General features: G+C 42.9%; 3 protein-coding genes across 7 annotated transcripts in view; 1 reads left to right on the top strand and 2 right to left on the bottom strand.

Moving 5' to 3' along the window:
- The window catches only part of LOC147893228 (CAAX amino terminal protease family protein), a 19,047-nt gene extending 12,759 nt beyond the window's left edge, over positions 1 to 6,288 (bottom strand). For 3 of the 5 annotated variants that reach the window (XM_087385894.1, XM_087385895.1, XM_087385899.1), the window contains exons 1-3: positions 6,007 to 6,288; positions 5,776 to 5,886; positions 443 to 584 (exon numbers count right to left, since the gene is read on the bottom strand). In XM_087385894.1, the coding sequence (XP_087242020.1) occupies positions 443 to 584; positions 5,776 to 5,886; positions 6,007 to 6,150 (397 nt within the window). In that variant the 5' untranslated portion in view covers positions 6,151 to 6,288. Of the gene's footprint in view, positions 1 to 431; positions 585 to 5,775; positions 5,887 to 6,006 lie in introns of all 5 variants that reach the window. The other 2 variants (XM_087385896.1, XM_087385897.1) reach the window with 1 other exon arrangement.
- LOC147893229 (uncharacterized) lies at positions 2,049 to 5,180 on the top strand. Its single transcript, XM_087385627.1, has 4 exons — positions 2,049 to 2,525; positions 2,659 to 2,939; positions 4,116 to 4,692; positions 4,926 to 5,180. Exons 1-4 carry the CDS (start codon positions 2,049 to 2,051, stop codon positions 5,178 to 5,180), a joined length of 1,590 nt encoding a protein of 529 aa, XP_087241753.1.
- A 33,462-nt stretch (positions 6,289 to 39,750) lies between the features above and the next one.
- Positions 39,751 to 69,717, bottom strand: LOC147893227 (Nucleotidylyl transferase superfamily protein). The gene is made up of 12 exons (XM_087385765.1): positions 69,419 to 69,717; positions 69,186 to 69,305; positions 68,863 to 69,048; positions 68,719 to 68,770; positions 66,033 to 66,098; positions 61,089 to 61,175; positions 60,799 to 60,891; positions 52,991 to 53,071; positions 46,113 to 46,184; positions 42,001 to 42,069; positions 40,970 to 41,080; positions 39,751 to 40,339 (listed from the first exon to the last, which is right to left on the bottom strand). Exons 1-12 carry the CDS (start codon positions 69,652 to 69,654, stop codon positions 40,289 to 40,291), a joined length of 1,224 nt encoding a protein of 407 aa, XP_087241891.1. The 5' UTR covers positions 69,655 to 69,717; the 3' UTR covers positions 39,751 to 40,288.
- Positions 69,718 to 72,089: the final 2,372 nt, after the last annotated feature.

The raw sequence follows: 72,089 nt of genomic DNA, 5'->3' as shown, positions 1-72,089 counted from the left end.
CCTACATGCCATGCAAAAATCAATTGTTACATCCTATTCCTAAGAAAAGAGCTATTTAAAATAGCAATTGACCTCTCACAATACAAATGGACCATTTATTTCACTTTTAATTGAGGCCAATTCAGCTCCTAGCCAAGCGCTTAGACACTCCTTTTACATTTAATGGTGCCTCCAAGCCATCAGATAGTGAGCGGTTTATGGTCCTACCAAGAGTAATGCCAAATACAATTAGATTTGTAATTGCAAATTATTTCTTAACAAGGTATACTACTATTGCCTATGCACCTTGTGTATTGCTAAGTTTTATTGAGTTGCAATGCCCAGGCAGATTATAATACCAATCTTGATTCACATTTTCAAGGAGTAACATAAACCTTAAGCATTCTTTTTAAAAGCAGCGTGCAATGAAGAAAAAGCACAAAATTGACAACCTTGCCCTTACTTAGTCTCAAATGCCATGGTTCTTTACTTTTTGCTGCACTCGTACTAGCATCTTCCTGTAGACCACCTTGGGCATATATATCCTCCTCATTACTATCAACAGAAGGTGTATTCCATGTTGCACACAATATAGTGGATCCTCTCTGCATGTGAATTCATGTCAAGTTACTTTTATCTTGTCACAATTATGGGTCCAAAGTCCGAATAAAGAAGAAGAATCATAAACTATCTATGTGTGTGTGTGTGTGTGCACACGCGCCCACACATGTGCACGTGCACATATGTTTGTATGTCTTTATACATGATGTCAATTCCAAAAAGATTGAATTATTGTGATCTACATACCTATATATTGTGTGTGCACGTGTGTACTCTCTCTCTCTCTCTCTCTCTCTCTCTCTCTCTCTGTGGATGCGCACATGTGCATGCAGCACTCATGCATGCATGTATGCTGTCACAATTATGCGTCCCAACTCCAAAATAAAGAAAAAGCCAATACCAAATCAATTCCCAAGAGACTAAACTACTGCAATCTATGTATCTACACATTTTTTCTGCACACATGTGCGCCCTTTGTGTGTGTGTTAGCACGCACATGCGGACACGCACACACAAACATATATAATTCCAGCTCAAAAGCTTAATGTATCATTTTAAAGTGCAGCAGGTGGCCAACCCTGAACAGGGCCAACCAGATCATACATGGCCAACACACCTAAGGCCGACCAGAACCTACAAGTGGATGACCTAGCCGACATATATGGCTGAACAGGTCAGCCTGTTCATGCCCCTATCAGCCCTTAGACTGGACCTATAAGAAGGCCCTGTGCTGACCCAACGTAGCTGCTATTCAGCCAGAATGACCAGATCTGAGGCCTTGAGTACACATCTACTCCCCTCCCCTTCCCCGTTTTCTTGCATGCCATCCTTCATACAAACGCCAGAATTGAATAATCGAACAATGCGTCATCTTTAGAAGCGGCTGTGAACATCAACATGACAACCTCTTTCAAAGTTAAGCAGCAGACGAAAAAGCATAAATAATGGCTTGGTAGTATTCCATTAAAGAAGGATGACCATAAAATAAGGGAGTTGTGCATTTTGACCTGAGTTGTCGCCTTAAATCTCAGTTCAAATGAACGAAAAACTTGCTGATTTCATCAGCTCCAATCCTGTGGTTTTGCATGCCACAAGATCTCTGCGATTTTTTCCCTTTCAGGATGACCATATCCTCAATGGAAAGAGACTGTCTTGCCTCCTGCTCTCACGGCAAAGAAACCCAAACTAAGAGGTGTGATATATGAAGAAAATGTTGTCCCTTACTAATATGTTTCTTGTCCTTTGCCTAGATGCTAAACCCTACAGATCATTACCAAACTCAAACGAACCACTTGCTGTGGTGATAATTGAAAACTGAATCATAGGGGAGTATGCTACAATGGAAACGTGAATGCCCTGTCAATATTTGGCTTGGATGGGTAAGTTTGTAATTGTCCACGTGTAAAGGCCCCATACATGAAGAACATGGCAAGTCAAAGGATAGGAATGAAGACCCGGCAGTTAGCCTTGGGCCTCATCCAAGGTCCATTTTGGCCAACAGCTTAGAGATGGGCCGAGCAAAGGACGCTGTTTGGGAGCAAGTGCATGTGGAGCAACTGTATGGTGCTTCGGATTCAAAACAATGGAAGTGTAAGCATTGTGGTGGCTCATTTCGTGGTAGTGCACCTCGTGTAAGGGCACATCTTCTTGGTATCATTGGAAAGGGTGTCAATCCATGTGTAGGAGAAGTTCCAGATGATGTAATTCTTTCCTTGGGAGGCACACCAGGTGGCCCGTCAAAGAGGGCACGAGTTGAGGCCACATCAACACTAGTAGGTCCTGGATCTCCTCCCAAGAGTCCCATTATATCTGTGACATCTGGACCCCCTCCTCCACTTTCACCACCTACACAAGGGGCTTCTTTTTCTATTGGTAGTGCTTCCACTAGACGGGCATCAGTGCGAGTTGTGAAGCCTCCAAGGTTTCCAAATTCAACCAGTATCAGTGCGAGGTGTGAAGCCTCCAAGGTTTCCAAATTCAACCAGGTTACCACCCAAGCCACGGACTTTACGAGCCAGTTGGGTCAAAACTTTGCTTGCATCTGCTCGTCGGGAAACTCGCAAGCTCTTTTATGAGTGTGACCTTTCCTTTAACCTTGCTCATACTCCAGCTTTTCAGGGGTTTGTTCAGGCAGTGGCCGAGGCTGGCCCTTCATTTAGGGCTCCATCTCCAGAGACTTTACGCACTCAGGAGCTGAAAGCAGAGGTCTTGCAAGTTGAGAACGAGCTGCAGCCTATTAAGGGATCATGGGGTAGATATGGGTGCTCCATTTTGTGTGATGGGTGGTCAAATACCAAGAGGCGCCCGCTCATTAACATTCTTGTATCATCCTGCATGGGTACTATGTTTTTGAGATCCATAGATGCATCAAATGAATCTCATACAAGTGAGTACATTTTGTTGGAAAAGTCACCTCCCCATCTGTAAGCCCCCAAATGAGGAGAGCGTGGGGGAGGGAGACCTAGGGCAGAAGATGCCCAGAGAAGAGAGGGGGCTGCCACATGGGCAGCACCTCACAAGAGAAGGCTACAACAGATGGCGCGAACTACACAATGCACATGGCGGGGCATCCAAGCAATGGAGCGGGCCTGCAAGTGGGCAGATCAGAGTGGCGCAGCAGAGGCGGGACAGACCAGCACATGGGTCGGCCAGGAGAGAGGCTGGTTGGGCTGCTTTGAGGCAGCCAACCAGGCCTTATATAGGGCTGACCTAGGGGCTGGGCCCTTGCCTAGATTGGAGGGCCAAAAGCCCTAAAAGTGTGGGCCATAAAGGCCTAGTTTTGTGAGCCCTTAAAGGGCTGGACCAGCAGCAGACTGGTCGGCCAGTATGAAGCTGGCTGGTCGGTTTTCTACAGCAGGCCTTAGGGCCTATAAAAGGAGAGGCTTGATGCCTCAAATTATCCAGCATAGCCAGCAGTTCCAGGGCAGAAAGGAGCAGCAGGGAGCCTACTCTCTGGGCCTATCTACAGGAGGTGAGAGAGTGCAACAAGTGCTGCAGACTTAGCCAGGAAGAGGCTGGACCTTGGCTGTCTTCTAGGGCAGCAAGGTGCTGAGATCATCATCTTCTGGAGCAGCCATTCACAAGCAGGTTGGAGCAGTGGAACAGTTATCTTGGAGCCTACATTCAGGAGGACCAAGGGGACCTGTGTGCTGCAGACAAAGCTTGGCAGGGGCTGCCCACCTAGGCTGATTCACAGGCAGTAAGGTGGAGAAGAACACACTGGACGGAAAGTCTACAGATGCTCGAGGTGGAGCACGCGGGCTTGAGTCTAGAGATAGCCAACAGATAGGAGAAGGACCTTGTGGTTAGAGCAGAGGACCACACCAATGGTGGGACTCTGGATCTATCTCTTTTGTATTGTGTTCATAGTTTTGGACGGAAATATATATTTTGGTGGTTTCTCTATCTGGCTGGTTCATTGTCTATTGATGAGTCTGCACACCTATTTTATGCACATTAAGTAAAGAAGTTTGTGATTCCACACCCCACACGCACACTGTGTGAGCTCCTGGGCATTACTATAAGTCTTCCACTATGCGTACCCTCTGTTGGGTTATTTTCTAACACATTTACAGCCACATTAAGAAGGCAGTAGAGGATGTGGGGCCTCAGAATGTAGTACAAGTGGTTACAGATAATGCAAGTAACTGTCAGCACATGGGTGCGCTACTTGAGAGTGACTATCCGCATATCTTTTGGACTCCCTGTACTGCACACAGTTTGGATCTTCTTATAGAGGACATAGGGAAGCTTCCTTGGATTTCCTCGATGGTTGACAAGGCAAGGAGCATGATGACTTTCTTGACAAGGAAGCATAGAGCCCTTGCAATTTTTCAGCAGCATAGCTCCCATGAGATTCTGAAGCCCTCAAAGACCCGCTTTGCCTATCTCTTTATAGTCTTGTCATGCTTGGTAAAGGTGAAGCCTAACTTAAGGCGCATGGTAGTCAGTGAGGAATGGTTGAGCTGGGATAAGTCCAGCAAACCAAAGGCACGTGCCTTTGAGGACATTATGTTTGATGGTGATTTTTGGCATGCAGCTGAGGAGATTGTGGGGATTGTGCAGCCCCTTTTCAGTACCCTTCGACTTGTTGATAGAGAAGGATGCACAATTGGACTCATGTATGAGTTCATGGAGAAGAGTTGTGCAGAGGTTTTCCCCCCAGTTTTAGTGGGGTTTTCTCTAGAGATCACTTGCAATACTCGTGTCTTTCTCGCCTTCTCAATGTGGTGTGTGAGGCGTGTGCTCGCTCTCTCTCTCTCTCTCTCTCTCTCTCTCTTCCGCTGCACTTCTCACAGGTTTGACCATGCACTTTCATAGGATGATTTTGTGGCCATACTAGACTTTTAAGGCAAAGAAGAAGATTTTAAATGGAGGAAGAGCAGGCTGAGAAGAAGCAAGCGGTAGCAAACAAGAGGACAGCCACAACAGCAAAGAAGGCTGCTCAACATGGAGCAGGAGGTTGCAATCGTAAAAAGCAGGAGTCCAAGAAGGAGAATGAGGCTCGTGTGAGGGCACACGACTTGAAGGAGCTGAAACAGAAGGGCGTTGTCGCAGCAAACGTGGTCACAGGTGTAGCACACCTGCAGCGAGTGTACCCTAAGAGGAACCTCTATTTGCATTCCGACTGTATGCAATAGTCACGCACTACTCTGCCACTCACAACTCCTGTGTATGCTGGAGAGCCAACAGACAACGCATCCTCCTACCATTCTAGGACAATAGAAGTTCATGAATGAAGTAAGGACCCCTTGCAACATGTTGCTACTGGCATAAAGGACATACAAATGGGCGCAGAGGATTTGGACTCTAAAAGTTGTTAACAAGTAGGGTAAGTGAAACCACGTGACTCCGATAGTGAACATGCTGTCATTAGTGAGTGCTGCTGCTGGCCGGCTTCCCTTCTGGCCAAACATTGCAATACCGATTGCAATGCTCGCCTCATCGTTGCCTTTTTTTCAGGTTTTCATGCGTTGCATTGCGCAATGCTGTCGTTTTTCCTCTTGCTCCATCGTGGTTTTTTTTTAATGTATGCAGTAGAGAACAGGGCAGCCAACGAAACCTATAACTGATGCTTAACTGCAAACGTAAGCCCATAAGTGATGCTAAGAACTAGAACATGGTACTCAGAAGCGAATCTGGAAATTTGTCCACTTTCCCTTTGTAGAGGTAACTTAAGCATTCGAGGAGCGGAGAGGAAAACGAAGAAGCAAGCGCAGCAAATTTGAAGCTTACCGTCGACTCCATTAAATTCGCAACACGAGCAAAGCGTCTGCAAAGCGGTTGCGGCAAAGCATTTCTTTCTTTCCCCCGAAAGCGGACACGGCCATCCAAGTGCCACGCTCCCTGCAAGCAAGTCTCCGGGCAAATCATAAGCAGAAGGATCGAAGCGGGAGGGAAATTCGCAGCGACAGACTGGGGACAAGTCCAAACGGAAGGGCGAAGAGAGGAGGAGGCAAAAGGCACCTGTACGGCAAGGCGCAACGAAGGTCGAAGGGAAGGGAGGAGATCGTGTGAGGGCCGCCGACTCCAAAGCCCGGCGATGTTGGGTACAGTGCCAAAAACGCGGGAGGGAAGGGTGGTAGAAACATGGCGAATGTCTGAGGACATGGTGGTGGAGAGGAGAGGGGGCTTTACATAACACAGAAGAAGATGCAGCACAAGAAGAAGAAGAAGAAGAAGAATGGAGTGGACTCGAGAGGTAAAGTGAAGCAGAGATTTTTAGTACATTCACTCATCATCCCATGATTTTTGGCCTTGCCCCAATGATACTCCAAAGAGAACAAGATGAATGATATTCATTAGGCCTACCCAATTCTGAAAAAAGAAATGTGTTAGGAGTACCAAGAAAAAATTCCAATATTTGTCCTCACATGATTGTATAATGAGAGAATTTAGGTGAGAGTTTTGCATTTCGATAACCACTCCCCTTAGATCAATATCTTGCTTGAGTCTAGCTGCACCTAGTGGTTGCTCAATGCTGAAGAGTCGTCTAGATGGTATGTTCAAACGTGTAACCTCACGATGGACTACATGAATTGAGGTACAAGCGTCTTGAGCATATATGTAGTTGTTGACTAAATCTATCAAGTTTTTAGGATATTGAAAAGAAAAGGCTATCTTCCACTGATTATCGACTTGTAACAATACGAGACCATCACAATTAGAAGTCCTTTCTCATCATTCTAGCTTCCACATGTAGTATTATTATTTATATCTACTAACCATTTGCTTTTCATGCCATCTAAATTTTGAATTTGTAAGATGCCCTATCCATAAAACAATTCTAGAAAGGTTGGAGATTAAGGTCTCAAAAACCAAAGGAATTAATTCAAGGATGGTTGCAAGTAGGAAACAAAGTTGGATTTCTTTTTAGTATATCTCTCTCGTGTGTTCACTCTGCCATTGAGATGTGGTGCTTGTGTCACAATATCTATTAAGAGTTACTGAATTATAACATTCCTCATTTGGGAACATGGTTTCCTAAAACCATATGATAAGGCCTTCACTATGATCGGAACCCTGCAAAACATCAACCATTCAATGTGAACAGCAACATCTTCTCTGGATCTATCCCTTCCTTCCTTGGGAGTTTCAAGGAGTTGAGTGAGATCAATATGAGCAACAATGAACTGACAAAACTTGACAATCTGACGAGCCGTAGTCTTGTTTACAATAACCTCATTGGTACGATTAATGCAAGTTCATTTGCAAACCATTCGCTTTCGTGCACACCACCACTGTCAGCTACTTGTGGGCAAAGTCTCTCCCGCTACCAACTGACGTGTACAGGTCTAAAACCACTCATAGTGGCTGCTCTCATTATCGGCATTCTGGCTGCTACCATGGTCTTGCTAGCATAAAGAGGATAGAGGTCGTAGAATAGCTGGAAGATTTTTTTCAGAGCAGAAGAGTCGTATGTAGGAGAAGTGTGTGGAAGGCTCACGCAGAGCTTCAACTGTGGCATGACAAACTAAAGGAGATCAGCTATAGAAACCAGCAAATTGAGGACGTAGCCAAGATGTGAGAAAAGCTGGTCGACAGAGAGCCAAGAAGAAAGACTCATGACCAAGAAGAGGTGTAGATGGTTTTTGAACAACTTGATGGGGCCGAAGCAAAGTAATGAAATTATTAATAGAGCTATGAAGTAAGAAAAGACCAACTTAGCCATGTGATGAGCTGTCATGGAGGAAGTTGCCCACAAAGGAGGTTGAGTGAAGCTCTAAGAAAAGAGGCGAAAGACACACAAAAGGGATTCCTGCAAGAGAAGCTTGAGCGACTGATTCTGCATGAGAATGTTGGAGGAGCAGGAAAGGACCGCTACCTTATCACTTGTGTTGCCTAATCTAGAGAACCTGTTTAAACTACTAATCGCTATGATAGATCAAGATGTTTGCTAGGGTCAAGTAACTCTCCATCACAACCTTAAAGATTCGATTGATTTCACAACTGCAAATCTTTAAAAAATTATGCACGCTTTCACAATAAACTGCAGATCTCGAGAAACCACCCACATTGAAATGAGTCAAGCGTCATTTGAAGTTGTTGAATGGAATCCTTGTGTATTTTTTTGTCTGAGCTAAATGAGTCACTGACCAAAAGAAATGCAAAGTGTAACATCATCTTAATATTCCATCCACCCACTGTTAAAGATGAATGGATTCTAAGTGATAGACTACCATCAGTAAGCGACTGATTCACAATTGCACGAAGTGCTACAATAAAGACAAAGGGCTTAGTATCATCTGCTGCAAGGTAAGTATCCGAATGGATGCTTGCATGCCTTGGAAACTCCCTCACTAAATCGCTTGGTGGGCCGAAACTCATCCGCGTCATCTCCCCACAGCTCCTTGTCCCTGTGGATGCAAACAATGGGAATTGAGAATTCCATGCCTCGGGGCAGGGTGAGGTGACCCAATTCGAACTTGTCTTCGTCGAGCACAAAAATGCAAGTCATTAGGTCAGGAGTTGGTGGATACAGTCGAAGAGTCTCGTTCAGAACCATACCCAACTGCAATATCAAAGGCAAGTTAGATAACCGCTCACGACTGACACTTGCATTCGGGATCTGTCCTTAACAAGGATGAAGGTCTCTTACCAGCCTCATTTTGTTGAGATGATCTGCTTGTGGTTCCACAATGTTCACACTGAGAATCTCCAACACTTTTGCAAGAACTTTTTCTTGCCATTCTTGATACAATGCTAGCAGCATCATCATCCACACTAGAAGGTTAGCTATTGTTTTATGTCCGGCGAAGAAGAATGTTTTGCAATCATCTTTGATCTGTTGGGCAATAATATAGCCTTGGATCGGAGCTCAAGGAAGGGAAGGGTCTCTGTAGCAGTGGTTGTAGCCATGGCTACGATTCAAGCCAGCTATGGAGAAGCTTGGAGGAGAGCAAAAGCAATTGAGGAAGAGAGCAGCTACATGGAAGGGCACTCTGAAGGAGGGAGACATGGGAAGGTGGCATGACCAGGCAAACTTTAAAACAAGTCGGCGAGTTGCAAAAATAGGATCAAACTTTGAAGAATAAAGACTAAGTGTCCAGGGAATAAAGCCTCCACTGAGGAGCCAATGAAAATTCAAGTGTTTTCATATTTCAAACAATTCAAGAATTTCAGCTTTGCAAAATGAGAACGATTGCTAAGGCTACCCAGAGGGTAGGCCAAAAATCAAGTATATAGTTATTGGCCTGCCCTTATAGGGTAGGTCTTAGGGCCTTAGCACATGGATGGGACTAGCATGGGTTTAGGATGGGAATATTTTTGTCATCATTACTCCCATCCTACACCAAGTGGTCTAGGATGAATTTAGAATGGGAGTAGCCACTTTTTTTCCCATCCTGGACCATGGCCTCTAGACCCTGGCAACCAGAATGGGTTCCCCTTTTTTAGGGATTCAAAAACATGGAAGGATGACATGTGTCCTTGTCCCCACAAGGTCCCCACCTCTTAAACACATGAAATGATGCCATGTGTCCTCTTCCTCCTAAACCCATCCTAGTTCTTTTTTCGTTAGCACATGGTGGGATGGGAATAGGATAGAAATATGCATGGGACCACCTTTTCCCACTTCCATCCTATTTCTTCCCATGTGCTAAGCCCCTTAGTAACTGATCTCCGCTGGCCAAAATGAAAAATATTTTTAGCTTGATTTTTTGTTGCATCTCCATTTTGTTGCCATCGGACTAGTTGTTTGGCACGTGTATCAGTTTTGTCCACGTTGGCGCCTAAGTTGGACGTGAGCATCTTTAGAGCAGGCAGTGGAATGGCATGTTGTGGCTCCAGTGTATGGCTAAGTGCAGTCGTGTTTGCATCTTGCTAATCGCACATGGTGTTGCGACTTATCTGTCGTTGGGTCATTACAAAGCTCATTCGAGGCCATGGGATACAATCGACCATTCAAGCTTTGGCATAGATGACGAGCTCATAAGCGTTTGGAGAGTCGATGGAGACCAACAGCTGCAATTTACGTTGTTGGTCTATTCACGTTCATGGAAAACACACTATTGTTTGTGTCGATTCTGCAATTCTGGTAATGCTCTCTGCTCGGCCAGCTATCTGAAGACAAGCAACATGGTTGTGGGTTTAGTTCTTGTCAGGTGTCTCTTGATTGATGCTCTTAAGCAACTGTAGCCTGCACACACTCTCTCTCTCTCTCATGCTCTTCAATTGTTTTATTTCTCTGTAAACACATTGTTATATGATTTGTTCAATGATCCTCTTGCTCATTTGTTGTTGTGTTGCATTGTCTTTCTTTAACATGAAGGGCACACAGATGATTTCAAGAATCCACAATGATTTGTACAAATGCTCCATCCCTGCATCCTCAATGTGTGCACCCATTGTGCTCAAGACCAACACTGATGAAAGAAAGGGGAAAAAAGTTTGTCATGACGTGGCAATGTTTTTTGCTCAGCAAACAGCTGGAATGGATAGTGGAGCAAAGAGAGACATATTGGATAGATTACAGGCACATCCTGCCCTGAGAGTAGCTCAACTACAAGAAACAAGAGATGAATCTAGTGTTCAGGCAGCTCTGCTATGTGGTGTTCACAATACCAGTGAAGTGACCAAAGTCATCAGATGAACTATTTTTCAAAAGGTCTAGTTTGATGATGTTAGTGAACAATGGGATAGAAGGGGCTCCCAATCTAAACATTTTAACAACTTCAAGAGTTTTAAACATTCATAGGAGGAATTTTTATGCAGCCAAATCTAGACTCCTTTTAAAGGAGGATGAAAATCTCCCCTTGTCCACTTGCCGATGGCAAGCACGTAGTAGCATCATCACCCAGGAAGTGAAGGACTTGGTATTCTCCTTTTGGTCAATGCAAACTTGCATGTCACCCAATAAGAAGGATGTATGCCGCAAACGGATAGGAAGAAAGTCTTATATAAAACACCCTATTCATCTTCTTGATATTCCCCAGGTGAGTGTTGTATCAAGATCCTTATCATTCAAATCTACTCGGCTGATAGTGCTTGGCGATGCCATATATTGTTTGTTAAACTTACATATTACTTGTTCATTCTCTTCATATGACATACTACTCGTTAGTGCCACATTTGCTTTTTAGTGGTACTTATTGTGATAGACTACATGCTAAGTATGCTAGTTATGGCATATTCATACTTGTTACTTTGCTACTTAGTAGGAGACATTGCTTGTTAGTGCTACTAATTGCTTGTTGTGGTTAGTGTAGTTACTATGACATAGTGCTTGATAGTACTGATTAGTGCTTCAAGTACTGCTTGTTTATTGCAACACTATGGTTCCTATTATTGCTTAATAGTGGTCATTAGTGCTTGTTAGTACTTGCTAATGCCACATATAAGTTGGTGGTGCTTGGTAGTGCTTGTTTGTGTAACATATTTCATGTTACTTCCACTTATGGTCACATAGTGCTTGTTAGTGCCTGCTAGTTTAGTAACCTACTAATTAGTACTTGTTAATACTTGTTGTTGCTAATTAGTGCTTGTTAGTTCAGTAACCTACTAATTAGTACCTGTTAATACTTGTTGGTGCTAATTAGTACTTTGTTAATACTTGTTAGTGCCTTCTTAGTTTAGTAAACTGCTCCTTAGTACCTCTGTTAGTGGTTGTTAGTGCATGTTTGTTCAGTAACCTACTAATTAGTACTACTTAATGACATGTTATTTTGTGCTTGTTAGTTTAATTCTATCTAGTGTTGCTTGTTTTTGCATGTTAGTGCCTAATAATGCATGTTAATTCCTATTAGTGCCTATTAGTGCCTGTTAGTGTTACCTGCTAGTGTTGCTTGTTATTGCCCCACTTAGTGCTTATTAGTACCTGTTAGTGCTTATTAGTTTTTGTTAGTTTAGAAACCTTCTAATTAGTATCTTTTAGTGCCTGTTAATAGTTGTTGTTGCTTGTTATTGCCCCACTTAGTGTTTGTTAGTGCCTGTTATTTCAGTAACCTGCTAATTAGTACTACTTAATGACATGCTATTTCATGCTTGTTAGTTTAATGCTATCTAGTGTTGCTTATTTTTGCATGTTAGTGCGTGTTAGTGCCTGATAATGCCCGTTAGTGGCTGTTAATGTTGCTTGCTAGTGTTGCTTATTATTGCCCCACTTAGTGCCTATTAGTGCTTGTTAGTTCTTGTTAGTTCAAAACCTGCTAATCAGTGCCTGTTAGTGCCTGCTAATACTTATTGATGCTTGATCCTAATTTGATCACTTTTGTGATAAAATTTTTGATCACATTGGATGTTTTCATGTGCAGGTTGAGTTATTTGTAGAGTTCAAGAAAAATTATCCAGACATCACAATGCAACAATGCTCATTTGAACAATTAAAACCATTTTTTGTCCATAAATTGAAGGACATATATACATGTTGCTACATTCAACATGTCCAAATGGCCTTCTTGAAAGACTCCATCAATATCATGCATCATCCCAACACCAGTCTGCATGGAGCGCATTGTTATTGCAATTGTGAAATATGTGCAAGGGACAATACTGGAGCTGTTTGTAAAGCTTCTAATCATACATACACTGGCGTTACGTGCTTTTGGGAAAGTGTGTTGTGTTAGAAGCCTTCAGAAAGCATGCACCATCACTTGGAAGGCCTCATGGGAGAATGTACTAGTTGTGGGCCAAAAAAATTTCTAGCTTGCCCACAAGAGAAGGTTGACTCTACCCACCATGTTTCCATTAAAGTTTTTGAGGATCTAGACGTAACTATTGGAAAATAGGGGAAAAAAAAAGAAGAGAGGTGCTCACATTCAAGAAAATGACCTGTAGTGCCTTATTACGGATGTCTTGGGATTGCATGAAGAAGTTCATTAAGTGCAACTTCATATACAAGTGGCAAGCTGAATAATTTAAAGAGTGTTTGCAAAGGTTTCCTAAAGATGTTGTGGTGTCTGTGGTGGATTTTTGCAAAAAATTACACCTTTAAGGAACAAAATGAGATATAATCTATGCATTGGCACTCAGACCAAGTCACTATTCTTGTTCAAATAACATATGTTTGGACAAGAGGTGAGGTTCAAAAAACCATCCATTTCTACATATCTCATGACAAGGTGCATGATACTTTGTTTGTTCAGCATTGTTTTATACTACATCACAATTGGTTGGCAGGACAAGATTTAACACTAAAGCAGCATTGGGTTTGGTCAAATGGTGCAGCTTCCCAATTGAAAGCAAGACGGTCTGCTTTCTTTGTTGCAAGGTATCCTTCCTTAACTAACCCGAAGATGACATGGAATTTCTTGGCTCTGGACATGGAAAGGTGAGCATGATGGAGCAGGAATTGTTGTGAAAAGAGCCTTGACACACGAGCAATTGAAGGAAAATTCAGAGAAGCTTACTTGTGTTGCTAGATGTGCTGAGTTTTCTGCATTCAGATCTCTCAAATGGAGCTCAGGCCTCCTATCCATCAAAAGGAAGGAATATAAGAAGGTTGTTCTAGGAGGTGAAGCTAGGAGAAGTGGATAGATCAGTAACATGGGATTATGCTCCTATTCCCCTGGTGCGATCACTGCACTCGGTCTCTAGATTCTCAGAGCATAAATGCATAGAGCTCAAAACACAAAAGTTGTCATGCTATTGTTGTGCTTGAATTTCAAGTTCTTAGAATAGATGTTGCACTAAAGCATATGTGACAAGTTGGGAATATCAAGTTATTGTCCCTGGAGAGGACATGGAAGTTGAAGAAAACCCTTGTGATGATCCTGCATATGAAGGACATTATGATACACTGAGTGATGCTCTCTATGTTGGAGACAATTTTGCAGTCAATGCAGAGGCTAAAAATGAAGAGGGTGCTGATTTCAATGTCCTACGGTGCATTGCCAAGAAGGAGCTTGCGAATCAAAATTTGAAGGATGGATGCAGTGGAGGCGAGAGAAGAAGGGGCGGGTGGGGGTGTAGGAGGGGCGATAGGAGCAGAAGGGGCAGTGGGGAGGGTGGGGGAGTGTAGAGGGGACGGACGGGGCCGAGGAGGCAGCAGGGCAACCAGGGGCAACATGGCATCACAGGGAGCAACAACTTGCAGCTTGCTCCAACGTCTGTAGTCTTTTCAAATTGTTCATACACCAGACTTGAAATCATGTATTACCATTGACGACAGCATATATGATTGTTCAGAACCTAAGCAATCCATATAAACAGGAAAAACTCTTGCAAGCACCAAAGTTTGTGCAGGTGAGACCAACATACCTCTGCAGAATCCACGGCATCCTGAACATTGTTGGAGCTATCAACCTCCATGTAGGCAAGCATGGACTTCAAAGTTTCTATTCTGACATGTAGATCCTGTTTTTCTGTTTCTGTTGTAGTCTCATATGCCTCCATGGCATTGGCCATATCATTCTTCACCTTCTGGGCTACTAAGCTAATGCCTCCAGTTTCAAGCAGCTGGCATTTTGCCTTCTCAAGAGACTCCACTACCTTTTTGTATTCCTCCCTCGCCGCAGCTAGCATCTTTTCTCTGTGTTGCAATAGTACCATTGCAGATTTGAAATTCTTCGATATGGCATCTTCTGTGCCTGGGGTTGGCCACCCTTGGCTGCTCCCATCGAAACAAATGCTTCTGCCAACAAAAGCTTGGGAAGCCAAAGGAGTTCTAGATTTCCTCTCGCTGTCATCCTTCTTGTTCCTGCTCAGCCACTTGTCGAACTTTTGTTGGAGCTTGTCCTGATGTTGGACTAGGGAGATTATGCTCTCAGCAAAATCTGCCCAAGCAATCAACCCTATGTTTGTACGACCATCCTGTCCATACTCATAAGCGAATCTTCTCGCAACAAGAGGGACAACTCCAGGTTGATCGGAGGTTCTTAATAGACCTTCAGATTAAATTCCAAAAGTTGGGAGTACACCTCGGGCGTGACTAATCGACACTTGATTTTTTCTTTCCCCTGTCGAAGGTGGGAAACAATAGTCAACCAGAACTTGTTTGGAACATCAAGTTCTATTAGTTGGTGCGGGTTCAGGCCCACCAAGCTCAGGCCATACTCTGCGTGGAATTCCTCCTTGGTCTTGCAAAACACCTTCTGACATGGAGTGTTAATGTGGGGTGTTTTAAACCTTGAGATTGCCCCAAAAAGTGAACTAAATACTGATATTGCAAATTTAAAATACAGACACAGACAAACATCTGATATGGACTGCAAAAAAGAAAAGAGATATACTATTGAAGACACAGTTAAAATAGATATAGATTGTGTTAAAACAGTTAAAATAGTAAAGCTAATTTGTTGCTGCATGACATTCGACAAGCCAACAGCTATGCGAAAGAGGATTCAAAAAGGCAAGACGCAGAAGCTTCGTCACCAACCAAGCTCTTCTATGAAGTCTTTATCTAATAGTGTCATGTCTTTGCAACTCATTTTCATGCATGGGCAAGCTGAACATGCATTTGTATTGACAGATTCTCTTCCTCTTGTCGTTATGGAGGCCCTCTCCATTAGTTTCACAATGGAGGGCTCTGAGCTCATTTAAAAGAAACAACAGTCCTACATTTTGAAGCTGGATGCTACAAACAAGTAAGGAGCTTGCTTTTATAGAAAGAATAGTCCTACGTTTGGAGGAGCTCATTTTTACAGAGAGAACAGTCCTACATTTGGAAGCTTCACAATCGATGGCTACTTTTGGACAAGCAAGGAGCTTGTTTCAATAAAAGAACAGTCTTGGAGCTATGCCATCTCACCTGGTCCACCTGCTCATGCAAGAAGGATGTCGGTGGGTTTCACTTGCAATTCGCTCCAGCTCACGATTAGAGATAGAAGAAGCAGATGTCAGTAAAAGGAAGAAGAAGACCAAGAAGGAAGCTTTGCATGTGCTGCACAGGGCTTGGTTCACAGAGAACTTTTGTTTCATCTACGGGTATGTGTGAGAGACAAAATCTACTGTTAGTGTAGTGCGTGTCACCAAAATCATAACAATCTGTTACACTGAGTTAGTTGGTAAAGGCTTTCACTCATCTATGATTCAGTTACACGCTTTTTTTAAAAATTGTTCACCCCTCTACTTGTTGCCAAATGATTACTATTGGGACACCACTATTTAGCACATGCAAGTGTACTACCACGCACCCACCTGAAGGAGCTAAATTATGCCCCTTTAGCAAATGGCTTCTCACAATACAGGAGTCCCCCATACCATACCAGCCATGTAAGCCATTACATCATGCAAGGATGAACAATACATCTTGGTGTACCAAATGGCTCCTGCCATTCAAAGAGCTCAAGACATGAGCACCTTGACATGCAGACCTACTATACATTGTTACACATGCTAGTGAGTGTCCTAGTAATTTCTTGAGGGACTCAACCCCTGTGCACAACAACAACCACCATTAAAACAAATGCTCCATTGTGTTTTGGTTATGGGGTAGACCATCTCTTCAAAGAATGTCCAATGAGAAGGACCCCTAGAATGGCCACGAGTCCTAAGAGTAGCATTAATTTGCTGAGCATCAAGAGAGGCCAAGTTTCTTTGGTGTAATTTAAATGTTATCACTAGGGCCTAGGCCAGGAGCTCTAAGCAAGGAGCTCTGTCAGCAGGCCAAGAAGGATAAAATGGCCATAGCCTAACCTAGGGATACATGTTGCATGGGTGTCGTTAAAGTAGGGAAGGGATCGAACAAAGTGATTATTCAAAGCATGTTCGATGAGGACAAAGCTATCATGTCCACTTCCTAATCTTCAGGACACACCTTGTTAGTCCCTAATCCAACCATTCCATGGCTTAAGAGTAACAATAATGCAAGAGGGATCCCAACTTATAATCAAAACCCAAACCCCAAGGGTCAAGGCAAATACCCCAACCCTGCTATTGAAAAACAACACCTCTTTGAGGCACAACAACCATGGTACAAGACTATAAATAAAGATTTGAGCAATGTCTCAAGACCAGTGAGGGCACGGTCATCCAAACTACCAATCCCTTAATAGAGTCCCTAAAGCCTCTCCTATCTTGGAAAAGATGGATGAGGAAGGATCGGGTGGCTCTTCAGTGGGACGTTCTTTCTTACGGCATAAGATGTTCTCCTATGGCATAAGGTTGCAAAAGAGGACCCTATGTCCTCCTATGGCTTTGAAGAGCCATAATTAGTAGGATGAGAGCCAACTACTTAACCTCAAGATATGGCAAGCCTAGCCGCATTCTTGTCCACATAGGTGAAAATGCCTATTGCAACCCTACTATGAGGGGATTGCATCCTTTAGAGAGATCTCTCCGACTAGATGAATGGACAAATCCTTGAGGAGGTACCCCCCACCAAGGTATTAGAAGCCCTTGTGGAGGAGCCAAACCTTCTCAAGATACTCGTCAATAAATTAGACTAGTAGAAGCTAAACCAAGGTAGTAGATGCCCCTATGGAGGAGCCTAACCTTCTCAAGATACCGGTCAATAAATTAGACCAATACTTTGAAAGTGACAACACCAATGCTGTACTCATGATCACCTTCCAGAACAAGGGTGCCACTGCAATCCTGGATGGAGGTGCAGGGGTGAGCATAGCCAACAAATAGTGTTGGGTCAAGTTGGGAGGCTTGAGATTGAGAGTACCAATTTGGTAATCAAGCTGGGGGATGTAGCAACAGCCCACCGATGGGAGTCCTAAGGGACATCAAGATCAAGACCTTCAGACTCACTTATCGAGTATGGTTCATTGTTATGCATTTCCATGGCCAACCAAATGGTTATGACATTATATTAGGAAGGACATTTATGTGAACGCAGGACTAGTCCATGGGGCTGGTCCTCGAATCGAATATTTATATGCAAAGATGAGCAAATTATGAGGGTTGATCTTTAGACCTAAAAGGCCCATGCCATGACCAATAACCTATTCACAACAACTGGGTCTAACACCACTAGTGACCATAGACACGAGCGAGAAGGCAGGAACACAAATGGCATCGTATGATTCTAAGGTGCCCGGGGATATAGTCCCACTAAATATATGATTAATGTCTTGAGGGCACTTGAAAATAGAAAGGGGATAAGGAAGGCTAGGACCAATCTCCATTGGATAAGGTACGTTGATGCTGTGACGGCACACCATGAATTCTCTTCCAACTGAGGAGCTAGGTTAGATAGAATTAAGGCACCCTTAGGATTCATAAAGGTAGAACAGCCCCCTCTATCAGTGGGCTAAAGCCCCTCTAGAAGCTAAAGCCCAACATGAGGATAAGGCCTTAAGGGGCCAAAAACAAGAAGACTTCTCCTAAGGAGAAGCACCCTGAACTAAAAGGCTTGGAGGATGATGATGAAGAAAAGATTGACCTTCGCCAGGTCCCCAAGCACTTTAAAGCCAACATGATCCAGGACCACAAGAAACTTCTTGAGCAATCCAAGAGGACTGACGAGGAGGGAAACTAGTATGGTTATGATGGTTTGCTGGCTCAAGTCAAGGAAGTAGACATTGCTTCATAAAATGAAGACCCTAAACCATTCTATATAGTTGATGACCTCACAACTAGGTAGGAAGAGGCCTGATTGCCCTCCTATGAGAATACTAAGATTGATTCACTTGGAAGTATACCAACATGAAAATTGTGCCCCCCGAGGTCATGCAACATAACATCCCAATGATGGATAACATCAGACCGGCCCCATGAATCCCAAATACGTGATGATTGTGAGAGAGAAAATGCAAACGCTCATTGGCATGGGATTCATCTATGAGATCAGACATACAAATTGGGTGTCCCCTATTGTCATTGTTTTGAAAACGAACAACAAAATACGAGTATGTGTCAATCTGAAAAGGAGCAATGCTGCGACATGTAAAGACCATTATCCACTACCCTTTACTAAGCTTGTGCTAGAGAGAGTCATAGGAAAGGAAGCTTATAGCTTCTCGAATGGTTTGGGTACAACCAAGTATCCAAAGCACCAGAGAATCAACATAAGACAACATTTGCCATGGAATGAGGAGTATACGCATCCAGACTGATGCTCTTGGCTCACCAATGCTCTCGCTATATTCCAATGGTTAATGATCACAACCTTCAAGGAGTACCTGAGAGACTTCCTAGAGGTGTTCATGCATACATTCCAACTTAGATGACCTATGTATACATTCCACATGGGACAACCACCTCAAATATCTTAGACTTGTTTTTGAGACGTGTCGCCTCCATAGTCTCTCTCAATCCTCTCAAGTGCCAATTTTGGGTTAAACATGGGGTAATATTAGGCCATGTTGTATCCAAGAATGGGATTTTGATGGATTACAACAAGATCAAGCTCATCTTGGACCCCCTACCAATGCAAAGGACCTACCATCCCCTACCAATGCAAGGATGTCCAAGGATTTATTAGGCATATGGGCAACTATCACAGGTTCATTTATGGCTATGCCAGATTTCTCACTGTATAAGCTGTTGATCATATTCAACTGGACGGAGGCCTGCCAAACCTCTTATGAGACTCTCAAAACTCGTCCTATCTTCTGCCCCTATCTTTTGGGCGCCAGGCTAGAATTTAATATTCTAGTTGCACATAGATGCTTCCAAATTTGCAATAGGGTGTTTGTTGCCATAGCCAGAAGAGTATAACTTGCACATCTATATACTTTGCAGGTTGCCAACTAAACAATGCGAGACGAATGACATGACTACAGAGAGGGAATGCCTCAAGAAATTTCATCACTACTTGTTAGCAAACACATTTGTGTTCTTCATGGACCACTAGGCACTCCTTTACCTCATGAACAAAACCTGCATTACCAGACGCATCACATAGTGGATCTCATCATTTTAGAATTCGATTTCACCATAGTAGGTTGCAAGGGATGCACCCATTTCATGGTGGATCATATGTCTTGGATCCCTAATGGAGAGCCCACGATTGGGGTGGATGATGATCTCCTAGATGCCCCAGTATTCCTTGTAGACCTAATACCAAAATGGGCACAAGAGGTTGGTCATTTTTTGGCCAATGGGTTTCCACAGGGTAAGGCCTTTAACAAAGACAAGGCCCAAAAACTCATCAAAGGTGCAGCACCATACCAATTAATAGCTGGACAACTATACCGAATGGGGTAAGGATGGCATAATGTGCCACTTTGTCCAAAAGAATAAGTTTGTAGAGGTGTTGGAAGAAGCCCAGGAGGGCACTTCATAGGAGAGCTCACGGCCTGTACAATGCTACAAGCTGGTTTATGGTGGCCCACACTCTTTAAAAATGCAGCCGAATTCACCAAGCACTACGACCCTTGCCAGCAAACTCCATACCTCATAAGTAGGACTATCTGCCTCTTACAAGGGTTATTTGTAATGCCTTAAATGGAAGGTGCTACGGAATACACTGTGTACATATTCACATGCACATGAAACACACACAAAGACATAATATTGTGGAAAAAGAGCCAATTCTATGTAATCCAACATGTGAATATTCATAGAATGATCGAGAGACACTTGGTCTCATGGATATACAATATGCGATTGCAACCCTTGTGCTACTAGGAATCCATGATAATCCCACAGAATGTTAATGCTGTAACACATGGCACTCATGGTGGACTATGCAGATCCACACTCACTACTGTGGCCTAATGAGAAGTTTTAACAACATTGTACAAACTATCTAATCAAAATATAATCAAAATTTTCTTTGCCCAAAAAAAAGCAAAGAACACTAAACAAGACTTGAGAGGGAGATAGACCTCTCCCTCTCCCTCACCCTCACACTCACCCTCCCCCTTGTCCTCACCCTGCACCTACCTCTCCCTGAAAAGCGAGCACAGAAGCAGTTTCAAGACAATCAGAATCTCGCAAGGCTGTGCAATTAACGAGAAAATATTACAAGCAGTTGCTTGCAACAGGGATGATGTGGATGAATAGTTCCGTCTGGGAGTCCAACTTATCTAGCGCCTCTCATTGTCTCTTTCTCCCCCTCCCCCTCCCCCTCCACCTCACCTTCTCCCTCTCCCTCTCATTACATACCTGTCCAAAAGAACGTGATTTGGAGGTTTGGAAAACTCCCAAACCCTCAAATCACTTTCTTTTGTGCACAAAAATTCCACAATGGGGGAGAGAGACAGACAGACAGACAGACAGATAGAGCGAGTGAGAGAGAGAGAGAGACAAAAAGAGCGAGTGAGAGAGAGAGAGAGAGAGAGAGAGAGAGAGAGAGAGTTACTTTGAAGAGGGAGAGAGAGAATCTGGAAGCATATTCATATTGTGAGTGATGGATGGGAGCGACCTAAGCAGCGAACGAATATCGTGATTGATGGAGCTCCTTGCTCGAACGGATATCAAGACACGGATCTCATGAGTTATATAGTTGTTTATGCTAATTAACGAGTCATTTGCTATAAATAGTAACAATTCCTCAATTTTTGCATCAACTATATTTTCAGTAATAACCGCACGTGTGATATAAATACGTCTCGGAAGTAGCACCAAAGCTTGTCATATTACTCTCTCCTCCTCAATGGATCCTCATCTTTCTTGTTTGGTTTCATATGACCGTCACCTTTGTCACACCAACACCATTGTCAAGCCCATCACGACCTTCAAGTCCATCACGACTTCCCACACCAGTGCCACAATGGAAGAGAAAGGTCTGTGTGTGTGTTTATGTGTGCGCGCATGCGTGCACGATGCTACTCTGTGGGGGTGTGTGTGTGTGTGTGTGTGTGTGTGTGATGCCTCTCTCTCTCTCTCTCTCTCTCTCTCAAACCTCCAAATTGTGTTCTTGTAAACAGGTTTCTTACAATCTAAGATAGTCATGAAGGAAAGGGATAGTTAGATGGCGAGGGAGAGGGGTAGGGAGAGGGTGTGGGTGAGGGAGAGGGAGAGATTGTATAAAAGAAAGTGATTAGGAGAATTGGCAAATTCCCAACCCTCCATATTGCTTTCTTTTGTACACTCTACGATGTCCACACAAACACACATACACATGCACACACACACAGGGAGGGAAAAGGAGAGAGAGAGAGAGAGACAGAGAGACAGAGAGACACAAAGAGACAGAGAGAGAGAGAGAGATAGAGAGAGAGAGACAGAGACAGAGACAGAGACAGAGAGGTGTATGCTTCAATAATGTAAGCACAACCATTGGTCTAATGATGGAGGTAATACACCATGCACTAGAGGGAGAGGGAAAGAAAGAAAGAAAGAAAGTGTATTATTGTCCACTAAAGGCCAAAATGGGCCCATGGGACATCAAGAACTCTGCATACAAGATAGCACAAAATCAACGTGCCACAAAGAAGAGGCATCGTCGAATATCATCTAAGTGCTACGCAATACAATGCAAGTGAAAGTACATAATGTCAAATCTGAGCCTAAATACAAAGTAAACTAGATGCAAGAAAACCGCCCCTGGGTGCAAAATGGGGGGATGAGTACAATATGCCAATGCAAAGATACAAGTCCAGGTGTCACGGAGTCTGAGAACCAAAATAATACTGGAAATCCTGTCCATCAACTCTGCCTCCTGCTATGAGAGTACAAATCTGAGCAAAGGTGAGGTGAGCGGCTGGTGGGGCGAGATCTCCATGAGTAAGTCTCCTCCGAAAAGCTGCCATCATCCTGGATCGTCTGGAGATGAAGCGGCGAGTACGTCCCCTATGTAACAAGATCCTGCGGCGTCTACAAACCATCTCATATGTACATCCACAGGGTGGAGGCATGTGTCGTGTGTGAGCTCTGACCTCCTCATGCTCCTCCTGGTCTCTGTCCTCTGGTATAGCGTGTGCCTGGGCTCTATCACGCTCCGGTCTGTGCTGATGGTCTCTGAGGTAGTCTCGTCGAAGCATAGTGGCCTCCCTGACATAAAGAGCTAGGCAATGCTGATCCTCGTAGTCCATCACTCGTGAGAGAGGTCCAAAGCCATCCGTGAAGAGACAGTGGAATCTACCTCTGAGCTCATAATATAGCGGGCATCTGCAAATGAAGTGCTCCTCTGACTCCACCTCTCCCATGGTGCAACAAGGGCAGATCCTGGTCTCTCGGCCTGGTCGCCGTCCATCCTCCATGCGTCGCATCCTACCAGCCTCTATCTCGAGCTGATGCGAAGAGACTCTAAGCTGGCCAAGGGCAATCCTCAGTGAGTGGGACATGTGGATACCTGTATAGCCTGGTGGAATGACAAACCCATCCTCTGAGATCCGAAGGAAGTGGTCACGATATGTGGCCATCTTCGTCGGAAGCTGTGTGGGATAAATCCAAGTGCGATACGTATGAAGCTGCAGCAAGTCTGCTCTCGTGACCTGGCTAAGCTCGTGGCGAGTCAACTCGAGATGAGGGGCATCCATGATGTATCGGAAGGGAGGCAGTCTATCCATGTCTAGTCCAAGAGATGTGAGCCACCTAGTGAGTCTGAAGTACCAGCAGTATCGGGCCCCAGATCGTGCCAACTCCATAGAAGATGCAAGTGCTAACCATGGCAACCAAGCTCTGCCTGCTGCTGAGTCTCCAAACTCCCTAACCCTGTGCAAATACATGACCGACTGAAACGCTGCATCCAATGCAAGGGGAGTAGCTCCAAACTCTGCTAGCATGATCTCGTGCGGAACTGTAGCCTTGGCCCTAATGAGCCGAGAGAACATGATGATTTGTAACCTCTCTACTCGTCTCCAATCTGCAGCGATCGCAGCTGGTCTTACCAATGTATCAAAAAGCAAGGATTTCGTATCGGGATGTTGAAAGTGGGACTGAAAACACTGACGCTCAAGATGAGCCAACGAAGCATACCCTTTACTAATCCTATCTCGTGCTGCATATGTCATGGTGAAGACCAGTCCCCTGAAAACTGCCCCCAAATAAGTGTACTCTCTAACAAGCTCAATGGGCTCTCCGTCATAAGTGAAGCAAAACTCATCCGTGCTATAAATACGATCAGAGGTGTTGAAAACCATAACCTTGGTCTTGCCAAGGTTTACGGTCAACCCCCTGTCCTGGCAAAACCTGTGGAGTGCCTCAATATGTGCCTGGAGGCCCTGAGCAGTAGAGGAAATGAGAACCACATCGTCCGCATACAGGAGGATAGGAATGGAGGATCCTGAGAGAGTAGAGCCCACACCGCCTGTCATCTGTACAAACATCTCTAGCTCATCAATATATAATCCAAAGAAAGTAGGAGAGAGCGGGCAACCCTGCTTCACCCCAATCGTGCTGCATACCTCCTCTGAGAGCCCCTCACGTGTCCGAACCCGACCAGTGACCCTCTCATACAAAGCCATGATAGCCCACTGTATCTGTCCACTCAAGCCCATCTAATGAATCCTCTGAAACAATCTGAATCGTGGAATTGTGTCAAATGCCTTCCTGAAGTCCACGAAGCAACAATAAAGCCGTTGCCTTCGTGACTTCGCCTCCTCTACCAGTGCCCTGAGTGTGAGGATGTGGTCGTGTCGAATGATCCCTGCAAAATCCAGCATGCCCTCTGGCTCTGAGTCCTGTCGTCTCGGCATGGTCATTTATACGGCTTTCCAAAACTGATGCATAGATCTTGGCCATAACGTGGCCAATCATGATGGTCCTGTAATTCGACGGCTCCATAGGGTCCCCCGACTTGTGGATAGGTACTATGGTATTGCCTAACCAGGACTGTGGTAGGCCTGTACAAACAGACTCATTGAAGAGATGGGAAAGAACAAAATCTAAGGCATCAATCCCATGGATTACATACTCCGCTTGCAATCCATCATGATCCTTAGCTCTCCCGTTCTTCAATCGGTGGACTGCTGCACGGACACTCTCTGGTGTGAAGAGACTAGATGAAGCTGGCCTAGGGGTATGGGATAAATCGATGGCTGGCTGATCTGGAACATCGTATAGAGCTGAAGTATATGCAGACCAGACACGTGGATCTGTGAGGGGGCTCTGAGACTTCAAGCGGAGGAATTTTCTCCAGAATTCCTTGGAGTCACAGCTGAAAAGCAAGCTTCTCAGCTCCTCCTCATTCCGGGCTAGAAATTGGCGTTTCTTGCGCCTAACCAACCACTTGTAGTCTCTCTTGGTTTCGGCAAGGAGGGGAGACTTCTCCTTGGTCTCAAGGTGAAGTTTCCTGCAGAGTTCCTTACACTCCTCGTCATACCAACCGTTGCAAGGAACAAGACCAACCGGTGGGGGACTAGACGAATGGCATGTGGCAGGGAACGACATGTGAGCGGCAGAAACGAGTGAAGTATGTACAAGTTCCCACCGGTCCTGCGTGGATGTGGTAGAGCATCTAATAGATGAGGACGGAGTAGGCGGCTGAGGTTCTGGCTATATACATCATCGAACTGGTGGTCGAAATGAACCTCATAATAGGGTTGGCGGTCGTGATAACGAGAGGGGGGTGGGTCATGGGAGACATGAGTCAAAGTAAAGTGGATGAGTGCATGGTTGGCAGAGGGCATGAAGGGGCTAACAGTAAGGCTATGGATGGAAGGGACTAGAGTCGGGGGACCTATGATGTAGTCGATCACGCTAGTACCACGCCCAGAAGCAGAAGAGAATGTAGGCATGGAAGACTGTGGCCACCTGGACAAGCCGTTATAAATGACCATACCGTGCGAGGTGAGGAGCTCCAGTAACTGACGTCCCTGATCTGTGGGCTGTACTGTGCAGTCTGATGAAGTCCGACAGAGGCTATCATCGTGAAATGATGGGAGTATGACCGGATCCTCCATGAAGTCATAAGTGAGGGCCTGTCTGTCTGAGGTCCTCGCGTTGAAGTCTCCTAAAAGGATGACTTCTTCGCGATGTGAAAAATCTGCAATGTCCGCTGAGAAATCCTCAAATATGGACTGGCCTGGTCCAGTGGAAGAATAGATCGACTGCGCCGGGGGGAAGTAGCAAACTGCAATAAAAAGATCTCGCTGAGGGGCTCTGCGACGGATGCGTACCCACAAGAATCGGGCATGTGAATCCGCTCTCTCCACTGTGATGATCCGATTGAGATGCTCTCTGTACAAAATGGCCACTCCTCCAGATCCTCTCACTCCAAATGTCCGAGTGTGCTGCCTGAAAGCAGATCTCCATGTATACCCTGTCACTCGTGGCAAAGGTCTCTCTGGACTCTCGTGTGTCTCCGTGAAAAAGATGATATCTCTCCCAAAGAATGCCCCCCGTAGATTGCCTGGCTGTGCTGTAAAAGAACCATTGCAGTTCCATACAGCGATGCGTAGACTATCTGACGGATGGTGTGTCCCATGGGCTCTGTCCCGTCAAGCGGACGGAGCAGGAGGTGGAGGTGGGTCTATATCTGCTGGTCTGCCATCTCTAAGCACTGTGGGAGCACGCCTCAAGGTGCCTGTGATGAGTCTGCCATCCCTGATCACTGCCCACTTGCCCTGAGCTCGGGCTGCATCTCTCTGAGGCATGAGCGCCTTGCACTCCTCAACCTGTATCTGAGTCAGATCCTCGTCCATGGAAATCTGTGGGTGGTCTCTGAGTGTCCCTCTCCTCCTGAGGGCAGCTAGACGTGCCTGGGCATCTCTGAATCTGATAATGAGAGGCTGCTCTCTAGTACGATCCCTCCCGACTCTATATGCTCCTACTATGCCATGATCCTGTACTCCCAATGTCTGAGAGACAAAGGTCACAGCCTGTGTCATCGTGGACTCTATCGCCGAGGGCAAGATACCACGAATGCGAATGTTGAGGACCTTTGTGGCCCTCTGCTGTGACTCGGCCAATGTAGCTGATACAGTCGATCTCTGAGGCTATGATGGCTAACGGCGGACGACATCCACCCACTCTGTGGCTCTCTGGACCTCTGTCTGAAGGGAGGTCAAACGCTCCTCAACCGCTGCTATTGCTGTAGTGGGAGATGTGTCTATGTGCTGAACGCGAGTCTCGATCTGCTGCACTCGCTCTGTGTGTCCATGAATCTCTCCAGCAAGAGTCCTATGAGTCGCCTGTAAGACCTGAAGATCTGTCCTAATAGACAAGATCTCCCGATCCTGCTGTGTCACTCGATCAGCAAGAGATGCAACTTGAGCTATAAGTAGAGCAATGGTCTCGTCCTTCCTGTGAAGCATCTGAAGGGCAGCTCGGAGGTGGGTCTCAAAGTGCTGAAGCTCTGGTAGGATGTGGCGGCAAGGACAAACAGTGCAAGGCATGGAAGGAGAAAGAAAGGGAGAAAGGGGGGAAACCGGTAAGGTGGGTAGCGAGGATGAAGGAGAAGGCTGGAAAGGGGGGGGGGGAGAGAATGCGGGTACCGGGGATGAAGAGGAGGGGATGGGTAAAGTCTGTAGAGAGGATGAGGAGGAGGGAGCCTCTGGCAAAGTAGGTAAAATAGGCAACAAAGGGGAAGAGGTGACAGAGGGCTGTGAGAGGGAGAGCAAAAAGGGTGGAGAAGGGGTAGGAGAAGAAGGAACCTGAGAGGGGAGGGGTGAAAAAAACTGCGGGTACAAAGTAGCTATGGGCGGAAGATGGGATAATGGAGCTGAAACCGGTGTACCTGCGACTGGGAGTGTGGCAAGTGCGGGCACTGCGCTGTCCTTTGAAGAAGATGCAAGTCCTCTTCTACTATAGTGCAGCATATCGATCGTGGCAGCCATTGATGTTGCTGCTGTTGCTGCTTCTGTAACATGCTCGACAGTGTCGGCCATGTTTAATTATGGGAAACCGGCAACATTGAAAAGCGAGAGATAGCGGGCGCTGCCAATGCGCGATGAGAGAGAGAGAGAGAGAGAGAGGGTGTGAGGAAATAATGAGAGAGAGAAGGAGGGGGGGAGAGGAGGAGAGGGAAGGGGGGGGGAGGTGCGAGCAGCAGCGCAGAGGGGGGCGCGGGAGCAGCAGCGGGGGGCAGCACAAGCAGCAGCGCCGGGAGGGGGGGCAGCGCAAGCAGCAGCGGGTGGGGGGCAGTGCAGCAGCAGCTGCGCGCGGGGGTAGTGCAGCAGCAGCTGGGGTGGTTAGCGCAGCAGCAGCAGGGGGTAGCACGGGGGGGTAGCGCAGCAGCAGCGGGGGGGTAGCGCAGCAAGGGGGAGGAGAGGGAGAGGTGGAAAGGTTGAGTGGGTGAGGGGGGGGCTGAGGCGGCGGAGAGGCTGAGTGGGGAGGGAGAGCGGGGAGCGGGGAGCTGCTGCTGCGAGAGAGAGAGAGAGAGAGAGAGAGAGAGAGAGAGAGAGAGAGAGAGAGAGAGGGAGAGGCTGAGCGGGGAGGGAGAGAGAGAGAGAGAGAGAGAGAGAGAGAGAGAGAGAGAGAGAGAGAGAGAGAGAGAGAGAGAGAGAGACACACACACACACACACACAGAGGCGTATGCTTCAATAATGTAAGCACAACCATTAGTCTAATGATGGAGATAATACACCATGCACTAGAGCTTTTGTTACATCAAAACTAACTACTTTTATTAAGGATAAGTAGTTTTAGAATCCTTGCCCTTGCTTAAAACAATTAGTTCTTCAAGAGAGGTGAAGAAGAGAGAGAGGGAGAGAGAGAGAGAGAGAGAGAGAACAAAAGAAAGCAATATGGAGGGTTGGGAAATTTCCAACCCTCCATATCACTTTCTTTTGTACACACTCTAGTGCACGCATGCATACACACACACATAGAGGGAGGGAAAAGGAGAGGGAGAGGAATAGAGAGGGAGGGAGGGAGGGAGGGAGGAAGGGGGTTTGGGGGGGAGAGAGAGAGAGAGAGAGAGAGAGAGAGGTGAAGAATAGAGAGATAGGGGGAGAGATAGGGTGGGAGAGAGAGAGAGAGAGAGAGAGAGAGAGAGGTGAAGGAGAGAGAGAGAGAGAGAGGTGAAGGAGAGGAAGAGGGAGAGGGAGAGGGAGAGATTGTACAAAAGAAAGCGATATGGAGGGTTGGAAAAATCTCGACCCTCCATATCGGTTTCTTTTGTACACACTCTAGTGTGTACCAACACACACACACACACACCCTCCCATTGGAGGATATTTTAAGTAGTACCTCAGTCTCTATGGGGGCTTTTCTCAACTTAGGGCATTTGTATGTAGCATGGTTGGACTAATAGTACCACACTTTCTGATTTATGTGGATGTGAATATCTTGACACATGAGTGAGGTGAGCATTTATAAATGGTAATATTTGATATATATGGACCAGAGATAATGGGAGATGGCTTGCATTTATATACCAAGGATATTGTCATGCTTGACCAGAATATATCTAGTGGAGCTATGATAACCGGTATTCTATGAGAGGCATGATATGAAACTGTCTTACCATAGTAGTATTGGAGGTAATTAAAAGTGATATGGTAGAGAATGGGGAGAAGGCATATGCTCGTAGTGAATATAAGTACCATGGTAATTATGAATGTAACCACCACAGGTTACGGAATATACCATGAATACAGACTAATAAATTTGAAAGTGATAAGAACCCCTATATTAGGACAAAATAAAAGACGGTATTTGATTTTTGGGAAGAAAAGGAGAAATCCCACATAGAACATATACTCCTATAAACCCCAATTTCGGATTCAGAGAGTGGGAGATGACTAGCAAGTATATGCCAGGGAGATGTTCACATCTGACCCTGACATATTTATTCGAATTAGGAGAATTCGATGTTTATAGGATGTATATCAGGAAGTTATATTATAATATTTGTATTGGATATAGATAAAAGTGATATGAAAAGAGAAACTTTGAGAGGAAGACACACACACACACATCCTCCCATTGTGGGATATCTCAAGATAGACCTCAACCCTATGGAGGATCTTCTCGAGTTAATACAATGATGCATGAATTTGTGGAAATAGAGAGTTGACAGGTCTATTGGATTATGAGAATGTCGATGTTGGGACACGTGATGATAGAGAATAAGCTTAGCCGGGCCATGGGATCTGGATTACTATATGCTATATGGTTCAAAACTATATTTCAAAGGTATTATTGGTAATCGATAGAAGTATTAGGGAGAGGAAAATTGAAAATACACTAGCTTATTACTTCTAGTCATTTTGGTAATGCTCTCATTGGGAGTAATTGGACCACCATGGATAAGGGATTTACCATGGATACATGAAGATAGGACCCTATATTTGAGTCAAAACTCGAGCAAGATACCACCAATTAGGTAGTAAAGTGGACCTTGGAGGCATCTAATGACATCGAATATACTGAAAGTCAATGGACAGAGCTTATAAGGACCATTAGGTATCAATATTGCACAAGGGATCACGAAAGGAATGGAAGGGATATGGAAAGATTGAAAGATATAACGCGAGTAATTACATCATAAGGAAGTCCCCATCCTAGGCTACCATTATGAACACATAGAGTAGGATATGGAAGAAACTCCATCATGTACCACACTACAAATATTGATATCTAGAGGGGAACACATATTATGTTTGTTTGAAGAATACTATTAACACTATACATGTTTATATGCATAATGATATTTATAAGGTGAAAGAAATATTGTGATCAAATCCCTTGGGAAGCGGAATGCATGATCACATGTAGAGATTTAGCATTACATAGATATATAGAAGGAGACATGGTTATACATAATAGATGATACCAAGGGTCCCTCGTGAACCATGGAGTAATGGAATGCTTCATTGGGAGAATCCCAAAATGTCCAGAGGGAACGATGGAGGGCAAATGCTACCCCCATTTAACTGGTAGTCATAAACCTCACTGGAGATAAAAACCCGAAGGTAGAATTGCGGGATAACCGTTGTAGTTGAATGGTATCAGAGTTTATAGGAAGTAAGAAGGGAATTTATGTTGGAACGGCACTGGCACTGATACGGGATTCAGTATCATGGATTTGCACCTAAGGTGAGACAGGGAGCTGTAGCCAGGAATTAATGCAGGAAGTACCAGCAAGCCTCCTTGGAGGGAGAGTCCTCCCCACTGCCCAAGAAGCTGGTCCATCAGAAGGGAGATGCAGAAGTGAGATAGGCCACGAGAAGGGAGCTAGCAAATCTTCAGACTGAACAACATGCTACTTACCTAGGTGTGTGCGACGATACCACTAGGAGAAAGGACCAAGCACAGAGAACGGAAGATGGAAGGTGCACAGGTAAGTTATTACCTGGAGAAATTCAATGCTGTAGGAGCCAGGACATAGCCAACGAACTATGAGCTTCAGACCTTATTTCAGGAGGTGAGAGAAAGCAAGCCAATCTTGTTTGAGACCACATTATTGTTCTTTCATGACTACATGGTAGAGGAGGAGCAAGGAAATACTGGCCGAATGGTAGTGAGTTCCTCCATCATCTAAGTAGGAGAGACTTCGTCGATCCTTTTGCATTTCTCAGTCTTTCAAGCCTCTTACATTTGGAATATGGAAGGGAATGCTCGCCAAGGCAAGCTCCTCCACATATGCATGAATACTCTACCTTACGAAACACTACTACTATGCATGAGAATGCCCTAAGTTCGTAGAGGTTGACGTAACATTTGATGTTCCCAGGTGACCAACGAGGGGCTGAGTGTCCATAAGGGATACAAGGAAGCCGAGGCATTGCTAGAATATGGTATATGTTTGACGGTGACGGTTCCAATTAGACGGATAATCGATGCCCCTAGCGCTCGAAGGAACATTTTATCAACTGGTAATATGTTTAAAGGTTAGCTCTATATCAGGGAAGACAAAAGAGATGCCCTAGGATAACTGGGGGCTGAAATGACGAGGGATAGTTGAGTATGCAGCTACGCAGTACCCCGAGTCGGAACTAACGGCTTTCACATACACTGATGATTTTAGGAGCCAACGGAGGTGCTCGTAAGTTGACTACCACAGTTGAACGGAGAAGATGTCATTAGGAACGCTTTGCCAGGACGCGTAATGATATACAGCAATGCCTTGCCTTTCATTTGCCCGTAAATAAGAAGACGGGATTCGAGGATACGTAGTGATGGAACTGGGAACTTCCCTCACTATCATGTGGACCAGTGAGGTCAAGACCCGGGCTATTGTTGTAGAGCCTGAGCCATAGAACTCTATACGTCTGTTTCTTGATTATGCAGACGGATCTGGGCTACCCACGGTAGTTCATCGCCACCACTGTATATGAGACGCATGAATAGATAGAGATTGTTGAACTGCTTTGTTATTCAAGTAGGATAAATATCCCCATATGCACATAGGTGTTGTCAGAGCGATGAATGGGCCATCCAACCATTGAGCTCAGTCTTCGTTTTCTCTTTAGTCAAGTGGAAGAAGACATGCACTAGCAAACAAGATTACGACCTTTACGTATGAGACGAACTCGAGGAAGGGCCCATGAAACCAGAGAGTTCACGACTCGACTATATTGAAGAGGAACCCATGAGCTAGGGAGCTCATGGCATGGTAGATGATACACTCCCCAGAGATGTTTGACGTGATTGTGCGAAAAAAGTCTGAGCCACCCAGAGCTATCTCTGCTCCAGCACCGTTACGTATTGTGGGTACTTGCATGACTCGGCTCCTTGATGGTTGAGGGCGATAGATAAGCCCCAGGATAACCTAGAGCAGACGCATCTTTCAGAAGATGAGAGTAGACAGCGCCGTGGTTACCACCTCATGGAATGATTATGTGTTTCGCTATTCTGTTAGGAAGCACATTATACATTTTGGGCAACCAAAAACGTATGCATTGTAAATGATTTAGGAGATCATAGCTCCAAGGCAGGGCTGATGGCCTCTGTTAAGCCTTGATATAACCGAGAACACTTTGAGAGACAGTAAGACTGCTAGTGAATCGTCAAGTAACATTTTAAGTAGATTAATATGCGATGCTCAAGATGGAATGATATGACTGTTTATACTAAATCTAAAATTTTGACAGTTGTATTATAAGATTGATAGGCAAATTAAGGATATAAGTGTCCCTTCTAGGACTATTAATAATATCCTTGATCATGTTTGGATAAATTTTTTATATAAAGACTGCACTAGAACCATTCCTATCTTTATGAATAAAGAATGATTACTACCACTTATTGAGTATTTTTTATTTCCACTTACTGAATATGTTTAAGAGTGAGTTAAGAGTTTAAATACCAAAATTGTAGTATTGCAAGTCAAGAAAGAAGTTGTGGATCTCATAAGATGATATGGACCCTTTATATTGAATATGATGTTCAGTTTATAGTTTTGACTAGCAAAAGATTTTTTCACTGTCATTTACAGAATTTTTATGACCATTTACTGAAGGTTTTTACTACCATTTACTGAGTATTCTTAGTGACATATACTAAATATCCTTAAGTTCAAGTGCCATAATGAGAGTAAATGCAAAACAAGTTGGGTGATAGGGATAACAACTATATGCTGGCATGGGGGCCTGTAGTCCCACATTTAAGGGTCATTGTTCTAACTTGTCCTTTTTGTGGATGGATGCAAGTGAGTTGGCACACTTCTCAACCAGATTTGTTAATGACATTTGCTAAAGATGACACTGGCACACTTTATACTACCGGCAGAATGGATAGATGCATATGTTCATCCTATAATAATAGTTGATATTTTGTTTACAACTTTTGGCTAATACTGAGAATTTTGGGAGTAGATTGTCCTTTGTATGGGTATACCATAAACATGGAATTTTGAGTCAACTCAATGATCTCTAGCTATTGCTATGATTTTGCAAGTTTTTGGGCAGAACAATAATTTTTACTTTACCACCTTCCATCAGAACTGATTGTATGGGATTTTTGGGAAAAAGGAGGACTACTAATGAATGAATTGGGACACCTTGTAGTCCCCTTCCAAATTATATTCAGTTGCTAATATTTCGGAATCTTTACTTCCAGCAATGCCAATCTAATGATTTATAATATTCTTTGATTAGTTATATGGGGAACAATAGGACTTGAGATTTAAGGGACTTTGGAGAATTCCATGGGAAAGGGGGTGTGATTCCTGCAATTAGAAACAGTAGAGTTGAAGTTGTTTAATGAACTAATGAAATGAATGATTCAAAGACATTAAAGTTATACGATTCTGAATGTATCAAGGATGTTGGAATGAGATGTGAAATAGAGTAGTAGAAATGTAGTTTGAAACACACACACACACAGAAGGTTGGTAGAGAAACACACAGTTACGACTGTTACACGCACACACACTAAGAAAATGTGTTTGAGGGTGAGGGGAAGAGAGAGAGAGAGGGAGAGAGAGAGAGAGAAAGTGAGAGAGAGAGAGAGAGGGTGTAACAATATAAAGCTTTTTGTGGAAGTATATTTCCATCCCTTCTCTACTATTACACCATTAGAAAAATTAAAAGTCTTTGTGGAAGTATCTTTCCATCCCTTGTCTATTACAACTTTAGAAAACACATAAGTTGTTGTGGACGTACATTTCCACCCCTTGTCTATTACACCATTACAGAGAGCATAAGTCCTCCAAAGAGCCTACTATTGCATTGGCTTCATGAAAACAAGCAGACTTCAAATCTGTAGGCCATTTGTCACCAGGACTAGCTTCTGCAATCTCGGCACAGACACTCTTCACAAGCTGCTTCGAGGATTCCGTCGACTTGTAAGCATACAACAACTCCTCTTTTCACTCCTTGCTTTTCTCATCTTCACCTTGTCGTTCAATATAGCTTCTAGCCTCCGCCATATCATGTATAAAAACTTAGCTCGTAAACATATCATGTATAAAGACTTAGCTCGTAAACATAAGAGTTACGTGATTTAATGACACTAAAAAGAAAGGTAGAAACATTCACCTCTTCTGATGAGTTCAATTCAAGCAGCCAGGTCTGTAACATATCCTTCTGGAATGACTTTCTACTCACGGGTCCATTATAAGGGATCTAAGACAGAATTTTAGTTCGTGGAATGTAGTCACGTAGTAACTGGCCATTTCTGAGAAGGAAAGTGAGGGAACGACAGTGAGAGAAGGAAAGTGAGTTGCCCCGACTTGAAGGAAAGAAGAGGGAAGCACCCTCTTCAAGGCAGCCATGTCCTCGATCACTTTTTGTCAATTCTTTATTTTCACTTCAGGCCAGAATTGTGTATATTTTATGTCTTGAATCACTTTCCTTCAATTCTGACAATCATTTTTTTGCAAGATATGGATATCAATAATTTTCAATTTTTGCAAATATTCCTCTCAAAATTTTTTTCAGCGGCAAGAGAGAGAGAGAGAGAGAGAGAGAGAGAGAGAGAGAGAGGGTAGCAAAGAGAAAGTGGTAGAGTGAGAGAGAGAGAGGGAGAGAGAGGAAGAGGAGGAATCCAATTCATTTAGTCCAATCCGTCTCACTCAGGTGCGATCAAGTTCGGCCTACTGTCGAAGGTTCCAAAGGTGCCATCTCTCTTTCTCTCACTCCCTTTCCGTCCCCTTTGTTTTTTCAATATGTCTTTTAACACTACAATGTATTTTCATAGGTTCCGATGGGTCCAACCGAATAGGATTAAAAAACATGTTTAGAACAGCTATATCTCGAATAAAGAGACATTGTCAAACTCCCTATTGAAACGGAAACTTTGCCTGGAGCATTTGTTATCCCTAGCACACAAGACGGCGTTGACTGCTATATCTCAGATTCAGATAAGTCTGACCAAGAAAGATAGAGTTTCATTTCTCAATGGCGGGTAAAGACAAAGGACCACCACACCTTATTTTGGGTGTTTCACCATACAAAAATACCAAAAGTCATCAAAAACTAGGTTCAAGGAGAGCAACTTCATGTTGCAGGCAAGGGCGATTTCCAAGTTGATTGGCATATGGTAAGGGACCTCAAGACCCTCAAATGCATGTTCAACATAAGCAAAGGAGGTAATTCAAAATCTCCATGCCTTTACTACAAGGAGCCAGCCCATGTCATGGATCGAAAATGGTGGAGAAGAGCTCCTAATCGATATAAGGTTAATCCTGAATTCAAAGCAGTTCTTGATATCCCTTTGTGCAATGTACATATATGCACATTTCATGCTTTTTGTAGAATCATTGAAAAGTTGGTATTTTATTGGATTTTCTTGGAAGCTTCGACTAGAAAAGCATAGGAAAAAAGCAATTGCTGCATTAGAAAATGTATTATCAGACATGGGTCTCCATGGAGGGGATGTTCATATCATAACAGACATCAAGAATTCCTCAAATGGAAAGGATGTTCCTATCAAGCCATCAATTGGTGGAGTCAAAGCAAGAAGAATTTTATCAGAACTACAAAGAGAAGGGAAGCTTCGAAGAGGATCAAGATATGTTTTAAGGGTGAGATACGGCCTTTGAAAGCATGTGTATAATGCAGTTAAAGAAGATATGGCATATGGTGTTGCTCGAAATGTTAAAGCAGATATATAGAAATCCTTAGACAAGCTTTTCTAGCTTTGTAATAAAAAGACATGGATCAAGAGCGATCATCGTGCGTTAGAAGAGGAAATTAAAAATTTTGGAAAATCAGTGAAACAAGCCTAGACACAAGCTACAATATAACACACCATGGTAAGTTGAACTAATTTGTTTTGTATGCATAGTTTGTACTTTCAAACATGGTCTAGAAAATAGTGACTTAATATTTTTTGTGATTGCAGCATATTCTATATAACCTCCTTCCATATTTTGTTAAAAAGTATGGATGCCTTGCAATATCTTCAATCAAAAAAGCAATTTCAATAAAGTTATACAATCTAAGTTATAAAAAGCAATTTACTCTCTCTCTCTCTCTCTCTCTCTCTCTCTCTCTTCATTTTTACCTTCCATGAACAAGAGGCTTTGGATGAAACACCAATGAAAATCACCGGGCCTAGATGAAGCACTAACAATAAAATTACCCCAGAATCTAAATTCTAAAATGTAGATTTCAATAACTTTAATTTATCATTGGCTTAACGGGAAGAAATAAAAATCTCAGTCGACGCATATTACACAAAATATCATAATGCATAGTCCATTGAAATATTTACATAATTGTTTTTGTCTTAAGCATGGAAGGTATTTTTATGAAAAGCATAAAGAAAGTGTACTAGCTAACATGCCTGCAGACGTCAATTACTGATGGCAAACAGTAATAGAAAATACATGCTCTTTTACATCTCTCAAATACATTCAAAAGTGTTACCTTTTAGAGCTCTTTCTGCCTCTCTTACTTGACTTCGGTTTGTCTTTCTCCCTTTTTCCTCTCTTTTTTGGCTTCACTTTATCTTTTCCCTTGCCTTTTTCCTTGTCCTCTTCTTGCTTCATTCCCAGAGGTGTGTGTCCTCGTGTTATCCAAAATTTCATCTCATCAATTGAATCCTCAGGATATAATAAATGAAATTGAACAACGATATAATAAATGAAATTGAACAACGATATATTTTAGTGTACAATCAAATGTGCCTCTTTGATTGTACACTAAAATGCTTTGAGTTTTCTTTTGTGATTGATGTATCAATTGCCCTATTCATAAGCGTGATGGTCACTCTTTCAATGTTTTTCTCTTTAACAATTTCACATTCATCCAACTTTATGACAAATATAAGCCATCCCTCACACTCTTCAAATGTGATTCTATAGAATTCAACCATTCTTTTTTGTAATTGTTCAAGATCAACAAAAATAGTATATCAAGGATTATACACAGTGGTCCCCTTACTATCTTCAAATACATCCTCAATATGCAACCACTATCCAATAAAATCATCTACTTGTTCATTGAGTAAAGCTCTTAAATTCCATACTTCTGCAGGACTTGGAAGAAGCACATGTTTGATCCTTTGATCTTTAAAAGTTGATGAAACTGCTTTGAAAATAGAAGAATAACCTTTCTTGCTAACTCCACTCTCATCGAGAGCCTCTGAATTAAGTTTACATCAACTTTGTTGCTTTCCATGAATTGTTGCACAACATTGTGTTTAATGATTTTAAACTTATTTTCCTCAATCATCCCTTCCGCAATAGTAGTTGAAAATGGACCTTTCATTTGTTTTACGAGAACAGCATTCGAATCAACATTTTCCTTTTGGGACTCCAAAACTTTCCTATAAACCGAATGCGTAAATAAGAGTTAACATAGGAAGATTTATCATAGCCACTTGCAAGTAGCAAATGCTTTTTCTTGAAAAAAATAAAATAGCAAATGCTTTAAAAAATCTTACCTTGCTACTTGTACTCGACACTTGCACCCTCCACTTCCTGCTTTCAATTCTGCAAGGTTGCGAAATTTTCTTCTTGTAAGCCTCTCTTCCAAAGGGGTCACTTTCGATCTTGCTTTATGTAACTTCTCCCTTGTCTTTGTATGTTCTTCAATTTCATTCTGTAACTGCTCGTTCAATCTGAAACTTTCGACTATCTGCTGCATTTTTGTGTTCACCTCTTGCTCGTATAAAGACCTATACATGTGCACAACTTGAGACTGAGCCGTGATGTATCCATGCATGCCTTCCATTCCGTCACCCACAAATTACAGCCATGTTTCCAGATTTGAGAATAGCAGAGTCACACTTCGGATTGGACATTTTGGATAAATCTTCCCATCACACCATAAGTTGATATGTTGTAAACCTTCTCTCCTCATGTTTTCTCTTTGCATGGCGCCTACGTGTTGTTTTAAAAGAGACGCATATTCTTCAGTTAAATCAATATGAAGATATTGCCGTCTCTTGTTGACTTGTTTTGTAGAGTTATAGCTTGGTACTGTCATTTTGACTTTGTTTTGTAGTTTGGTATTGTCATTTTGAGCGCAATGTTTTTCCATTGCTTCCCAATTTTATTACTCTTTGATAAGGCAAAGACTCTTGATGGCGGTAAACTTTGAAAAGCAAGCCTATGACGAGATTAGTTATGATGTTCTGACAGAGAAGCTTAACGATCGTGGAGATGGTTATAAAAGGTTTAGGAAAAGACGTGGCTTGTAGGAGAATTGAATGTAAAAGCTCGTGAGATATGGGAGTGAATATAAAAGAATATATTTATTCTTTATCCTCTGACATGTTTACGGTACTTACGAATATTTTATTGAGTATTTTACTATTTTTCCATATTTCAAACTCACCAAAAAAGAGAAAATTGTGGATTTCTCTCGAGGCCCCAAAATGAACTCCCTTTTTTCCTAATGGAGCCATCAAAGCGGGACTTTGCAACAATCTACGAATGACGGGTCTTCAAGTCAAGTGAGCCTGGGTTGGTCGAACAACATAGGACTCCCGGAAAGGATTAATGATCCCTGCCAACAATGTACGTAACTTATGCTTGTATTAGCCAGGCTGAGCGTTGAACGAGATCATGGGAAGAGCCGGAATGTAAAGGTGGAGCTAACGCGTGGAGGAATGGGAGATGGGAAGCAAGGGAGCGTGGATGACAAAGAGGGAAAGAGAGATGTAGAGGAGGTGAGACGAGGGAGAAGGTATGTTGTAGAGGAGTGAGGCAGGTGAGAAGGTATGGCAAAGAGAAGGTATGGCGAAGGGGGGAAAGCTTCACGACAGCGAGGTGAGCAGGAGACACAACTCCCTTACAACTAGTTAGCTTAAGGAAAAAGGACCTGGATTGTGGAAGCTGGAATTGCCAAATCATCATAGAATTGCCTTAGTGGAATGTGCCTGATAGGGGAAGACAAGTTCTTGGCCAAATAAAGAAATTAAATTGAGGCAATTGGAACGTGTGCACATTAATGGCCAAAGTGTTCCATGATTGGACTAGCGAACTCACATAACGTCTGGGTTACATCAAAAGTCAAATTGCAACAATGGAACTAGGTGCCAAAAGTTGCCACTATACTAGCGTAAGTTCTCAATGCCATCAAATATGTATGAGCTGTTATTGACTCGGTGTGACCACCAAGTACAAGACAAGGCTATCCAAAATCATACGTCTCCAATATCTGCTTTACTGAAAAAGCGCTATATATGCACACTTTGATAACAGATATTTTCGTTCCACGTAGTCCACAAAATCCAGTCAAATAACAATGAGTCATATCTTCCAATACAACCAGCTCCAACACAATTCTGAAAGCCCTCAAATAAATTTACATTTGGAACGTTACAGTTCCCATATCATTGTTTGAATACCTCGTAGTATTTAAAGAGCACACCAACTGTGTGAACTGAACAAATATATTTCATTTGAAGCCATCTAGTACTCAAAAATGGAGGCCACTTCTTTTCAATTTGCCAACCCCTGTTTTGTTCTTTAAAATAGATGAACAACAAACTATTACAGCATATCCTTCAAAACAATACAGCAGTATGTGTTCCTCCAATAGATTAGAGGGGCCAATCTGCGTGCGTACACCTAAGGAATTTGTATACACCTGTGGCCATTGCAAATCCAAAAATTGCTCACAGGAATCGTGGAAAAATGGCCAGTCTCTTTGCAAAAGCATTTACGAATCCTGAATCCGCAGATTTGAGGGATGGAGTTTCTTTGGAGCTGGGATCCCTGTGACTTGGTCAGTCTTCTATAACCTCCAATCAGCTGAACATTTGTGGGAGGGGCCTCACTGCCATAAAAGCATCAACCATCTGCAAGCAACGTCCTGTCAGAGTTGCATACACTTGACACAGCACGAAAGAGGAATCCCAAACAAAACGTCTTACTGTTTTACCTTCAAGTATAAACCAACCGAAGGCTAAGTTATGAAATACATGTGCACAAGCGTACATCAAAGCAGAATTGACACACTTAAGTATGACAGCTGCACCCATGTGTGCACATGTCTGTATGACAGCTGCAAAGGGTAGAATGGTACCAAACAAAAAATGCACCAACCACAAAGGTACTAAGCCATTAAAGTACAAACCAAATCCAAACTCTAGCACATAATATATATAAGATACCAAACCAATAAGGTACAAAACCAAAAACCAAATCTAGCACATGACTTTGTTTAACATCAGTGATTTCAATATTATCTGGATAGCAAAACACTAAGCACGCGAGAGAGAGAGAGAGAGAGAGAGAGAGAGAGAGAGAGAGAGAGAGAGGGGTGTGATAGCGAAAACCCCAAAGGTAATAGCTTGGGAGGTGATGGAAGCTATTATATGGCAGGATATGATAGCCTAAAACATAGCAGAGGGCAATTAGAATGCATGCTCTTTTTTTTTTCTCACCACGTAACACAAGAATTGCTAATTAGAATACAAAATGTGTACCTCACTTGTGACAGCAGCACGAGCTTTCTGATGCCAATCAACCATTCCGGATAGGACCTCAATAAGCCGTTGTTTCACTTCACCAGTTAGCATTCTACCAGCACCATACTCCTGTAAATAACAAATTGACCAGAACTTCAGCACAAGCTATATTCTTACTTCGAAAATACCATGCAGCATGTGTCTCCATCCTCTTTTGTATGTGTAAAGACATCTTATATGAAGCCCCCAAGTTGCTTAGATTTCCAACTGAACAAAACACCTTAGCAACCCCGAAAGCTGGACAGTAGTTATTCATCAGTGTGTGTGTACTGCGTTTGTGCGGGTGTTTGATTAACCTGAGATCTTATGCATTTTTTAATAGATAAGACAATGATTAGCCCCGATGCTTGAATTTCCAGCTGAGCAAAACTACTTCTTAAAAGCCCAAAGGGGGCCTACTCAAGCTGGACAGTACTGCCAAAGGCTTTTCCAACTTTATGTTGTACTTGCATGTCTGGAAGCAGAAATGTGAGTGTGAGTGGGGTGTTTTGTAGGCGGGCGGGTGGGTGAAGGGTTGGGGGGGGGCAACAAAAAATCTAATACAAGAACCCTGATGGATTTAATATGGACTGGGAAAAAGGCAACACTGTGGACACAAGTGGATGAAAATATGAGGAAAGCGACACAAGCAAGATCCAAATAACTTCTCGGGCATAGCTGATCTGAATTGAAACCAGAAGGTAACGGAATAACAGTAAAACTGGTAATCAATAATAAACAATGAGATGGTGGGGAAAAAACAAAAATTCCAATGCCACCTCATATGTCATGCAGCGGTTCTCCTTTTTTTTGGCAGAGAGAGAGAGACTTTATTAAGTATAGCCATGAAACCATCGTCATTAACTCGACCGAATGAACATCTTGCATTCATTTCCAAATCACAATGCAAGAAATATTTATAATGCATCTCATATGGTGGTTCTAGTTATCATAAAACACAGAATCTCAAATCGGGCCCTACTTGTGGCAAGTAAGAGCAACCTCATTACCTGCTTAATCTGAGCAAGCTCCTCATCACTCTCAAGGAAAAATGTAAGGTATTTCACCGGTATATCTACCTGACACACCAAGAAACATGCCACCTCAAGGCCATAAAATGAATACGCCATTTTCCAACCATCACACAGTAGGCAAGGAACAACATCAGTAGTACAGTGATATTTATACACGTCAACATTTCAGCATTATTGCAGGTGATTTTAAGTGGCCAAAACTGGCAATCCAATAGTTCTAAGAAAATTTTATTACAACCATCTACAAGAAGTGTAGGAGAGAATACATCAGTTCTAATAAAAGCTATCCCTGAGCAGTAACATCAGGACAAAGCACGATTAAGAATAAGAGAATTGAAGCCTTTATAATTTATGTACAGAAAGATTGAGCCACTCAGATCAAAAACAGCTACTAAAGGTCTCCTTTGTGATTATCAATAGAAAAAAGAAGTCCCAATATATTGGTCCTGTTAGGAGTATTAGTAATGGTGGTGTTTTTTTGAAGTCAAAATAGCAAAGGTTGGAGCCTTGGAGGGTATGCGTAAAGTCTATTAAATGTATTACCTCCCGAACTCACAGGCCCTTCCCCACTTTACATTAATTGCCTCACCTCCCTTTCACTTCTCTCCTCTCCTCCTTTTCATGCCTCTTCTCTCCCCCTTTCCACACCTCCCTTGTTCCCGTTTCTCCACTCTCGTCTCCTGCCATTTCACCGCTATCCTTTTCCACTTTCGCAAGTGAGTGGACGACTTTATCTATAGTTTGAGAAGAGATCTATGAAATCTTCACAACAAGGGAGTCAAAAGATACCTGCAGGCCAAGCCTTGTCACACCGCTCAGCAGTTCATGTATGCCATGTAGTCACTCACATGGGCATGCATGGTCCCAAATGCCCTATAAAATACCCCCTTTCCTGACCCTCACCACATTCAACCGTACTTTAAACCTCTCCTCCTAGCTCCATTCATCCCTCCCATTGCTAACCCTCTATTTAGTGAAAAACAAACCTAGATTGCCCCTCATCACAAGGTTACATCGTGGTATCAGATATTAACATCTCTATGGAGAAGATGAGCTGACCCTCTGTCAATGAGGTTATCATGCCTAGTTTTTTAGTGATATTGAGGTCTTTAGGGCCATGTATGCCATGTAGTTCACTCACACGGACATGCACGTTCGCAAATGCCCCATAAAATAACCCCTTTCCCAACCCTCACTTCTCATTTCAACCGTACTTTAAACCTCTCTCTTTCTCCTAGCTCCATGCATCCCACCCATTGCTAGCCCTCCTTTTGGAGCAAGACAAACCTAGGTTGCCCCCTCACCACAAGGTTACATTGTGGTATCGGATCTTACCATCTCTATGGAGAAGGCAAGCACTGCCCATCTACCAAATCCTCTGCCTAAAGGGCAGCTCCAACTTATGTGGGACATCATCTCCTCATCCCTAGCCATATCCCTTCTCATCTACTCCAAACAGGATCCAATGGAGTGTATACCATGTGCAACCAGCCAAAAGAAAGTCTTCATTGGGCATACTCCTTTGAAACGGTTTGGGATCAAAGGCCTACCCCTTCCCCAACCTCCCAACGACACCCAACATTTTGCCACTCTAGAAACAAGCAACTAATCACCCAAGGTCCCCTAAGTTACATAGTGGGCTCTACATGAAGGGCCCCTATAGACCCTATCCTATAGAAGATTAATAAATGCATATATGGCGCATAGTCCCATCCTCACATCGTCTGCCGTGGCAGGTTGTAAATGGATGCAAACCTCCCCAATGTCAGTATCCTCTCGTCTTAAGTCCCCTCTCCAAACCTCTAGAATGTTTGCATTTATATCCTTGATCTACTATCATGGCCCTTGCATGTGTGCCAACAAACTGAGATGTTCCTCCAACAACTACTAGAGACGGCTCAATTTTCCCTTTCTTTGTCTCAAGCTTGCTCTCCAAACATCTAGAATGACTATATATATCTACTTGATCCAGCGTCCTACTCCTCCAATGTACGCCAACAAACTGAGACACTCGTCGGACTGCTGTTGAAGACAACTCCATCTCCTTATGGATCAAGCTAGGCTCCTATCCCGTTGTGCCCATCCAATATATGTCTTGTGTATTGTGTCTTGGTGTCAAGCCCTCTAGATCTACGACCTCCTATGCCAAATAATGCGCTCAATAATCCTTGAGATGTTCCAAATAAGACCCTATTACAAGAGCTTTCACAGCTCCAAACTGAGGTGAGTCCACTTTCCTAGGAAAGTCTACGAACTAGTGAGTACAATGTGGCCCAACCATCCTTAGGAGGAGAGGTTTCTAACGTCTAGATATGGGAGAAATTCAATTTCACTTGTTCCTATAGGTAGAGATATTCTAAGATCCTTACCCCCATGGCAAGAAATGCCACTATAAATGCTTCATTGTGCATGTCCAAATGCATGTAACTCCTCTGTGCATAGCGCAATCTTCAGCAAAAAACTTGTCAACCTCTATGGCAACCTATTAAGTCGCCGCTATCTAAAGGAGGATCTAAGGTTGCCTTGCAATTCAGGAAACTCTGTCTCTCTTCCCCTGATGGAGAAGGTCAACTGCTCTCCAAGCCTCTACATGAGGAGGCAAACAGAAGCATCAGCAATGAACACTTGCCGGGGAGTCGATTGGGCATTTATCTAGGTATTGGAAGTCAATGCAATATCATATGTCAAGGGGTTAGGGGCTGAAGTGTCCACAATTATGGCCCACTCCAGCCTTGACTCTAGGGATGCTCATGTGGGAGACATTTGAGCGGCCCCATATATGGGGCCTATATGTCATGCAAGACTTACCATGGGCCAATAGATGGTTGTGTAGATGGGCTACGCAAAGGGCCACATAAGGGAAAACACTATGATCAGCCAGCACAACCAATGGAGTGCAAAGTTGGCCTACTCTATGGGCAAACTACTAGCCAGCCTACCTAGCCATGGTCATCAACCAAGTAGTAACCTTAAGAGCTACTTTGAGCCCTTGGGCAGTACAAATAAAGGCTATGAGCCTATGGTCCCCTACTTCCGAGGAGAACTTCCTTATTGTAGTTACATTTGTTCTCATCGATTGGTGCCAACCTTGGGCAATAGGTGGATCACTTTTTGCAATCTTCACACAGTTCATGGTCATTTTTGAGAGATTGGGTACAGAGTGGAGCCCTTTAGTATCCACTTTTGTTGGTCGCCTCCTAGGGTTGTGCCATTCAATTTCAACATTTGGTTGCCAACCAACCTAGCTCACAATGGATGGCATAAGGGAAGGTCCCTTTTGGGAGGTAAGCTAGCCACATAATTGCTCAAGAAGAGCTGGATACACATACTTTGAAGCTCATGTTTTCAGCCAAATAGAAATGATCTCACATGCATTTTGCCTTGGTTACTACTGTTATGTATTTAAACTCAATGTGTGAGTGATATGATTGTAGAAGATGGCTAGCATGTGCTTCAAGTGTGTCATACACCTATGGTGGTCAAATAATCCTTGACCGCACCGCTTTCCTTTGCGATTTCCACCTTAAAGGCTGCTTACATTTTTGCTCAAATGATAATTATAGCAAGATGAACGGCTAAATCATGATAGGAAGCTAAGGGGCTCCAATTGTGCAACAAACACTGCACCTATAAGATTAACCATGGAAAATCAACTGGACAGCACCTAATGACCTAGATCATTAGCTGAGGTGCACCTACGTAAAGCCATGATGCTCTTAGGTTCTTGAAGGTGTCTCATTCATGGAACGACTTGCACGCTCACTCAGATACTTAAAATTCTTATATACCAAGATATATTACGTTTCCTGCCATCTAAGCTTTCCTTGATATAACATTGTGTTGAGCTGTCGAATACCTTCCACTTTTTCATCCTATAAATCAATCCTATGGAGATTTACTTTTCTTTTAAAATTTATTTGGCCTTCATCAAGCTTGCAGGCAGATCCATAACTCTCATTTACAAATCTCCTCCGGAAGCTTAACATAGAACAGTACTTCTAAATCAACCTCAGAATATCTAACAGCACATAGAAATAGCCACAGGCATGAATTTTCATGAGGAAATAAATGATGGAGGCACCATATACCTCAAGATTGGCACCATACTTTCTGTGATTTTCAATGGTGTCTCTTCCTCCAGAGAATGCATACCTGTTCACCTGGAAAACGATGTGTTCTCAAACTAAGTACCAACATTGGAATAGAGGGGCAGTGAGAACTTGTGTTACAACACCACCCTTGAATAAAAAATGTATTTCCTTAATTTCTTTTGCAACAGAGTTCAAATGCCTGACAGCCTACATCATAACCATGCTTCAAGTTCCTTTACAGGCAGCTTCAGGAGAACACTCAGATAGCAAATGAGCCTGCTGCTTCACACTTTAAACTAGATCAATATTGTTGTTTTAATCTTGGTAATATCTTTTTAAGCTTAAGTTTTCCTATTGGAAGAACAATTAAAAGTGCAGTTACATACTGTATTCTTTATGACGCACATGATTAAAAAAAAGTTACCAAACTTCATAGAGTTATCTTTAAACTTCAAAATCTTTTGTAAACAATTGAAAAACTATAAAATAGCTTCAGGGAGCAGGAATCTTTGAGAGCAAGGCTAAGATTGATGTATTAATGTGATTGCCTAGGATTCTCTGTTGCAGGCAGCTACTTCTCAATCACAATCCCTCTCCCTTTCCAGAAGAATCAAGCCAACAAGCTAGAGATTTAAGGCCCCTTCCCTTTACAGAAAAAGGATGTCCTCAAGCTAAAAGATGGTTTGGAACTGGATAATCTCAAGAATGAAACAATCCAGAAAGTTGCACATTTCAATGATTTGTTGTTAGCAGCCTATCATTATGTAAAAGCTGATTGATGTAGCTTCAAATTAGAGAAAAATCGTAATGGAAGTTGCAACCACTTATGTTTGCCGTGAACCCTCAGAACCAGTAATAATTCCTGTAGTTTATAAGGTTAACGAAACATTTTTAGTAAACCACATTGTTCCAAATTTCAAGTCTACCTTTACCAATTACTTACCTCGAATAGGCTGGCATTAGCAGCTTTTCAAGTTAACAATTGCTCATATTCCTAGACATGTAGCAACTGCAAATGGACATAAACGTGCACACATGTTTTCGTGCAGGTTATGCATCAGCAGATTAGTGGTCTATCATCCAGACAGGTCTACTAAAGATGTGGCAGCAAGACGTGCTCTCCATGCAACCAGAATACTGATAATACATCAAACTGATTGCTGACATGGCAGCCAGATCTGCTGATGGTGGCTGGTGACATCTGCACCGGATGATGTGGCAACGATCGGGCTATAACATATGGCAGTCCCCTGCCACGTGGATGGGCTGGGAAGGGATAGTCACAGAGACAAAGAGGAGGGAACGCTGGAGATGGAACGGCAAGCACAGCTGTTTCTTAGGCAGACAATATGTTGAGCTGATTTGTTTTTTTTTTGGGGGGGTTGGGGGGGGGGGGGGGGGGGGGGTAGGATCGTTAGATGATAGAGAGAGAGCAAGGTGCAAAGAGTCGATAGAGTCTTAGCTGTCACGTCAATCTTGAGTAATAAGCCTACAAGGCACATTGCATGGCCTATAGGGCATCACTAGAACCACCAAAAGATGGCCTACAAACCCCCCTCCATGGGATGGGCTGAAGTATTCTGGAAACGTCTCAGAATACCTGGTATTTTCTGGTCATGGTGGCACATGTTCATCCAAAAGGATATAGCCACCTATGAATGTACAAGGGATGTTAGATCATGTAACAAAGGGAACCAAGTGTAAAGCCTGTCGGAAGACTTCGAACTTGGGACGAGGAAGTGCCTTTGTAAACATATCTGCTATGTTGCCCTATGTGGGAAGATAGGACAACTCTATGTCTCCTTCTAACAACCGCTCCTGAACATAATGATAGTGAACTTCAATATGCTTGGTACGCGCATGAAACACTGGGGTACGCGCAATGGCCAAAGCACTCTGGCTGTCAGTGTAGACAATAGTGGAGGATGTCTAGCGAATACCAAGATCTGTAAGTAACTGTTGCAGCCAAACACACTCTACTGTAGCAGTGAAAGCTGCCCTGTATTCAGCCTCACAGCTAGATGTGGCAACTGTTGGTTGCTTCTTGCTAAGCCAAGAGATACATGAATTGCCAAGCAAAAAACAATTGCTGGTATGTGACACTCTGGTGTCGGAACATCCTGCCCAGTCACTATCCGTGTAAGCATGCATGGTAAGTGAACCCTGATCACCATAGAAGAGGGCTAAATCATGAGTGCCTCTGAGATATCTGAAGACTCTCTTCACTGCCTGCCAATGCTGTGAACTGGGCATGTGCATGAATCTGCTCAGCTGAGATACTGCATGTTGTAAGTCAAGTCTGGTGTGACATAAATAAATAAGGCATCCAACAGCCTGCTGATAAAGAGTGATATCACATGGTGGGCTCCCATCATGAGCTGAGAATTTGAAGCCAGGGTCCACTGGAGTAGAAATTCGCTTGCAATCCTCAAACTGAAAACGATCAAGGAGCTGTCCAATATACTTGGACTGTGACATCATGATACCCCCCTCAACATGAGCAAACTGAATGCCCAAATAATAGTGGAGCTATCCCATGTCTGACATTTCAAAAACCTGCTGCAAATCAGCCTTGAAAGCTGCAATATGCTAAGTATCTGGGCCCGTGATGAGCATATCATCCACATATAAAATCAGCATTAAAAATTCAGATCCACTCCCACGGACATAAAGAGTGGGTTCTGTGGGACTATTCTGAAAATCAAGGGATAGTAAGCGTGCATGAATTTCGGCATACCATGCCCTGGGTGCCTGCTTCAAACCATAAAGGGCTTTTCTAAGCTGGCATACCTTGTCTTCAGAATTAACAACCTCAAAGCCAGGAGGTTGTGTGACATAGACTTCTTCCTGCAGATCCCCATGAAGAAAAGCAGTATTGATGTCAAGCTGGTGCACTTGCCAATGATGATGGGCTGCAATGGCAATGACACATCTAATGGTAGTAATCCTTGATGTGGGAGCAAAGGTCTCCTTAAAGTCAATGCCCTGTTGTTGGGCATACCCTTTTGCAACAAGACGGACTTTGTGGCGATCTATACTGCCATAAGATTTTCTTTTTAATTTATGGACCCACCGGGTACTAATGGCATGCTTGCCGGGAGGGAGATCTACTAATTCCCATGTGTCATTTTTGGCAATGGATTGTAACTCAGCTCTCATTGCATCCATCCACTCTTTGCTGTTAAAAGCATCTTTATGGCACAAAGGCTCTTCATTGCAAGCTGTAGCAAGGAGTGCAAACTCAAGAAAGTGACCATGCATCTATCTATTCCCTGATCTTGTCCGGGCAGCAAAAGGCTGATCTTGTTTGCTGTCCCTCAATGTATCAAGAAGCCATATGGGAACTTGCCTTTGCTGTCTATTGACAGCTCTTTCTTCAATCACTGCATCATAAATAGTGGGATCATTTTGTGCTGGAAGAGAAACCTGCAAATCAGCATGGGGTACTGGCTGATCATTGCTTGTTGGAGGCTCATGTTGCTGGTCAAAGTCTTCCTCTGATGAAGGCAGAGGTAACCAAGAGTCAAAGGCATCAAACATGTCAACATCTGGCTTAGCTTTGCAGTCCACAAGAGGAGAAGCTGAATGTTTAGCAAAGATTACATCTCTACTGACAATAATCTTCCCACTATTTGGTTGGTATAACTGATACCCTCTGCTCTCCTGGCTGTAACCAATAAATATGCATTTGATTGCCTTGTCATCAAGCTTATGTCTCAACTGAGATGGTACATGAACATATGCAAGAGACCCAAAAACTCCACCTTTCCATGCTTCATAAGGTGTAACAGTCTTCAATGCCCTTGTAGGTGATCTATTCAGCACATAGTTGGCACACATCACTGCATCAAGCCAAAATTTATTGGGCAAAGACTTAGCCTTAAGCATGCATCTGGCCATCTCCATTGTGGACCTGTTTTTCCTTTCAAAAACAGGATTCTGTTGAGGAGTGTAAGGAGTAGTGCATGAGTGAACAATGCCCCGTGAAGATAGAAATGCATCAAACTCCTTTGACATATACTCTCCCCCCCTATCTGTGTCGAGGGTGACAAGCTTGCATCCTGATTCATTCTCAACCATATTCAGCCACCTCTGAAAGCATGAGAAAACTTCAGATTTGGCTTTTAAAGGATATACCCAGCAATATCTTGTGAAATCATCAATGAGAGTCATAAAATATTTGTACCCCCCAAATGGCATTTGTCTTCATTGGGCCACAGACATCACTGTGTACTAGCTGCAATTTCCTTTGTGAGAGTTTTGGACAATTCTTTTGAAAAGAAAACCGATGCATCTTACCCAAAAGACAACCCTCACACATATGTTTGGAAACTATGTGAGTTTGAGGTACATCATTTGCCATCTGCTGTGAGTGTAGCTTTGCAAGAGCTCTATAATTGAGATGACCCATTCTCTCATGCCAAAGATGAGTTTCAACAAACTGTGAATCTGAAATAGCAAATGCTTCAATAGAAAGTGCAGCTGAGTGATGATCAAGGTGATAAAGCCCCTTTTGCAAAGTGCCAGTGAGAACTATGGCATTGTCATCACGAAGATCATAAACTAGGCATCTGTAGCCATCAAAAATCACTTTGAAACTTGAGGTGGCAATTGCTGAAATTGAAATCAAGTTGACTTCAATTCCTGGCACAAAAAGAACATTAGTCAAAGTGACATGATGGCTTGAAATGGATGTGAGCTGCACATCTCCAATTCCTTTTACAGCATAAGAAGCATTATTAGCACATGTGATAGTCCCCCTTCGAGGTGCATAACAACTCTCTGCAAGATGTGACGTGCTTGGAGGCACCACTATCAAAATACCAAGACTGAGCGTCATTAGCAGTAAAGAGTGCATCAGCTTTGGAGGGATCAAATGAGCAATGGACAGCCCATTGCTAGAAGATGAGGCATCAGGAGGAGTACCCCCTGCAGAGGGACCAGCAGTAGAGGCAACCACTGTAGCATTGGCTGGCCTCAGATCAACCCCCGAAACAATATTCCACAAATGCTTTGCAACAAGAATATGTTTCATGAGATAAGACCACATCGGATAGTTGGTGCCATCCAACTTATCATCTTCACGAAGAACGCCAAATAGATCTTGATTGTTCCCAGCCATAGCAAATGTGATACCCTGAAAGAGACCTGAAAACCCAAAAGCCTCAAGGCTATCACTACAAAGAGCTGGCTGTCCAAAAATGACAGCAAATATCTGCAAATTTCCAACCCAAATCAAAGGGCAAATACAGATCTAACCCAAATGTGACTGTGGTAGGCAATGTTCACTGCAAAAACAGCCAATCTGGCAAAAGCCCCAAATTTAATGAGGGCAAATAGGCCAAAAAGAGGGCAAATGTAGAAAAGCCCCAAATTTTGCTGAGATTTTGCAAATGTGAGCCAATGTATTGTAATTCTGACCCAATGTCCTGCAAAAGTGACTCAATGTCCTGCAATCTGACCCAATGTACTGCAAACAAACAAGAAATTGCAGACCAAATCCCAAAGAAATAGCTTCAAGGCTTGCAACTGCAAAATTAGGACTGCTGTCCACAAGTTGTCTCAAAAGTGCACCAAATCCCAGAGCAAGTACAATGCAGGTACAACGTACAACGCGGGTACTAAACTGATGTACGAAACAATACGGATATCGACACGGAATCCAATGTACGGATGCAAGTACTACGTAGCACAGTGTATGGCTGTATGGTGTACAGTGTACGGAAGCACAGTATGGACAGATATGCTAACTGTACGGAATACAAGTACGGAGAGCAATACAGTACCCTGTACAGACAAGTACGTAGTGCAAGTATGGATCTATACAGCTGCTCAGGTACGTAGCTGTACGGTGTACGAAATGCAGGTACCAAACTGTATGGTGTACGATGTACGGCGATGCAGATTCAAATCTATACGACTGTATGACGAAGCAAGTACGGCTGTACGACGATGCAAGTACGGAGCAAGCTGTGAGTACGATCGTTCGTACCGTACGACTGTACAGATGAAGGAGGCTGGTGCGAGTCCGGGGACAAGAGACGAATCTAAACGTGGCTCTGATACCACTGTAGGATCGTTAGATGATAGAGAGAGAGCAAGGTGCAAATAGTCGATAGAGTCTTAGCTGTCACGTCAATCTTGAGTAATAAAGAAAAGAAAGAGTACAAAGTACTTGTACCTAGACCTAGGACTAAGTGTCCTAGGTGTCACATAGGACTAAGTGTCCTATGTGGCCTAAAAGGCACTAAAACTATAAGTGCCTATATTTATGCCTACAAGGCACATGCCATAGCCTATAGGGCATCACTAGAACCACCAGAAGATGGCCTACAGGGGGGAGAACGAAAGAAGAAAGACGTATTAACGTCCACGGGAGGCCTCACATGCCTATAGGACAAAGTGCACAAAAAGAAGAAACTCATATAAGCTTCAATGGGCTAGTGCGCTAGTGCTCTTGCTGAGTACTAATCTATACTTATCTAATGAGCTCAAAAGCTCAAGCAAAATCAAGAACAAATACATAAAGGGTAAAGCAAACTGAGAGTTGGGACTCCAGAAGCCGAAGCCCGGCACCGTGGTGGCTCTCCGGTGAGCTGTGAAGATATCTTGGATCTGCATCTGTCAGGGCGTCTCACGCTGAGGCAAGGGGCACGGTCTCCTCGATCTTTGAACCCGCTGAGCTATGTCCAGAGTGACCCCTCGTCTCTATCGGTCTCCCAAAGAGAGAGAGAGAGAGAGAGAGGATCACCGATTTTGAAATCTAATGCAAGAGTATGAATGTAATAAATAACTTTCACCAAAGAGCAACAGTTTCATTATTTACTAAAACTTATTAATGGCACCATGAAGAATGTGATGATTTGAGGCCTCACCTTATTTTTTATGTCTTTCTTAGAATCCGTCACGTATATTGCTGAGTTAGGATCACTAGCAGACATCTTTCCACTTTCGCCCTACACAGCACAAATAAATTGTAAAAATTGTTTCTTATACCTGCTTCTTATTAGAAAAAGCAGCACCTACTCCCTTCTTTCCCAAATATAACAAATGAAGCGCCACCTTCCCTCTTACACCTGCATCCTAGAAAATGAAGCACCTACTCTTTCTTACCCAAATATGACAATGCCCAGACTAAAAATATTTCGACAATATTTCAAGGATATTTTGAAAAAACTTCGAGCCAGCTCTGCTTGTATTTCTACAGGGTAAAAGACCATGAAATCCAACCTAATAGTAAAAACAAAAAAGTGGCCCTAGACGGTCTTTTTAATAACATAGGAAATCCCTATAAGCGTGAGTGATACTCTACTCCTTAAGATTAGTGAATTTTAAGGTTCAACTAAGGTTTTGCTATCTAGAGCAGCAAATGGTCGTTGTTGGGTGGACTCAACGGGTTTGCAGAATAGACTGGAACTCAACAGATGTCAGGGTAGATCTCGCTCAGCTGTGTCAAACTCAGGACTGAAAAATAAAGTTCTTCAACAAAGCCTACATCCTGAATAGAGCGTGCACCAACAAGGAGCTGTAAGAAGGCAAATCATAGCTTTTGAAAACCATGCCAAACACCTGCTGAACAGAATTAAGGTTCTCTGCAAAAATCTTCAAATGACTCAAGACACGTGCTAATTCCAAAAGAACTAATGAAAATCTTAAAGAATAGCCTTAGCTAAAGCACCCACTGCAATAGAACGCATAATCCCTACCAGAACAATATTGGAAAAATGTGTTCTGCTGATCCATACCAAAGAAGTTTGAAAATCACAATCTCATCAAAGCGTGTAGTTTGTAAACTGGTTTGCATCTGCCTGCTGTCTTAAACCAGGTATCAGCTGCAGGATTGAATTGAAAAATGAACTAATTGATCATACGTTGTCACGCATATAATCCAACTGACTTCAGTGCTCCAATCCTCAAATGAAGACATGGAATGCAAGATCATGTCCGCATGGCTTCAATTTGGTGAAGACAGAAGAGCAGGTTTGCATTGCTCTGATACAAGGAGAAGGTGGGCACGAGGATGACAAAATAACAAGCACATGTGTGTACGTGTGTAGCTAATGGAGGCAGGCACTCCAACAAACATTGTGGAGTGCAATTACAAAATACATGTATACATATATACATATGTATACATGTATATATATATGTATATACATATACATGTATACATATATACATATGTATACATGTATATATATATGTATATATATATATATATATATATATATATATTTATATGTATGTATGTATGTTTGTTAGAATTATTATTATAATTCAGCAGTGACCAATGTAATGTAATAAGTAGGTTAGGGGCACTTTTCCCTCATTTTGAGGTTTTTCCCCCTACCCATAGTTAGTTCACTAACTACGGTTAGTGAAGGATAAGGTTTTGTCACTTAGACAAAACCCATCCCACTTCTTGTATTAGTCACTTCTTCTATTGCAAACACTACGTTCAGCTCTCTTGCTTCCTGCTCTCTCACTCTCTCGTTTCTAACATTTGGTATCAAAGTAGCAAGACCCTGCTCATAGTTCCCTACCCTGCTCCCTGCTCCCTGCCCGCAAGCTCTCCCTGCTCCAAGCTTCCTGCTCACAGAACCCGTCCGTACAGTCGCCGTACAACGTACGGACTTCCGTACTACAGCTCGTCGTCCGTACAGCTCGTCATCAGTAGCTCGTCGTCCGTACAGCTTTCCATCCGTACAACGTACATACTGCTCCCGTACCAGCCTACGCTGACATTCCGTACAAGTACATGCTGCCATTCCGTCAGTACACTTTTCGTACAATATCCATACGACATACGGACTAACAGTCCGTACTTCACCATACAACTGCGCCGCACGTGTGGCAACTGCAAGTCGTCAGTACCATCCGTACTTCTGTCAACGCCGTACCGCTCGTACTGTCTACGCCGTACAGATTTATACCGTACAATCCTGCATTCCGTACGCTGCCACCATTCCGTACATCTGCGTCAACTTGTCCGTACTCTGTACAGTTGGTCGTCCGTACAAGGTGGCCGTACTCAGTCCATATCTTGTACGAAATCCGTACTGACAGTTCCATACAAGTTGAAAGAGTCTGTACACTCCTGTTGCAAGGCCTTCTGTGCAAGTTTTAGTCTTGCAAGTACTCTAGCAATTGGTTTTTTGGCAGGCATTGTCCGCAAATAGCCATTGTTTGGCTTAGATCTTGCAGAGAATTTAGGGCATTCCGTATTTGTGGACACACATTGCATTTGGGTTGCAGGTTGTCCAAAATTTGGGGCTTTTGCAATCGCACTGCAATTTTGCAGTGAAATTTGGGGCTTTTGCAGGCAGAGTGCAATTTGTGCAACATTTGGGGCTTTCAGACCATTTGCCCTCTTTTGTATGCAATTTCCCACAAGAAATTGGGGCTTTTGCATTTGGGTTGCAATTTTGCAGGTAAAAGAGCATTTTGAAAGTTTGCAAATAGTTTTGGACTCAGTACGGGTCAAATTGCAGACTTTTGCCACCTTTTGCATATTCTATTTGCAGATTTTTGGGCATTGAGCAGACCAGTGTGCATTTTGAGCCTTTGACAGGCTGTGACAATATTTGTCACTATGGGCATATTTTCTTTGGCAGATTTTATTTGTGCATCTTACATCCCAGGAAGGGATTTTACTTGTTCAATTAGCTGTATTTCTGAGTTTATCTAGCAAAAACGGCACAGAACAACTCAAATGAGGTGTTCAAGGTTCTCACACAAGAGGATAAGTTGGATGGCACCAACTACTCCTTGTGGAGTTTCATGGTTCGCAATATCTTGGTTGGCAGAAATCTTTGGGATTATGTCAATGGAGATGAAGAAAGACCAGATACAATGCCTATACCTGTCACTCCTACACCTGGAGGCAGAGGTAGAGGTACAAATACAGCACGAGTGATAGGAGCAGCCGCTCCAGGAGCTCCCACAGCAGAGCAGAAAAGATGGGACTCTAGAGATGCACAAACTCTTTCAGTAATTTCTCTTTCTGTCAAGAGGTTCATTATACCTCATATTCGGTCATGCAAAACATCTATGGCAGCTTGGGTAATACTGGAGAGTATGTTTGTAGCAAGAAACGATGCCAGAGTTTCCTTTCTAAAGCGAGAACTTTCCCATACACATATGGAGGAGGGAGATTCCATGAATTCTCACCTCACAAAGCTTCAGGATCTCAGGGAACAATTGCTGAACATTGATGAAGTCATTCCGGATTCAGAGATGATCTCCACCACTCTGAACTCTCTTTCTGAGTCCTATCTTGGTTTCCACACCTCGCTGAATTTGTCATTGAGGGGGGCCAGCAATCCTCTCTCCTTTCACGAGTTGGTAAGACTTTTGTTGCAGGAGCAACAAACACGCAAAAATATGGCAACCCGGGCTGGCGAGCATGCTATGCTCTCTAAGTTCAAGCCCAAGGGTAAAGGGCAGCATAAGCCACATGCCCATCAGCCCACACATCAGCATAAAGCTGATTCTGGACAGCCTTCTTATAAGGCACAGGGTGATACAAACAAGCAGAAAAAGAAGGGCATCTGTCATTATTACAAGAAGCCAGGTCATTATATTGGAGAGTGCAAGAAGCACATAGCCAAAGAAAAGAAAAGGGATTTTGGTATGGCTGTATCAGATGCATCAAGTCCACATTGCCATGATGGAGGAGATGTTGCAACCAACTTGGTTGAAGAGCACTATGCCTTTTTGACTTGCACTTCAGATTTTTTAGTGGGTAGTTCAGATACTACAGCCACTAATGATGATGACCCATATGCTTTTTTGACTTGCAGTTACGATCCTTCAAAGAATGAATGCTCTTTCAGTGTTGATGGGACACTACATACTTGGTATTTTGATAGTGGTGCTTCAAAGCACATCACTTCCAAGAAAAATATGTTTGTAACTTTGCATTCTTCACCCACCAAGAAGAAGGTAACTGGTGCAAATAATTCTTCTCATTCAATGTGTGGAGTGGGAGACATTATTCTCACATCCACTGATGGCACAGATTTCAAAATATCAGATGTACTCTATGTGCCAGGTATAAAGAAGAATTTGCTTTCAGTGTCCTCACTCAATAGAGGAGGATTTCAGGTTGTTTTTGATGATGGCAAGTGTGCAGTCAAAGACAAAGAAAATGAATATGCTTTGAGGTTGTCTGGCACTTTGTATCGGGGTCTTTTTCAGCTTGATTTATATGAGAAAAGATCCCATCTTGCATTATCAATTAGCACTCCCACTGCTACGATGCACAATGCGGAGTTATGGCATGCCAGGTATGGGCACATGAGCTATGGCAGCTTAATGTCACTTCGGAGGCATGATATGGTTGATGCATTACCTCCTTTGGAGTCGCCTCCTCCTCATGCATGTGAAGGTTGCATTCTTGGCAAAATGCATAGGCTTCCCTTCAAGAAGGATAGTGCAGTGAAAGCTACAAGAAAATTGCAGCTTATTCACAGTGATGTCTGCAGTCCCATGAGGACACCTGCTTTTGGGGGTTATACACTTGGGTCTATGGTCTCAAGGCAAAATCAGAAGTGTTTATGCATTTCAAACACTTTGTGGCTATGGTTGAGAATGAGACACGACTCAAGGTGCAGACACTTCGCACAGATCGAGGGGGGGAATAAATGTCTCATGAATTTGAGACATTTTTGAAAGAAAAAGGCATTATGCATCAGCTTACAGTGAGGCTTACACCTCAACAGAATGGCAAAGCTGAGCGGAAGAATCGCACCACCATGGAAATGGATAGATGCATGCTCACAAGTAAGAAGTTGCCTCACAAGTTTTGGCTGAAAGGCCTCATGTGTGCAAACTATATTTTAAATCGGGCTCCTGCAAAGGCTTTGAAGACAATCACTCCCTATGAGGAATGGCATGGGAGAAAGCCTTCAGTGGAGCACTTCAGAGTTTTTGGTTGTGTTGCATATGCCCATGTGCCTATGGAGTTCAGACACAAGTTGTCAGATAAGGCACTAAAATGCATTTTTGTGGGATATAGTTCACAAAGCAAAGGCTATCGTCTCTACAATCCTGCTACACGCAAGATTTTTGTCAGTAGAGATGTTATATTCTCTCAAAATTCTGCACATACAAATGCTGAATTTCAGATTCCGGCCTCTTCAGATGATGTGTTTGAGGGGATGCTTCCTATAGCATTTGGTTCCCCCGCTGAAAATCAGAATTTACAGCAACCTCCGCCAGCTCCACAAGTACAGATTCAGCCCCCAGCTGAATTGGTACAACCTCAGGGTGTGGATGAAGTTGTCAGGCAAGAAATTCAAGAGATACACGCAGCCAAAACAATCCCGCATTGGTTGCTTCAAACTCTCACGGAGAGTAGGCTTGAAGCTCCATTGCCTGGCAGAACTCGTAGTGCAGTAAGGCACATGGAGGGAGCTCATTCAGTTGAATCAGCTTATGCAAGTACTCTTCTTGATGAGAAGGAGCCTGAGACATTTGAAGAAGCAAAAGATAATGTGCATTGGATGAATGCCATGCACGATGAGTTGCAGTCCATTCATAAAAATCAGACTTGGGATGTTGTGGATTTGCCACTAGGTAAGAATGCCATAGGTACACGGTGGGTTTTCAAAGTCAAAAGAAAACCAAATGGGTCCATTGATCGGTACAAGGCAAGGCTGGTTGCAAAAGGATATGCTCAAAAAAAGGGCATAGATTATGAGGAGACTTTTGCTCCTACATCCACAGCTTTCCTTAATGGAGACTTGTTGGAAGAGATTTATGTCAAACAACCTCTGGGCTTTGAAATTTCAGGAAATGCAATCCAGGTATGCAAGCTGAATAAAGCTTTGTATGGGCTGAAACAAGCCCCACGTGCATGGTATGCCAAAATTGATGCCTTTCTGACCAACAAGGGGCTGCACAATAGTCCAACTGAGAGCACCCTCTACATCAAGAAGGATGGGGGGGATATTTTGGTCATCATTCTTTATGTAGATGACATGCTGCTCACCGGATCAAATGAGGAAGTAATTGCAGATTTCAAGGCCCAATTACATTTGATATGTCAGACTTGGGCTTGTTACATTTCTTTTTGGGGATCCAATTTATTCAAGAGAAACGTGGCATTGTTATGTCTCAGTCCAAGTATGTTCAAAAGCTCTTGGACAGATTCAACATGCATGATTGCAAGCCTATGTCCACTCCCATGGAGCCGGGGCTGAAGCTTACAATGCATGATGCGGGTGAATCAATTGATGTCACATTCTATAGTCAGGCTGTTGGATGCCTCGTTTATCTCTACAATACACGACCTGATATTCAGTTTTCAGTTTCTCAGGTGAGCAGGTATATGCACAGCCCAAAGATTATACATTGGCAGGCTGTAAAACACATCTTCCGTTACTTGCAAGGTACAAAGTCTTTTGGCTTGATGTTTCCCAGGGGGAGTGACTTGCAGATGCATGCTTACAGTGACTTAGATTGGGCTGGAGACTATGATACTAGGCAGTCCACCAGTGGGAATTGTTTCTTTCTAGGACATGCTTGCATTTCTTGGTTGAGCAAGAAACAGTCTACAGTGGCTACCTCCTCATGTGAAGCTGAGTACAGGGCAGCTTTCACAGCGACAGTTGAATGTGTTTGGCTGCGTCGTTTATTTGCTGATCTTCATCTGTCATTGGAGGGTCCTTCTCCGATTCTCACTGATAGTCAGAGTGCTATAGCAGTGGCAAAGAATCCTGTGTTTCATCCTCGCACAAAGCACATTGAGGTTCACTATCACTATGTCAGAGAGAAGTTGCATGCAGGAGAGATCGCTCTATGTGTCAACACATGACAATGTTGCAGACATCTTCACCAAAGCACTTCCACGTGAAAAGTTTTAGGCATTTCGTAGTGCCCTGAACTTACATCCTTTTGGTGATTGATCATTTCCTTGTACATGACATTGGCACTGCAGGGGGGTGTTAGAATTATTATTATAATTCAGCAGTGACCAATGTAATGTAATAAGTAGGTTAGGGGCACTTTTCCCTCATTTAGAGGCTTTTCCCCCTAACCACTGTTAGTTCACTAACTACGGTTAGTGAAGGATAAGGTTTTGTCACTTAGACAAAACCCATCCCACTTCTTGTATTAGTCACTTCTTCTATTGCAAACACTACTTTCAGTTCTCTTGCTTCCTGCTCTCTCACTCTCTCGTTTCTAACACCTTTGTAAGACTAGAATAAGTCCAATCATACAAATTTAGATACATACATACATATATATATATATATATATACACATAGATCTGCATACATACATACATACATACATACATACATACATACATACATACATACATACATACATACATATATATATATATATATATATATATATATAACCAAAACACAGTAGATGTAAATACAACTATATTTCATGTGCTCATGATGTTTATTTCTTGTTCTCTTCCTGTGATTATTCTCCCAAAAAACCTATACTCCACAATTAATGGGTGCTTGAGGCTGGGGAGAACAAGTTGGGAGGGGGAATGCTGTGTAGGTGTGTGAAACTGTGGCTGTAGGGGGGGAGGGCAACAACAAACTAATCTGCACGTGTAAAGACTTGAATGGCTGAAATTCTAGTGGCAAAGAGTGAAAGTATAAGTAAAGAACGGACGCTTTTAAACAAAACAGTCACTTGGGAAAAAATTCACCTGTAAAGCAGGAAAGAAAAGAGACTCAATAAGAGCTGGTTTATGGTATCCGATACGAGGAGCCACGTCACGTGTCATTCTGAAGTATGGATCCTGCAGTCACCAACAGGGGAACCAAAAATAGAGGAAAAGGGATCACAAAAATGTGCACTCTGTCTGCATTAGTATCCCTTAAGAATTCTAACAGTCAAAGCAAAATAAAAGAACTACCAATTCTATAAGAATATGGGAACTGGATGATGGAAACTATCTTAAAAAACCACCTGAGGGACAGCACATGTAAGATATACCTGATCGATTGCACATGGAATTAGACATCGGATTTCTTTTTTTTCGCCAAACAGATGGGGAAAAGACGTAGGGAATGATGGGGCTGCCTGCGTCCAACACAAACAATTATACCTTCAAGCCTTTACTAGAAATATTCAGAGCCGTGGCAGAGAATAAGAGAAGGTATGTGTTCTGTGTTTGGTCCGGTTAATGGAGGTCCTTTTATTCATATGCAATAAAGAAATCATGTCCAACATTTTACTTGCAGTGAAAACATAAAATGCACTGATGGATAGTTTCTTTCATGGAGGGAGTGAGAGATTATAATGGGACAGTTTAATGACAGATCTCAAGTTTTAAACAATCATGCTTTGCAAAAATATTTAGTTTAACAAAAAGACAGTTACCCACTTAATATTTAGGTTTGAAACTTAACCCGATATAGACAACATGAATCACTCCAAGATAAAATGTAGGGAAAAAGCAAATAATAGAACTATCGACACAAAATGGGATGTGAATGAGGACGAACTCCCCATCGAGTTTTGAATCACTGGTGTATTTCTACTCATTATGTCAAAGATACAAAGCTGCATTTCCAATAATCAGCTTTTGAATGGGAACCTGACAACCCTAACAACTTTGACATTGCTATGCAGAATTTTTTATCAAAAGCAAACTGTCCAACACTGTAGGAACGTAGCAAGGGAGCCACAACCCTCAGGCCTGTACACCAAGATGGAACATGCAGCAAGCTGAAAGAAGATCTCCATCAAATCTTTCCCGAGCCCTCCCCATAAGAAAAAGAGACTTCTATCTAGTATGGCCAAATACATCAAAAATAGGAAAGACTCGTGTAGTGAACGAAACACCCCATGGATAGTTACAATAATCTAGCTGAAAATGAAAGCAATGAAGGCAATCAAGTGCATCAAAATTCCTGTGGGTGTGTGAAAAGAAGTATCCTCCATGATCCCACTCTCTCATGGAAGAGTTGGCTCTAAGAGCCATCGAAGGCCACTGTGCATCTAGATTCTGGATCTCCAAATCTGCCAGGCTGTCAAACTAGCAATCATAGTTTTTTTCATACGTTACCATACGCATACTTCATACGGGTACAGAAGTATGATTGGAGTATGGTTCAGCCCGTGGGGCTGAATCATACGTGACCCTAATTTTACCCCAAAAAAACTAGGAAAATATACATTGTACAAAATTTACTTGAGAGAGAACTACAAAACTTTCAAGTTCAAACTTCAAACCTCAAACATTAATTTTAAAGTCATGAATCATGATTCATGATTCATGGAAGAGTACAGGGACTGGATTCTGTCATCTGATACATAGTGATAGACACCAAAACATCATGATCAATCATCAAAGGTAGCAGGTAGTAGATGCTAGAAAAGGGAAAGAAGCCTGTAGGCTGTAGGTACTACACCAAAAAATCAAAGGCAAGCTGAAAAACATCATATAACAAACTGAAAAGGCTGCCAGGCTGCCACAGCCAGGAAACAAAACTGAAATGCATCACAACTGAAAAAAACTGCCACACAACAGGGGAAGGGGGGGGGCACGTACGGAATACCGTATCGTACGCGGACATACGGAATCCGTGTGGTACGGATGACCGTTACGCGTACAGTTCCAACTATGCTAGCAATGATCTCCCATGCTGAGTCAAATGGAAAAGGAGTGACTCTGGACGGAGTAATAGGCTCTGCATCCCAGCGAATAACCCAGGGGCTTATCCCTATGAATCCTAAGTGCAAGATCTGGATCTCATCAATCCATATACACTCACCTGAGTCCAAAGGTAATTGAAGGGACAACCAGCATACAACCAAAGTCACCGTGATCTGCCATCCACGAGAGAAAGATGATGCTCAATGAACCAACTCCCATTAGTGCATCCAATGACTCTGATAGTGTGATGAACTAAACAGGTAACCTGGCCGGTCTCCAACCTTCCTGAACTGCATAAAGAACTGTCTCCCCTCCCCGATACCAAAGTATTCAAATAGCCTATAGGGGAATACCGTATCGTACACGGACATACGGAATCCATGCGGTACGGACGACCGTTACGCGTACAGTTCCAACTATGCTAGCAACGATCTCCCATGCTGAGTCAAATGGAAGAGGAGTGACTCCGGATGGACTAATAGGCTCTGCATCCCAGCGAATAACCCAGGGGCTTATCCCTATGAATCCTAAGCGCAAGATCTGGATCTCATCAATCCATATACACTCACCTGAGTCCAAAGGTAATTGAAGGGACAACCAGCATACAACCAAAGTCACCGTGATCTGCCATCCACGAGAGAAAGATGATGCTCAATGAACCAACTCCCATTAGTGCATCCAATGACTCTGATAGTGTGATGAACAGCATCCTGGATGGGTTCCTGAACAGGTAACCTGGCCGGTCTCCAACCTTCCTGAACTGCATAAAGAACTGTATCCCCTCCCCGATACCAAAGTATACAAATAGCTTATAGGAGAACACCTGGAGAAGACATCTTTGCCAAATGAAACACCTCCCTGTCCCGACCTAAGCATACCCATCTAGCAAAGGAATGTCAATCTATACTCTGCCCCTGCAAGCACCTCTAGGATCCTGTGTAGCAGCTATCTGAATGCTGCCCAGGGCTTGGCTCCAATTGTTAATGCTGGTTCTCTCTCCCATCTTGACCACTGCATGTACCCTGAGAAGCCCAAGAGTCGGCCCAAATCATCCAAAATGGCATCATCCAACATAGTGGGCTATCTGTGAATCTCATCCTGAGTCTCTAGAGTGGTCAATGTAAGTGAACATCTAGTCTAATGCCATGCTCTCACAATCACTAACAATAGGAGAGATGCAATCTCTATGTAAATCCATCTCATGCCATTTAATCGGCTCCTCTAGAAGGGGTGTAAGTCCAAATCTGTTAGGAAAAGAAATCCTCCCAACATTGATTTCTTGGTAGGAAGGCTTGGATCACAAGCTTACCTAGAAGGGCTTTGCATTGAACATCTGGATCAAAGATTCTTCGGTCCACCCTCGTGAGTAGATTAGATAAGTCCAAACCTAGCTCTACTCTCAGAAGAACCATCACATCTTGGCCAAAGGTTCCTATCCTGAGCTAGCCCATTCAGAAGCATGAGAAGCTCCAACAAGAAGCAATATACTTGGCAAATGCCAAAAAGACCTCGTTGACAATCAATGCACTCAAAACCAAATCTAGAGTAGGAGTTGAAACAAGCCTTCAATATATTAAAGGGCAGTAGAACTAGCAAGTAACCAGCCAACACTGTTACAAATTACAATAACAATTCAGCAAAACTAAAGCTAGCAGATTGGGAGCTAGAGGTGAGTACTTGCAGGGCTAGCTTGTGTGCTAGTCCTAGTACTTTGTAGCGGTGTTCCAAAACTTCTTTTAAGTAGCTTCCTAGCTTTTTGGCCTGCTGCTCCAACAGATTTTCAGATTGTCTCTGCTTTCCCCATATCCTTCTCTAATGTGTGTGTGGGCTCCACATCTTTGTGTGTGTGTGTGAGAGAGAGAGAGAGAGAGAGACATTCATTACATGTCGCACACGACTGGTGTCTATTGGGAATCATGGTGCCTCGAGAACACGTCCATTGGGAATCATGGTGCCTCCACAAGTCTATGGAAGGCTAAAAAGGCTTATGAGGCCAAAAACTAAAACATGTCAAGCTCATACACCCTATGTAGGAGAATTTGACATGTCTAGTACACCTCTATGATATGTAAAGGAAAAGAAAGAAACTGCAATAAAAACAAGAAGTACATCTCAGTAATAAAGAGTGGAGGTGTCCAGGCTAGGACCACTAGGGCCCCAACTATCTCTGGAACATATATGATATCTTGCGTGCATGCAGGCAAACGGGCAGGCGCGTAAGCCAACATGTATGATATCTTGCGGGTGGGTGGATCGGCTCCTTCAACTTTCAGGATAAATTTGGATTTGTTTTGGGCGGGCCGGCGGGTGACCGTGACTAATATCTTGTCCGTGCGAGCATGCGTGAGAGAGAGAGAGAGAGAGATGAATTAACATATGTGGGAGGCCTCACAGGCCTATGAGACAAAGTACAAACCAAAAGTAACTCGTACAATCTGCTATGGGCTGAAGCAAAGGGCTCACTAAGGCCCTTACTGAATGCTAAAACTGCTAAGCTAATAAACAGAAGAGAGAGAGAGAGAGAGAGAGAGAGAGAGAGGGAGGGATGGGATTAGAGAGATATGGGGTAGGAAGAGGGAGGGGGGGGGGGGAAGAGAGAGAGAGAGTATGTGCATGTGTGACCTTGCTTAAAAGCCCTAAAAAATGGAGAGACAAATGTGTGTTAAGGAGAACTTTCATAACAAGGCGAAATGTTAGATATGACCTTAAAACGGCATGACATGTCCGGTATTGAATTGCAACAAAGACATTACTTACTACAATATTACAAAAGTTTCCAAAAATCCTCAAGATGTATAAATTGTCTGCTTTACAATGTATAGGCTGATCAATATCCAAAGTAGTATATAATTTCATTGTGTAGGATGTTGGGTTGATGCTTGGTCCTTGGGAAAAAGGCGCACTAATTTAGTAATCATTAAAAGATAAAGAGTCATAAGTCAATGCAAGGTCCCCGTGACATGCCCTCAAAGACTATCACAAGTCAACATTCATGATGAGAGATGAAGAGGTGCCTTAATTTCATTCCTTTTCATGTCATTTCTCTTCCCTTCCTTTCTCTTTCCTCAAATAGTGATTCTAAAATCAACATTTGGCACTCTTGCTCCATTTCTCATCAAAGGCACCTTTCCTGTACTCTATTGTTCTCACCTTGCATCCCAAACCATTTAACTACAAAACACTAGGATAAGAGAGGTCCTCAACCATGAATCAGTCCTTCCTAAACCAAAAGGAAGCCATTGCACGATGTGTATAATCAAATGTGATGAAATTCATACCTGAACAGGTGGAAAGCTGACCTTGCCTATATGATCTTCACCAGAGAAACCAAAAATCCCCCTAGCCTGCACATAGCAATTTCGAGGAAAGAAGAAGCAAAAGCTTAGGGTGAGTATTTAAAAGCTAGGACTTCAAATAGAAAATTTACCTCAGCAAAACAACACCTTTTCTCTGTTATAATCCCCCAAAAAAGATTAAAAACTACTTGAAAGTAGGCACAATTATTACCCTCAAACAAAAGAAGGCTTGTCATTTAGAACTAATTCACCCCCCCAACAAAACACGCACACAATTAGAAGCTTATTTGCAATTGAAAGTTAAATTTTTAAAGATGATCAAGGCTTTGAGATTCCATAAGGAGTTCCACATGATGTCCCAGAGTTCCACATGATGGATGGGACACTACTAACTAAAGAAGGATTTCAAAGAGGCCCATTATAAAACCCCTCCTTTTTACCTCCCACCCCGGCCCTCCTTCCCCTTTTTTGTCTTTACGCACCCTCCCCTCCTCATGAAATTCTATTTTCAAAGAGGCCATAAAACCTCTCCTCCTTTACGCCCCCCCCTCTCTCCTTTTGCCTTTTACCCACTCTTGCCACCTCTTTTTCCACTAATTAATACTTTTTTTAAAATTGGGGGTACCTAATAGAACGACAAACAAAACTCCATTTTGGCTTGACACATGATGGAGACAACATTGCAGTGTATTCATTCATGGATGTTTCCCATCCACAAAAGCCATGAAGCCTAGGTATTGGTGGGCATGATTGCACATTAATACTAGCTATGGATTGGGAGAGACAAATCATAAACTCAAAACTATGATGTATATGTTTATGCTATACCGTTTCTTGTCTCAAAAGCCATCAAGCCTAGGGCCTGATTGCACATAAAACTCCACTCTCTACATGTTGAAAACCCAGCCTAGAACCCTAGAAGATTGTGCATTGGTGCTTTTCCCTAGAAGATTGTACACAGGTGCTTTTCCTACATTCGAATAATGGGGTAGTTCAAGGCCCCATTCCAGTCCATCACAAAATAAATCAGAATATAAAATTAGTTCCATCAAATGAAAGAGCTGTTACTTTCGATTTTGAGCCCCTCAAAACCATCGATGCTAAGAAATTCTCATCAAGAGCACAAAAGCACTCGTAGCTGGGATGGCTAACTGATGCTGCAAACTGAGCAGAAAAAGGAAGAAAGATCCAAAACTGAAATCTGAAATTTCCTCCTCATTCATGCTAAAAAAGGACTCATACTTCATGAAATGTCACTGCATAGAATTGAATGCATCCATGCAACAAATAGATTTCATTTTCATTCATGCCCAAAAAGTACTTTACTTCATGAAATGTCACTGCATCAAATCCTTACAACAATATAACTTTTTGACTCCCATACTTTAATCATTCAGTGCAAGTTTTGATCACCAAAAACATCGCCTTGCATTCACACATATCTGTGCAAGTGTTCTCACGTACACATGTAGATAAAGGTATTTGCATACACGTGTGTAAAGCTAGCTAATCAAAGCACCATCCTAGGTGGACATTACACATGCCCATCACCTGCAAACCAAACATAAGCGTGTCTAGAAAATGAATGTCTTATAGATGAGGCATTAGGTTTTTACCATACAGTACAATCACATACTGGCATACGTCTCAAATACTCCAGCCCAAATTCAAATTCTAGCAATACCACAAGGACTAGTGACCTAACCTATGATCTCCAGCTGTATATGTATGGCCAAGCTTCAAGCTAAACTTCACCCTAAAATTCCCTATTAACATAGTCAATAAGGTCTAGTTGGCCACGTAGTTGATAATGGCTCACTGGCTTTCACAAACTGATTCATAGCAGCTCAACTAATTCGTGAGAGTCACCCCTCACAATCGGGCCTATTAGTCTCACCAGAAAACACAAATGCCCACATAGAATGAGGCTGCTAGGTCAAGAGGTGAAGAATCACTTGATTATATAAAGGGATGTATATACCACAAAAAACCACCAACAAGTGAAAATACAAGAGTCCATTGGGTTATGTTAGAATATTCATAAAAGTCAACCCTTTAGTACAATATCATACCATTGTAAATGTCACTACAACCACCAAGGTGCTATGTAAAAAGTAAACAACTGTATTCAACACTAAATACTTAAGGAAATAGCCAACAATACCATGTGTGATTCTTTAAGCTGGACAACCAGGATATTAACCTTAAAATATTCAACACTAAATACTTTAGGAAATAGCCAACAAGAACACGTGTGTGTTGCACAGTGCACAACCTGAATAAGGTAAGAATAAATAGACTCCACTACGGTATTCCTTGGTCAAGTAGAGTCCCCTTTTTGTCCCATTACAAGGGCATGTTTCATGCCAATACAAAATGGCTGTCAGCTAATGTGTTTCTCCTTGTCAAGAATCAACACATAGTGTATGGATTTCTTACAAATGCAATAAGCCAGCGTTATAGGTAAGATAAATGGAATTGGGAGGGTTAGCATACTGAAGCAAGGGAATTATAGGTAAGATGAATGGAAATGGGAGAGTTAACATACTGAAAGCAAGGGAATTCAGCATGCATACGTGAGGCCTAGCTAAATTTGTGTCACAACGTCATGCATTCACCCTAACTGCCCTTGAAGCACAATATGGCATAAAGAGACGCCACTTCTTACTTGATTCAATGTCACGCACTTGGCAACCCGAACCATGTTCTGATAGAAATTCCTGGAAAGATAGCAAAGACAGAATGGGAATGTATATCACTAGCTATCTTGCTGCATAGCAAAAAATCATACAATCATGGAACGGCAACTTACCCTCCTACATAATCGAAGTCACAAAATATGAATGTCCTGCTGATATCAAAGCCACAGGCAATTATGTCTTTCGCATTTTCGCGGGCCAAGCGTCGACTTTCTTCCACACTGATATTCTTCCACATACACTTTTCATCGTCTGTGAGCTGTATGACGAGGGGTATTCTGAAAGCGTCCTGTAGATACCTGTGAGGAATCATAACAATGTCTGGTTAAAAGAGCTTTGCTAAAAGACTACCAAAAACAAAAAACTGATGAAAACGATGAAATGAGGGCACTTGATACAATTCAAAAGAAGCAAAGCTAGAATTATGCTTACAGACTTTGTAAACATGAATGGCACGAGGTGTCCTAAATGTAGCGACTCAGAAGACGGCCCTCTGCCAGTATAAAGGTAAAATTTCTCCCCTTTTTCATAAGCATCGAGAATTCGATCAAATTCTCTGCATGAGAAAAGTATTAGCCGATCAGGCTTCTTGCTTCAAACTGATCGTAACTCCCTACAGAATGATAGCTAGTCCGGCAGGTGTGATCTCAGTTTCAAAACGAAACGCACCTATGGGCGAAAAATACTCCTCTACGAAGAAATGGATGGGCGGGCTTGCCGGTGATTTTCTCCACTCGCTGCACGATGGATGGTTCCAATTTTTGGCAACCAAATTGCACGATGAGTTTATCGTAATCAATGCCACCACCACCACCTTTGGCTGCAACCTCCCAGGGGGTAATGATTTGCTCCTCCTCCTGCTGCTCCTCCTTCAGAGCTGCTCCATTCTCTGCGACGGAGGCCATGTCCTAGATGTGCAAATGGTTAAAAAAATGAAGACTTTCGGAAGGTTTAAGCCAAGTTTGAAAAGGAGCTATCTATAGAATCGTGCTCCAAACTCAAGTCAAAGTCCATAGAGTAGCCTTCCTCTTGGGCTAGTTTGCTAACCACCCTGTCCTTGTCAACGCTCGCAGCGGCGGACGCCTCGTTTTTCTCTGTTGGCCCCGACTCCAAAGCAAAGGCACCAGGATTTATGCCACGCATGAACCCAAATGGTACCCCGCTAGTTTCCAAACCATTCCCCTTAACATGAGTAGCTTTCCATGTTTTTAGTTTGTATTTTGGTCAAGCTTAGTTTGTAAAGGAGGTCATTAGTGTTTTAAATTACTTTCATGTTGAGTTAGTTTAGTCTTGTTGCAATCCATCTTCATTAAAATCAAGGCCATAGTGGTTTTTTGTGTTAAGTTAGTTTAGTCTTCTTGTAATCCATCTTCATTAAAAGCAAGGCCATAGTAGTTTTGCCACCTTGCTTAACACTTTATTTATAACTCTTCTTAATGGTTGGCATCGTCATCCTAAAGATTCCAAATAATCCTAAGCCCCAAACTAGTATAGAGGGATCATTGGTCTTTGGAAATACTACATGGCAAAAGGGTAGTTAAGCAATTTTTTAACGTGCCATGATTGGAGACAGTGAATTTGCCTTATACTTCTTCACCTTTATTTGCTAAAGACCAATGTTGTTGTTGATCTCTTTTCTTCTTTATCATTTGTGCAAATGGTTAATGTAAAACATTCACGAGGATCAAAAAATGTTTCGGCCAATGTTTATGTGCAATTCAAATGAATTCTTTCTATGATCACAAACCCAAAAGTCGAATGAGTCAAAACGGCATTCAAGGTAACTCTCTGGCTCTTCTTATATGATTAAGTGAATCCAAATTTAGGCTACAAATGAAACACGTTAGTATTTTTCCTTTCAAAATTCTACACCAACGGCTTTCTGCAAGGCTAGGTGGGTGAAACTTGTAACATACCCTTAATTCACTATCCACTTTGAAAGGTGAAGATTCGAAGCGGCATGGTGATTGAGGCAAGCCCCAAGACATAGTCATTAGAAAGGAAGTGGCATCTATAGATTGAGGTAGATGTGAGAGCCCTTCCTCTCATTGTAAAACTCAATTATCTTCCTATATATATAGCTTGCGGGACATCCATTGAAGTGTGGACTACCTTGAAGGATATATGTGAGACAAACAACATAATGCTAGTGTGCTCAAGTTCCATATTTAGTCTTTATTCAAGTGTACAGTATGAGGATGGAGGAATTTTGTTGCATGGCCACATACACAATTAAGGTTGTTCCAAGATACTGGTGTTGAAGTATGGAAACTAATGCAACATAGTCATTCTCTTATTGAACATGTATTTACAAAGCTTCAAAAGATTGTGATTTGCATTGTAGTATCACCACATGTTGTTACCATCTACGATTACGATTGCCCAAAACCCCTAACCTAGTTTGCAACATGATCTTGACCCATGCTAACATAAGCAGTTCAAATCAATTTAAGAAGACTTAAATCATAGATCATGCTGCTTAAATCCAATCAACACAAGTGACAGTATCACATCATGACAAACTCTCCCATAGTGGGCAACAAGGACATGGTTCCTCATAGCAAGTTGCCTTGCTATGTGTGCCTCTTAGTGGCATACTTGACTACTTTGGGAGATGAGATTCCTATATAACCTAGCAAACATTATTATTGTGCACTTATCATAAGTACAATTGTTTGAAAAGTGTTTCTCCCTGTCAAATGGACATGAGGATAAGGTCCCTCATGGTAGATTTCCCTATTATGTGTGTCACATAGCAGGCATGGCTGCCTATTTAAAGGGGATTTCCCTCCCAATAAGAACAATGGACATGCCAATTATGCAAAGCATATGTTACATTCAAAGCCCATGTATGTGTAGAACCTCTAAATGCAATCATGTATGTTCTATTGTTTCTTCCAACCATATAATATGAAGCACATGTGTGGGAACCCCAAGCGAGGTGTTCCAATAGGTTGAAGGGCCCGACAAAGTAAATAAATGGCAAAACAATCCATTGGTTGAAGTAAAGGCCAAACTATGAGGAAAGTGATCCATTAGTTGAATTGCAAGTCATCTACACTGACCCGTTAGTAAGGGCCAAATTGCAAGGAAGGCGACACAAGGCACCATCAAGGAATCACACCCATAATTTTGGTCGGTGATCTAGCCCAAGTTTTGGAAGCATCTATGTGTAGTCTTCGGTGGTGACTCACATGTCGTGGGGATCTTAAAGGAATGCCGAGGGAACCTCTCCTCCTACTACTCCTTGTGGGAGCAATGCAAGCACGTGTGGTCCAAGAGTGTCACGCCAATGGCTTCCAAAGTTGTAGCAATGTGAATCCTCAAGAGAAGAAGGGGA

Source organism: Dipteris shenzhenensis, chromosome 15 (assembly GCF_047967505.1).
Source record: "Dipteris shenzhenensis isolate YYH24624 ecotype China chromosome 15, Dip_SZ_1.0, whole genome shotgun sequence".
Taxonomy (NCBI): Eukaryota; Viridiplantae; Streptophyta; class Polypodiopsida; order Gleicheniales; family Dipteridaceae; genus Dipteris; species Dipteris shenzhenensis.
This window is presented reverse-complemented; position numbering and strand designations above follow the sequence as displayed.

What these genes read in the sequence shown, in the direction of transcription:
- LOC147893227 (XM_087385765.1), bottom strand. Translation starts at nt 69,654, where the DNA reads ATGGCCTCCGTCGCAGAGAATGGAGCAGCTCTGAAGGAGGAGCAGCAG. An exon ending in TTCCATGTGCAATCGATCAG is followed by an intron (nt 60,892 to 61,088) that starts GTATATCTTACA and finishes TGGTGACTGCAG; the next exon opens with GATCCATACTTCAGAATGAC. An exon ending in AGCTTGCTCAGATTAAGCAG is followed by an intron (nt 41,081 to 42,000) that starts GTAATGAGGTTG and finishes TGTTATTTACAG; the next exon opens with GAGTATGGTGCTGGTAGAAT.
- LOC147893229 (XM_087385627.1), top strand. Translation starts at nt 2,049, where the DNA reads ATGGGCCGAGCAAAGGACGCTGTTTGGGAGCAAGTGCATGTGGAGCAA. An exon ending in AGGTTTCCAAATTCAACCAG is followed by an intron (nt 2,526 to 2,658) that starts GTTACCACCCAA and finishes CCAGCTTTTCAG; the next exon opens with GGGTTTGTTCAGGCAGTGGC. An exon ending in TGGAGAAGAGTTGTGCAGAG is followed by an intron (nt 4,693 to 4,925) that starts GTTTTCCCCCCA and finishes GAGGAAGAGCAG; the next exon opens with GCTGAGAAGAAGCAAGCGGT.